General features: G+C 36.0%; 1 protein-coding gene across 1 annotated transcript; it reads left to right on the forward strand.

Annotated features, from left to right (window-relative positions):
• Positions 1 to 2,321: 2,321 nt before the first annotated feature.
• Positions 2,322 to 49,444, forward strand: LOC126912554 (uncharacterized). Its single transcript, XM_050705141.1, has 45 exons — positions 2,322 to 2,464; positions 2,711 to 2,861; positions 3,162 to 3,411; positions 3,788 to 3,891; positions 4,268 to 4,443; positions 4,952 to 5,021; positions 5,412 to 5,543; positions 5,837 to 6,047; positions 6,532 to 6,710; positions 7,796 to 7,873; positions 8,340 to 8,447; positions 10,268 to 10,409; positions 10,891 to 11,033; positions 11,396 to 11,569; positions 12,999 to 13,226; positions 13,994 to 14,095; positions 15,741 to 15,902; positions 24,177 to 24,268; positions 24,929 to 25,046; positions 25,892 to 26,011; positions 26,304 to 26,402; positions 26,724 to 26,831; positions 27,991 to 28,086; positions 28,610 to 28,698; positions 29,695 to 29,818; positions 30,438 to 30,632; positions 30,709 to 30,768; positions 31,232 to 31,463; positions 31,920 to 31,973; positions 32,166 to 32,317; positions 33,665 to 33,784; positions 36,812 to 37,027; positions 38,776 to 38,850; positions 39,556 to 39,751; positions 40,457 to 40,534; positions 42,286 to 42,413; positions 42,848 to 43,000; positions 43,452 to 43,585; positions 44,070 to 44,187; positions 44,621 to 44,745; positions 46,038 to 46,303; positions 46,580 to 46,644; positions 47,129 to 47,288; positions 48,615 to 48,811; positions 49,277 to 49,444. The coding sequence occupies exons 1-45, from the start codon at positions 2,406 to 2,408 to the stop codon at positions 49,388 to 49,390; spliced, it is 6,153 nt and encodes a 2,050-aa protein (XP_050561098.1). The 5' UTR covers positions 2,322 to 2,405; the 3' UTR covers positions 49,391 to 49,444.
• The last annotated feature ends 11,504 nt before the right edge of the window (positions 49,445 to 60,948 follow it).

Consider the following 60,948-nt stretch of genomic DNA (forward strand, 5'->3'; position numbering starts at 1 on the left):
CTTTGACTGCCAATAAAAAACTGTTGAAGGCATATCCTCCGCTAACGTCGCGTCGGTCACCGGTGACCACCACGGCGTTCAATGTGTTAAATAGAGTCATAATTAAGGAGCTAACAACATCACATTTTTTAATAAAAAAACATTAAACTGAGTACTTGAGTATGTTGTGCTATAAAACTCCATTCATTCATTCATTATTCAAAGAAGTAGCAATGAGTTAATTAAAGCGACATTTGTGAGTTATTATTGTCCCAGTGACAAAGTATAAAGGAAGTTAGCTCGGCAAAGGTGTGCAGTTAAAGGCAGCTCGAACATTGCTAATTAGAAGTGGTGCCGCGCGGCGCAATGCACAAAGTTACTGCCTGCCATACTGCTGCTGCACTTTACTCAGAAAAAAATTTCCGCCGCGACTACTGAGGGCAATGCCGACGTTTGCGTCTTTTTGTTCGAACTAGCTAGTTATGTGTGACATACGAGCTTAAAAAGTAAACAACATGGGATATTATATTTAAATGTGTAAGTATTTTTGTAGTTATAATTTAATAGTTGTGGTTAATTGTAGTGTGCAACGTAGATACCATATTAATAAGATTGATTATAAAAAAAAAACTAATTGTATGACAAGGGCACGGACCAAGAGTCTGTGGAGAACAAACGTAAATAAAATATAAAAAAAACATGGGATATTATTAAAGTACACTTTAATGGATATATTTTAAAGGAACTCATGCGCTCTTTAAGCCTTTTTATTGTACGCAATGAATAATTGTATTGTTTGGCTAGAGGATAGAGGGACGATCCTCATCATTGAAGGACCCTTTATTTATAAGATTAGTTCACTATTAAACGATAAATACTAGTATATTTAATTTGGTGGGCAATTTGATGTATCTTCCATTTAAATTGTGATAAAAATGGGTACACTTAAGTAACACTGCTAAAATAAACTTAATTGCCAGTGTTAAAAAAACCTTATAATGTGTTTCAGTAAAAAGTCACTGTACAAAACTTTCACGTCACAATAAATCTGGAAATCGTGTTCAAAAGTTTCGATATTTTAGTACGTTCAGTATATCGCGAGTGTATATTTTAATTTTGATGGAGCCAGGTGTTGCTCGTATAACTTTATGACCGTGTGTTCCTAGTATTTCGTACTCTACAGCTATGCCCTGCCTTTCACGTTACCTTTTAGCTTTTACATTGTGAAATTGGTGTTGTTCTCGTTAATAAACTTTTTCTTTGTGATCCGTTCACTTTGGTATGTTATAAGGACATAGTTTCGATAGTTTAGTTTTTCACTGGAAATATTTGGCTATTTAAGGCAGGTTATCATGTTAAAGTATTGTACCCTTAAAAGGAAAATGTCCATCTAAGAATTTTATACCCACGCAAGTAATTTTTCACGTCAAGTTTTTCATTACGCGTATCGTTTTTCTGAGCATACCATTACAGTAAGTTTTATTATGACAACATCATGAGAACGGCTAAGTCATGAGTGTATACAACGTTGCCTGAAAACGGGACGTAGTGTGGGTTATTGCATATTGCGATGAAAAATGTTTTCATAAAAATCTCACCGAGTTCGCTCAGCGGCGCTCACTGATCTTTTAATCTCTTAATTACATGAGGGCAGAATACGCGGGGATTTCACCAAAAATAACCATGCAAAATGGATGGTTACTCCCGCCCCGCGCGCACCTCGTGAATATGAATTATTCTTTCGTAGCTACAGCTTGGACGCATATTTACATTTTATATGAGTGCCTACGACGCTCAGCGTGCCCATTTCACTGGGTTAGCGTTTTTGTTGCGCTACGGTTCGCGGATTTTTCGTGAGCGGTATCGTTTTTATTCTATTTCTGGCACGATTCGTCATCAATCCCGTTCACACAGAAGAGGGGTATATTTTCCGGGGCCATTTTCACACGTCGATTGGAAATCCCAATATGCGGTTTTATTGTAAATCCATAGCTGAAGACTTCGGCACTTGCTACGCGGAATCGGCTTATTACAATAAATGCCTGCTTAAGGTTTCTCAAAGCTACCTTTGTAACGAACATCTCTGTGAACGAAGCAGTTCGCAGTAAAATTTCAATATCCGCCAAAATATGGCATTTCATTTGGCTCCCTCTGAAATGCCAAGACGGGATATAAAAATGTAATGGGTTTCTTTCTAATTATTTATGTTCCTAATAGAATGGGCCTCTCTTTGATATTAAACCTATAAACCAGTATATTTTTTCCTGCCTGGCCTTCCATAAAAAGCTTCTTTTATAGGCCTTGCAATAAAGAAACATTTTTTTCAAATATCAAAACGAATGAAAACAGGTTGGCTAAGTATGAGTTGTTTGTTGATTTAATGGGGGGAATGTTGAATGTTTTAACTTTTAATAAAAGTCGCGATAATGTACGGCCGAATGCATAGGAGTGTGAGCGAGCCTTCCATTGGCACTGTAGGAAACGCGTAAGTAGATACTGAATTAGAACTAAGATTCGGTTCATATATGACGGAACATATGCGTCGCGTATTCTCGCGTACCGCCAGAACGGATAAATGTATACACAAACACTTGACCGTTCACACTCAACCAATACGATACGTCAGTGCAACCGATGATACGCTCGACGTATTTTACGTCAGATATGAACAGACCCTAGATGATGCATGTTAAAATTAATAATAATATGATAATGTTGTCTCTATTACCAGGACTGTAGACACAATCGTAACAGACAAAAATGACAACTACAATGCGAAGAAGCCGAGGAAAAATAAAGTCTATGGGAAATTCCTATGGGAAGGACGTTTCAAACGCTTTACTAATGCTATTATAATGACCGCTTGGAATCAGCGGTTCCAGGTATAAGTACTACACATAACATAATTGACATCCTAAACTGATTTTGTTGAAATCATTTTTGTAGACAGCGGATTCACAATTTAATTACTGAAATAAAAATATCCTCTACGTACGTACATACGTATGTCAGACATTTAAAATCAATTCAATTCGTTTTTGCGTGAAAAAATAACAAACATCTGCATGAACTTTCATATTCATATTATTAGTACTAAATAGTTTTATAAACCTTAAAAAAATATGGAGGCATGACAACGCTAGATTTATCTAAGTCTAAAAATACTTTCTTTTTTCTTTCAGGCGCTGGTTCTTTTATCAGTAGTATACGTATTTTTGATACACTTCATCCTCGCTTTCTACTTAGACGACACAGAATACCTCATACTGGAACTATCTATAATTGTAGCTGATCTTATATTCGTATTGGACGTAGTAGTTCATCTCCTGCACAGCTATTGGTCACTGGTCCGACTTCACGTTAGAATATACCGGAGGAACACGTTCTCATTGGCTTATGATTTGCTTTCGCTTATGCCTTTAAGTTTGATATGTAAGTTTTATTAGTATAATTTATTTCATGTTGGATTTTGGTTAAATGTTAAAATGTACAAATCATGATCGAGTTGTCGCTCTTGTTAAGCAAACTGTAACTAAGTTTAGTTTATCGAAATTCTGAATAATGAACAGTGGCTTTTTTTGGAGGGGGAAAATCATCAAATTACTTCTCCCGCCTTGGATGCTTGATGCATGAGATAGAGGCGTAACTTGTTTTAGTTTTGGGTTTAATAACATACGTGACGTAAAATATATGTAGCATTTAATATGTATGATATTATAAGGTTTAGGTTTAGGAACTTTGAGTATTTTTTATGTTTACTACTACTTTAATAATTTAGTTTATCAAAGTCAGTATACTTCATTCACAGTTAAGGGAATACCTGGTTACGAGAACTATGTGTTAGCTGGCAGGTGGTTGCAGATCGGACGAATTTACAGACTATTCGTGTTCTTTCAAGATATAAACGAACATGTAAGTATTTGATAAATTAAGCGATTATATTGGACGACCTGATTATGATCGCAGGGAGCCGCTGGATGCAGCCGGCCTATCTGGAAGTCATTGGGGGAAGCGTACGTTCAGCAGTAGACGTCCTGTGACTGATATGATAATGATGATTAGTGGAAATAATAAATTTTGCACATATATGACATTTTGTTGATTTTTGTTAAATTTTTATACTCATACTTTCCAGATTTGGTGTAAGTGTCGCTAGTCGGTTTTATAAGCTCATCAGAATCAGTTTTATTGTAGTCCTAATCTATTATACTTATACCCTTAGCTTAGCACAGGGATTATAGTAAACCTTCTTTAGAATCCTTTTCTAATGATACTTGTGTTTCCACAGATGCGTAAATCACGTCGCATATTATTCTTTAGTGAACAGACCATAGCTGTAACGTTGATTCTACACGCTTCTACTTGTATTTGGTATGCTCTGAACAAGTTACCACAAATGGAACACCCTTGGCATAATCTTGGATATCCACAGCATGTACATTCAAGGAGATTGAGGTTCTTTACGTATGTATAAGTTTAACTACTCATTTCTGCCAAATTCTTTTATTCGATTTTTAACTTTATTTTAATGATGATGATATAAAATTGAAAACACACTGCAGCTGTGCTGTACACTATACCTATATTGAAAATGAACGTTAAACGTTATGGTAAATGATTGGTAAGATTTGTTCTTATAATGCTAAGGGTTATTTATACATCGGTAAACTAGCAGACAGACCACTCGATGGTAAGCAATCGGTATTGTCAATGGACACCCGCAACACCAGTGGAGTTAACACGTTAACCGCCACGTCGGTCACTTGTGTCCGACGCTTAGCGGAGGATTTGGCTTTAACGCTTTGTTTTCGGCAGTTAACACTTTAAATTGATGTTTGTGAACGTACCCACAAATCAGGAGAAAATTCTAGTGTGGGGCAACGTTTTAAAAAAATAATTACTGACTTCATAATATCACAATATCCTTTTTTTATAATGTTGTCGTGATATTTCAATCTTTTTCTTTTTATAGCTACAAAACATGTTGGTACTACTGCACTTGTCGATTCTTCAACGTCACATTTGGAGATTCATTTCCTACGGTAATATTTTTGTGTATCTGTTACTATGATACCTCGAAATAAGTAAATCCTAAGATTTTCTAATAAGGGCTGGTAAATGTTAAACAATATTGGGCTACTAACGTGTCTAGGTGTCGCTTTGGTTACCAGTTCAAGCAAAAGATTTTCCAAGAAATATGTATTATACTTGGAGTTTTAAGTACATACTTAATTTGAATGACGCTTACTTTTTACTTTATTATATATCGTCACGCCCTTTTAACCCCGAAGGGGTAGGTAGAGGTGCACATTATGGCACGTAATGCACTGTACTTATGTTGTAAGTCCCGTGGTGAGGCTATTGCCATATACTGGGCACATTTACAGACTTCGAGTGAGTGCGTAAATAAATGTATTTTTTTTAACTTACAGCGTAACCTGGAGAAGTGGTTGACAACAGCGCTGATGTTAGCCGGTTACGTGTTCTTTCGGTTTCGGTTTATAGGCACCCTCTCATGGGAACTTGTCCTTGAAAACACTAGAAGAGCACAATTCGTCGATAAGGTGATCTCTATGCCATAATATGTATAGAGTCCATTTTCATATAAACAACAGTAAAGTCCTTAACAATAAATTAATTATGTATTAATACAGGCAATGATTATGTAAATCGAACAATATTGCCTTTACTCATTTTCGAAAACATTGATAAATAACATATTAATATGTGAAAACAGTTGAAAATTAATAAATAATTCATTAAAAAGCTCAACATCAATATTCATGATCCGATTGTAGAGTTTTTAATCTTTATGAATAATTGGCGGTAAATTCGAATCGAAATAATTTAATTTCAGTACCATCACATGATGAAGTATCTAAAGTTTACTATGGCGCCATCTTGGCTCGTCGAACAGTGTAAGAACTACAAGCTTCAGCTGTGGCAGATGAAGTCGGGGATACTGAGATCGGACCAACTACAGAAACTGCCGCTGCCATTACAGATGGAACTAATCTTCGACATTAACGTCGGGAATTTCCATAACTCCATGCTATTTAGAGAGACTCGTTAGTGTAATTTGTGCTATATCTTCAATCTATAACAGAATAACTTTATAATAGGAGCGTCGAAGTTTGCATTGAATTCAATACCTTTGTAAATTCAGTGGAAGTTGGTAAAAACGGAGGCGTTTACTTTGTAGCTCTTGATAATGATATTGTATAGGATGGAAGTTTTCGTTAATTAAGAGCTGCTTCGTGCACATTTTATTAAAGTTCGTTAGTCTTCTATTGTTGGTATTAAGTGGAACATTCTTGAGGGGGAAAATCCTTGAGGATTTTAGACCTTGGAGAGGGTTTTAGTTGTTGTATGTTTTTGTTAAGCGGATGTTATTCGTTGTATCGTTGAAGTTGATTGATGAATATTGCCAAGCTGTTACTTACTGCCTATATAATTTCGTCGTTAATCATTGTAGTTATTTTTTAAAGCTGCTAATAAGTAAGGCTGCTGTAAAGAAAAACTATTTTTAACACAATTTTTCCCAATTTATAGAGGAATCCTTTATGCGTCAAATCTCTCTACTGATGCGACACGAGTTGTATTTGGCTGGACAGCACATCTGGAGCCAGGGTGTTGTGAAGAATGGCATGATCTGCATCAAGAGAGGTGTCATAGAAATGTTGTCTGACGAAGATGACGAGAGTCCGATGATTGCTTTCAGAGATGGCACGGTAAGATTTATCTAATGCACTTAGTTTTAAGATTTATCTTGACTGGGTCCTGATTCTCTAGTTACATCAGGATGAATAACCTGTATAACTCCTTTGATTTTGATGACGAGGGCAAATCTTCAAAAGGCGCCTTGCTTTCTGGGAATAAAAGACTAGGGAGTGTGGTTTTTTAAACTCACTAAAACTACCCCAGTGGCCACCCTCAGCACCTATAACCAGATCCTCTAATAGAGTTGCCCTGGAGAACCTGTATTACTTCTAGAAAAGTAAACTGTCCAAATGGTGAAAGATATTTTGTAATCGATTGACTAGATTCGGAACCTATTTAATGTAAACAAACAGTAAAATCTTTGCTCTATAATATTAGTATAGATGTTTGTTGAACCCAGAATTCGAAGTAAAGTTTGTCTAGGGAATTGGTATTGAAGGAAAGGTTAGATTTCTAATAATCATTATATAGGATCCAAGGACTTCTATTCTAACTGTAGCTTTGTTGATTCAACGGAACTTTACATTCTCAGAACCTTAATTATTATAAGAGAAATGTGCTGAGACTTTGCGAAAATTGTTTTGTCTGTTTTTCTACTACTACTTTATACAAGTACTTAGTACTTAGGTATCTAAGTACTTTGACCCTAGAAAATATATGCCTGATACGTTTTATAGGCTTCAGTCCATGTTTTAGCTAAGAGCTCTTTTAAAGGGTGGTTTTACTACGATTTTATTTATGGGTAACTGTCGGATAAATAAATATGGGTTGGTTGAGACGTGAGCGATAATTCTGGTACATATTATAACTGTACATAGGCTATGGTAACTGTTATCTTTAGGTTAGCTGTAAGCTTGTCTACCACTGCAGTGACAGCGAAGTTCTACATACATCATGTTTGTAAAATTCCAGAACAGAAGTAAAATCCAACTGCAATTTCATAATTAAAGAGAAAATCTTCACTAAACAGTGAAATCCGACTTTAAGTTTCAATCCAAAAAGTCCTTTAAATAAGTTGAGTTCTAAGTACAACGGCCAGTAGCTAATGAAGGTCTTCTCTCAAGTTGGTGAGATAAGCAGTAATTATATTTTACAGGTACTCGGAGAGCTCAGCTTGTTCTATTCAATCCCATCCAAAGTTACTGTGAAGGCCGCTACGTATGTAGAACTACAGGTGAATAGGTATTACTTAATAAAATGGGTTCTTGGTATGTCTTTAGCTAAAGTTTGTATTTAAGGTAGCCTATGGTCTACGTTTGTCATAGATATGCGATCAGAATCAAACGCTATGCTATAATATATGTAAAGAGGCTGTTCCTAATGATAGTTAGAATAAGATTTTTATAATTTTAATATGTAATTTCCACGTGGCTTCTTTTGCCGGCGGTGGGTTGGAAGAAGGTTTACAAAACTACTACTAATATTATTCAAGTAATGTTCAAAAATAATCGAGTAACGTTTGAAAATCAGCGTGGTTGCTCGATTGTTTTACAAGATCGTGAGTAACTTCGATTGTTTTTGAGGACGCTCAATTTTAATATTTTTTTACGAAATTTTTACTTACATTCCGGGGTTGTATGTTTATAAAGAAATTGCATACTTAAAACTAGTAAATCATTCTTAAGTTTTAAATCTCACAGGTTTTGCGCAGAACAGATTTCATGCGAGTGATTATCGAGCATCCGTCGATGTATGAATTGATAAAAAATAAAATTAATACAAGACTCAAGTCAGCGAGGACTAGACAGGTAAGAAAGTTATTTTCTCAATGGATGTAACACACACCTTAGAATTACATAGTATAAGCTTTATATTCTTCTATATATCGTGAGACATAGTAAATTGATTAAAAACACCGGCTTACTCACGATAACTAGTGAGAAATCCTCTACTAGTTTCGAGTCACAGAGGGATTCTTCTTCATAAGTAGCGTGCATGGACGCGGCCACGTCGCGGTGAATCCATATACTTACTATTGCTATTACTTGTTTGTTTGAACACGCTAATCTCGGGAACTACTGCTCCAATAAAAAAAGGTATTTTTATGTCCGATAGTCCATTTATTGAGGAAGATCATAGACTATAAAACAGCACGCAATAGGAGCCGAGCAAGTGAAACCACGCGGAAGTAGCTAGTGAAGTTATGTATGAATCAAAACTAATGATGTTATATTATGTAGTAGGTTTCTACTTGGACCATAAATAAAATAAACAGATTCAAACTAATTAAAAGACATAAGTAAGTACTATAAAACATTTCCTTAAGTGAAAAATACCTTTCCTTTAATAAAATAAGCACACACGAAACTTTAACAGGCAACATAGAATTGTCTAGAAAGTTTTGTCTGTGTAAACACTGTTTTGCAAGTCTTAAAGTTTTATCAATTAAGAAGCTAACTAACTACGGTATTTTATCAAAACGAAAAAGCGTACTTGTTTCACAATCTGGGCGGCCATTTTAAAACAGTTTACAATGTTCATTTCGAGTTCCAGTCGTAGTTCGAGGTTTTAGTTTCAGCCACAGCAGTTTGTTCAGTACGCCCACCTGAAATTCCCCAGAATAATAAAGTAGTAGTAATTTCAATATTTAAATGTTACATTATTTCAATATTACGTGAAACTTTTGCTCTTTAACGCTGGTAGTGGTATGATGCTTATTGTTGGAAATAAATGAGAATATTGGAATTTATATTGATGAAGAGTCTCTCTTCATATCAACTAATTTATATGTATATGAATCTTACCTATATTAACATATACCTACATTACATAACTATACATATAGTTTAATGTAGGTATATATATCTATATCTATATACATATATACATACATCCATATAAACCAGAGATGTCTTGCTCGGCAGTGGCATTTGCGACCACTCGACCAACGAGACAGTCAGTCACATTTAAATGTAACTCATTTACACATACATATGTGTATCTTTAATTTTGCGTCCTCAAGAGCGTGATTTCTTCATATACATAATAGTGTAATGTATTTATGTATGTAGCTACGAAGATAGACATAGGAATGACATATGTAAAATAACATCACGTTTGATTTCCCTACGGGATTAGGTAGAGGTGTAATATATGCTGACATTTCACCAGTAAGCTTGTCATGCTAATATACGACGGACCTATTTCCATAAATCCCGATTTTGGCTGCGATATTCGGACTTATAAAGCATCAACTGAGAATCAAACCAAGTTTTTCTCACAGTTAATAAACTTAAATCGATTATGTGTCATTAACTTTTGATCATCTACGTTATGAGTATCATGTAATAGCGGGAGCCTATTGCCTTATACCGGACTCTATTCCAAACTCCACTTAACTAGACTTTGAATCGAAACCAAGACTCAGCAGTCGTGTATTTAACCACTTGACCAATAACTCAGCTAGTTGATGCAACGTCACACCTTTTATACCCTCAGGGACAGGCAGAGGTGCACATTACGTCACGTAATACCGCTATACTATGTACACCTACCATTCTCAATTGTGTTATAAGTCTCATGTCACCATTTGTTATGTGATATATAAATCATACTTACTTTCCTCTAGGAAGCAATAGAAAAGTACGACAAAGGTGACTCGAGGCTAATTCGAACTCGCTACCGACCTATGAAGGTGCTTAAAGACAAGTTGACTGGGGCTGAAGAGGAGGACCCTACTTTTGTGGATGACTCTCACATGTATTATAGAGGTAATATAGTTATTATGGTCCAGTGAAGAGGTTTTTGTATTGTGGAATTTGTATGAGTGGTGTTTTGTATGTATTATGTTATAAGATTATTTCAGATTAAGGAAAATAAATTAATATTTCTTATTGTTGTAAAGAGTATATGTATTCAATTTGTAAACGCGCCTAAGACACTAGACTAAACAAGAAGAAATTATAGTGAAAACAACGTTTAAAAAACTAACTAATATTTCAAATATTTTTACTAATATTTTTATGTTCGTAGCTTTCATTTTATTAATATATATTTTATATATAATCATTAATTACCATCAAAGAGCTAAATCAGTACCGTGCTGATAATCTTTGTTAAAATTTTAATACACTCCAAGTTCAATTAAAAATACATGTTTACGATATTGCTACGAAGACTTCGTAGCACTGACTACGCCGTAGCACTCTCGTAGACATTTGTTTACCTCATGCTAAGTAATTTGTTGTTTAGACGAGAATAATGAACGGCAGCCGAAGTTCACTACGGAGTTCCTTGAGCTATATCAAATGTCCAGTAACGTGACCACGATAGATGCACCTCATATATGTCTAAGATCTAACTTTCCATGGATATTGATGCCCGATACCGACTTTGTGAGTAAACACTGCATATATGTATGTATATATGTAGCTACACATATTACTGTATATTTTAGGTTACATATTAGAAATGTTCTAGTGATCAATTTTATTAAAATATACTGTTTTGTAAATAGAACAATGAAGCAATGATGTGGTAGAGATTAAATTAATTGTTCTTCACTCTTGTATAAATCATACTAATCACTTCTGTTGTTGTCAAATCATTAAATAATATCCTTTATATGTTTACGATACCACCATCCAGGAGTTGGTGTTACTTTACTGTTGATAATTCACATCAGCAACGTATTTCAGCTTCATTAGTCACGACTCTAAAAATGTACCCAAACTAACACAAACCTCCTTTATTACAGACTCAAATGTTTGACGTAGCCCATTTTCTAATCGTCCTGTACGTGTGCTTCATGTCTCCGTACTCTGCACTCCAGAACCAACACTCGGACGCTGAAAAGGTCCTCGGCACTATTGTGGTCGCAGCCTTACTGATAAACATATACATACAACTTACTACAGCTACTTATGAGAATGTAAGTATGTGATAAAGTACATAAAAATAGGCCTAATTACGCCCCTTCCCAATCTTGTCCTAATCCCCAAAAGGCGTAGTAACGCCTCTGGTGTTTCGAGTGTCCATAGGCGGTGGCGAGTGCTTACCATCAGGTGATCCGTTTGTTCATATACCGACTTATACATAAAAATATATACGTTTTGAAGAAAAATGTAAATACATGTAAACGTGATAAAAAGATATCTGATTGTGAACAATAAAGTTATATGTACTTATGTGAATATCTTATAGGAAACAAACGAAAATTCCATTGTGGTATCACTAGCATTAGGTAACAAAAATGTAATACTTATAGAATGTTTGTGACAAAATATTATAGTTTGTTGGTAAGTTGTTTGCTCTTTGGCTAAGCCTCCGTCTACAAACTTTGGAAGCGCCGCAGGCCACGTGGCGAACATATTAGTTCCCATTTAAATACGTGCTTGTAGTTGTAACGATTAAACTGAAATTTTCTTACCAATATTACTAAAATGTAAAGAACATCGTATCTTGTGTTACATAAGAAAACTACAATTACTTTAACACGTACATTGCCGCCATGACATACGCAATAACGAAAAACACAACGCACATTTCTGCTTAGAGAAAACAATAAGAATAAATATCAAAGGTTTAGGCATAGCCAGGTAATGGTTACGTTCAGAATACCCTATAAACTGTAGCAAATAAAGGCCCTGCTCGCTATTGTAGTTATTATTGTGGGACACAAAGAGCCCTGCTTGATTGGATCGACCTGCACAAAGAGCGGTTTGGTCGCGTGTACACGGTTAATTGAAATCAATTAATGACATTGTGATGTTTGATTCACGTTCGGTGTAAACGTTGATGTATGGGTTCGCTCGACTGTTATGCCTAAGCACAAAACCACGAGCACAGCCGCATCGTGACCGGGTCGTTATCCGTACGTTCTAATGTAAACTGCCGTTTCTGAACCGCACGGTAACAAAAGTTGTGTAAAAATGTAGCACGGAGTAGAACAAAACGGGCTGCAGAATGTTTGAACTGGAAAAGTAAATACAAAAGATTTTTATTGCAGTTGTTTTTTTGTTTTTATGGCGAATCTGATGAGTTAAATAAAATATGACGTTATGCAATCCGGGTTACACAGCGGGTTAACAAGCCTTATATTGCTAGCCCCCGAAGGGCTGGCAACACACTTGTGACCCCTCCGGTGTTTCGGGTGTCCATGGGCGGCAACGCTTGCTTACCATCAGGTGGTCCTGCTTATACCATTAAAAACACACAAATGTTTTACTGACTAAACAAACATTACATAATACTATCAAGAAAGACAATATATTCTAATTTATCTGAGAAATCAATACTTGTTTCCTATAGAACTGCTATCTTCTACTTGCAACGTAATCATTATTTTAAATCGTCTACAGAACGTATTCAAAGAAACGGTAAAGGATATAGCAGAAGTTAAAATGGCGTCGTTTGGTTTCTACCTGGATATTGTGTCTGTATTCCCTGTGTCTATATTCACTGATACTTTGGACCCTCAAGGGGAGACGGTGGCTGGTCAAATAGCTATGTTATTCCCGATCCTGCAAGTGTGGCATATATGGGATTATATTAACAAGTGGGCTAGGAATTTTAATAGCCATACGAAGGTACGTTTTACTTATATATCATCTGTAGATAGCAATGATATCCTTGACTAATAAGTAATTAAAAAATAAAATTTTATTTGAGACTTATTGCCGCACTCAGAGACATTTAATGATTACTGAAACTATTCCTTAGTAACGATTTTGTATCGAAAACGATGGCTGAGGACTGGGTTAAGTAATCATTAAATGATTCTGAGTACGGTGGTTATTGTTATAGCCATTATCGAACTTTTGGTCTTTCTCAATTTCTAAGCTGAGAAGTATAAAGACCTCATATTAGCTTTGTTTACGTAGTTGTAATTTAACCAAAAATAATGAAGATATATATTATTTAAACACAAGAAATTATGTTTCATTCAATTCAATGTAAAGTTTAATTAATACCTCGAGTACCAATGTTATATTCTATATGTATACCACTGAATATGTAGAACCAGTTAACAGCATATCACTTTAATCCGTTTACCTGTTAACGTAGATTGTACTCGTAGTAGTAAATTCTTGAATATATACATGTATATACATACAAACATACATATATACAGACATATATCCACATCGTCTCAGATTTCATGGAAGTAAAGACATGTATTATTAATAGTAATAGAAATTCAACTTTAATATTATTATGTCATAAGATTGAAAATTGAAGTTCTGTTCTGGCGTCTGTATAAAGTAAGGCGATGCATCATTCGATGCTCGGTACTCCATCTATACCTAATTGTCCTGTCCCAACATATTAAATACAGTTCGATTATAATTTCCAGGTGTTGATATTGTTGAAGTTTTGTCTCATATTCGTCATATTTTGCTACTGGTCGGGATGTTTTCTATATCTCTTTGCGTGTCCAAGGAAACTTTGTAGAGCTGTAAGTACGATATAGTGTATTTTTTTATAATGTAGTTTATTATTCCTTAGTGAGTGTACATGATCTCACGGTTGGCGCGGTGGCTGGGCAAGTGCTTTCGATTCCCGCACGGAGCAACTCTTTTTCGTGATCCATAAATTGTTATTGCGGGTCTGGGTGTCATATGTATCTGAAAATAGTATGTTTTTAAACGCACCCATGACACAGGAAAAATCCTAATGTTGGGCAACGTGTAAAACAATGCGTTGTGGCATTACGTGCAATAATGTTTGACTGCACGGTTGACGCGGTGGCTGGGAATAACTGCCGTGCATTTTTTTAGCGGGTTCGATTCCGAATCCGCAAAACTTATTTGTGTGATCCACAAATTGTTGTTTCGGGTCTGGGTGTCATGTGCATGTGAACTTGTATGTGTACCTCTGCCTACCTCTTCGGGGATAAAAGGCATGAGGGTTCTTTATTAGTTCTTAGTGATAAGATCGAGTAATGTTAAAAAAATCGATTGATGTAACGTTATTCGCACATGGCGTCGTATCTTGAACAAATGAGCGTATGTATATACGATGGTGTTCGAATATCGTAATGACAATAAACATCTTATATTCGTGGTGGTGCTTGCTCTTCCGAAATACAGAATATAGGTAACAGTATAGAAGACAAGCTTTGTGTGCGAATATTTCATTCTACTACTGCATGTTGCTGAGAAAAATCTGCAGTAGATACCTATTGCAGTTCAGTCAACACATTTAATGTTCCTATCCGAATATACATATATACAGTTTTGTAACGAAGTCCTATTATGCGCCCCTCGCCCTCGTTACCCGAGGATCATCTTTAAAATTCGTATTAATTAACGTTATTAAAAATGGAAAACGTTGATTAAAAGGCTATTTATATATGATACATTTATTTTTCTGGTAAATAATTCAATTTAACGATTTTATTCCAAAATGTTTATTATTCTTGTTTGAGTAAAACATTTTTTAAAAAATGAAGAAATGTAGCCTCCTACTCTATCTTCGACTATCAGTGATTTGAGTTGAATAGTAGGTAGGCTGTTAACTTACTCAGAGACATTTAATGATTATGTAAACTTAACAATGATTTTGTACCCAAAACAATTGCCTATTTTGTACTGAAAGCAATTGCCAAGGATTGGGTTAAGTAACTATTAACTTAAGGAACTATTTACTTAAGTATTATAGCTCTGACTACGGCGGCTAGCCACAATTCAGTCGCTCACAGGTTCGACTAAGTCTTATTGGGTTTTAAAACCTGGAAACTCTCAGTAATACTACGTACGTAGTGTAGAATTCTGGCGTGTATAAAAAAATATTATTGCAAATACATAATTTTTTTTTCTTTTTTTATAAACGTTGCCCCACATTAGGATTTTACTCCTGTGTCGTGGGTGCGTTATTACAAACATACAAGTTCACATGCACATGACACCCAGACCCGAAACAACAATTTGTGGATCACACAAAGAGTTGCTCCGTGCGGGAATCGAACCCACTACCCGTTGCGCGGCAGCCAGTTGCCCAGCCACCGCACCAACCGTGCAGTCATACATAAGCTCATGCCTGTCTCCCATAGGGTAGGCAGAGATGAATCACCAATTGCAACATTATCTTATCTTCCATAGAACTCCTGGATGTCGCAGTTAATATACTGGGAGACGAAGGTGTTCATGACGAATGAGGCTCGACACGAGACTCCTCTGAAGACGTCCTTCTTGTTAGGCACGTCGGTGTTCACTGGCACTGGCACCTCGGAGGTCGCACCTGGAAACCTTGACATCTTTGTAGTAAGTTAAACAATTACATGAGTATTGATTTTAGAGAGGCTCAAGTAGAAACACGCTTGTAGCTTATCTGTGTGTCCATGGGCGCACATCTCTCGTCTTCTGCGGTTTTCCCATAAAAAGAAAAGCAGAAACATAAATATGTTCATAACATCAGCTTAGACTATTCATATTATTCTTAATTTACAAAATTCCTTAGAACCTGGAGTTTTTATGAGAATAGGCATCAGTCTCTCCTGAGAAACAAATTCAGCTTATTATGACTACAACTAAGAATAGGTATCTCATTCAATAAAATAAATTGTAGAAACTACAAAAGAAATGGTTGATACTTGAGCCAAGATTAATACTTATAATGCTTTTATCCTTCGGTGAAGCGAATGAAGGTTCAAAGTTAGTTTACAAGGGAACAATATTTCTTCATTATATTATTATAAAAATAGTGCTATGAATATAAAACTTTGGCCATTTAGAAAACTAGTTCAATCTATCGTAAAACGCGATCCACAGGGACTTGGTACAAAAACACTTCATATTTTATCCAACGTATGTTTCCCATTACCGCACGCACCATAACCATATATTTTTCTCTGAAATTTTGTTCAATGCACAAAAAGTTTTATGGTGTGTTGGGTACAATTTATTATGGGCTTATGTTTTTTCCTGTGGTTTCGATCAGGTAAGATTTACTAGATATTGGAAAATATTGTTTCATTGTTATACCCTTTTATGAGTCTCCGTTGGCCGCGGTAAGTCGAAACGAACGTTCATTCTGTTCAATGTATTGGATTGAGAAATATATTAATTGTGATATTATATTTGATATTATTAAATATATTGTTTAACTGTTAAACGGAAAATGCAAAATGACTGCCGACTGCCTCGTTGGTCCAGTAGTCGCAAGTGCGACTGCCAACAAGGGGTCTCGGGTTAGACTCCCGGGTCGGGTAAAGTACTGTTGGATATTTTCATTTTTCAAAATAAGTCACAGTAATAGCACGGAGTCTGAAATTGTTATATGGCAATAGACTCACCCCTTATTACATGGGACTTATAAGACAAATGGTGACAAGGGGCTGTACATTGTATAGCGGCATTACGTGCCGTAATGTGCACCTTTGCCCACCCCTTCGAGAATAAAAAGCGTAACGTTGCGGTGCGAATGTCAAATTTGTACACTATATTAGGAAAAAATGTGTGAATTAACGGCGCATTCCAATAACCTACCTATCGGTAGATTTGCCTACCAGAGGTAGAATTTTGTCACATTTTGTATGGAGTTTATGTCAAAATTCTACCTCTGGTAGGCAAATCTACCGATACGGAGGTTATTGGAATGCGCCGTAAGTTTATTAGCTGCCACTACAATATCTGTTTTGCAACAACCACTATGTACCGTACTACAAATAGGTCGTGATATTCATAGCGGTTAGTAATACGAACACAAATATAAGCATCCTGAACTAATGAAATATTCACGGTGGAATTAGTTGTGATGCGTTTTTTACGTTTATAATTTAAATATGTCGCAAGTGAGAGTTATGACGGCAACCCGTCGACCTACGCGTTTAATTATAAATTCTAAATGTGCGCCCTGGGAATATCATGATAAGCGACGCGACACCGCCTGAGGTGTGAACTGGTGACACTTTTATAGACATGCAAATTTTATATTTAGTCTAACAACATTCATTTAGCTTTTATAATATAATATTTGCGTACACGCTTAGCTAGTCTTCTTCCCTGTTTCGGGTCTAACGTGAGTTAAAAAGTCCTTATTAATTGTGAAACTATTTATTAATTGTTCAAATATTTTATCGTAAATCGTAGGTGTTTTTCATCAAGGGCCTGAAGAGTGGTCGACTTATAATGAGCGTGTAATATAAACTGGTGTTATGATACTTCATGATTCAGTATTCCGAGATCAATATTTTCATTCATATAAGTGTGCTTTTCCACCAGAGATGTGCTTTGTGTATCCGAGCTAAGCTATTTAGCTGTACGACGAAGATGCGCAACTCGACTATGCGATGTATCGCTAGTAGAGAAGCCATTTGTAGCACACATCAATAGCACGCGTCCATAGCACGCATCTTTCCTAATAAAAAAATAGCTTTTAGCTGAGTCCGTTTCCACCAGTGCTAAGCTACGTGTACCATTGAATATGATTAGCAGCGTTTTACCTGAAATAAAACGCATATTAAATACTTACCTCACTGAAAGCTTTATTATTGAGAGAGCATATCCGTTTCCGGCGATTTCTTATGATTTTAGTACTTTTTTGACCTACCCAGTGGCGCCACCTGGTGTTTGCTTGTGGCGCCACCTGGTGTTTGCTTGTCATTTTAGTTACATAAAATGTCCGAGCTACTTTTTTGTTCATTGGCTCAATATAACCAGGCAGAAGTGAAGATAAAGCTTCCAGTGAGGTAAGTATTTAATATGCGTTTTATTTCAGGTAAAACGCTGCTATTAAATCCTTGACCGTCACTGGAAGCTTTATTATTGAGACCTGTTTGTTATCGCCTGGTGACGCCACTGATGTGCTAACGCCAATGTGATCGGAAAAACTTTTTGGTATTTAAAACACAGGTTATAATTAAATATATTTATTATTAAACATAGAAAGGTACATATGAGTATTTATTATTTGATGATCTAATAACAGAACAAAAGTACCTATAACAAAAAATTAATAAATAAAGTTTGTATTGATTATTAATTAATTAACTGGATTAAACAATTCAGAAACATTTAGATTTGAATCACCACTTCTTATCACTTCTCTTCTGTAGAAATTCTGGAATGTTTTAGCAGATTGCCAGTTTCCTCGAGATAAGATTTCGTCCAGGGGATGATTTTCTAGCCAGCTTTTAGAGGCTACTGCAGAACGTGTACTTCCCGGAGTTGCTATGATTCCAGCTTCTTTGAAAAGGGTTTTAACCCAGCCTGCGATGACAGTACGTGAAGCAGGTTTTGGTGCACCTCTGACTGTAATAAACAAATTAAATGATTTTGAAGCTTTACGTCTTTCGTGTAATATTTGTACAGTTTTCTCTAACCAGAATATAGGATTTAGATTACTATTGTTGGGGTTTGTAAGAAGTTTCCAGCCAGACTGTCTGCGAGTACTACAATCTGTTTTTGAACCAAATTGAGGCCATAATGTAACACTGTCATCTGATTTAATATAATGGTCGGGATCAACTTGTAGCAGTGTTAAGTCATGGATGCGTCTGCCTGAACAGAGTAGTAAAATAATCGCAGTATGGCGTGATATTTGAAAGATATTATTTTCGTTTACAGTGTAATTGCTTAGATAGGTAATTAACTGACTAATATCCCAAATTGGTGGCTTAGCACACTTTGGATTTTTTAGAGCAATTGATTTTAAAATATGCTTTACAAGAACATGTGAACTTAATTGACTTGACCTTTCAGCATTACATAAGGTGGAAACAACAGATTTATGTAAAATAATTGTATTATATGATAAATTATGAATGAGATGTAAATCAGATAAAAATTGAGCTAATTGAGTACCTGTAGGATTATGCATGTCAATGTTTTTAGACATTGACCAGGAAGTCCAACGTTTCCACGCTACCTCATATGTTTTCAAGGTGGTTTTACGCCAGGAATTTTTGAGCAATAACCGTTGTTCAGGGGTCCATGTTTCTACTGCCTCGGACCACCCCCACATTTCCAAACTTCGAGGACGATTTTCTGTACTTGTGGGGGTGGAAGCCCCGTCGATGTGTCGATCAGGTGCGTCTGTAACTTGTGTAGAGTTAGCGGCGGAGCTAGTGCTCGGACTTTGAGGTCTGCGCGCCAAAATACCTTGTCCCATCGTGGTACTACTATTAAGAATATCCCTGTCGATTGATTTAGGTGTGTTAGGACTTTTGGAATTAAGAATGGGGGTGGAAATATCCACGCAAGTGAATAGTTCCAGGGGACACTGAATGCATCGTGAAACAGGGCTTGTTGGTCTTTCAGGTCTCGGGATACATAATTGTAAACTACGTGAGCTGTCTCCGAGGCAAACAAATCTATTATTGGGGTTCCCCACTTTGCAAATATCATTTGCGTACAAGCTGGCATTAGGTGCCATTCTGGAGCTTGGCGAACACGTGATAAGTGGTCGGCATGATTGTTGTACTTGCCTGGGAGATGGTGTATGCTGAAGTGTATTTGACATTGGTCCAGTAAATTCAGAATTCGATAAGTTAATTCTATTAGGGGTAATGATTTCGTACCTCCTTCGTTCCTTAAGTAGCTGACGGCTGTCCTGTTGTCGCATTGTATCAGGATCGAGCTGTTGCGGAGTAGGTGAGCGTTGTCTTCGAGGGCGCGTAATATGGCTAGCATTTCTTTTTGATTGGAATGCAATGTCTGTTCCTCTTGCGACCAATTGCCCGATACAGCCAGATTGTTCAGTTGAGCTCCCCACCCATGATTTGATGCATCTGTTGTCAGGAAGTGTACTGGCGGAGGATAATGTAGGGGTGTTGATGCCTGACAATTGCGAATCCACCATTCCAGTTCGTTTTGAACATTTTGTGTTAGTGGGTAGGATTTCGATGCATGGTCTGGTAGCGAGTTCATGAACATTAATAGTTGCCGGTGATTGAGTCGGCCCCGAGGGACAACGTAGCTGGCAAAGTTTAGGAGTCCTGTAATTTTCTGCAACTCTTTTACAGATATCATCCCTTGATCGAGAACTGAACTGACTTTTTTGATAAGCGAAAAAGTCTTTTCTTTTGGCAGGGATTTTAAGTTGTCCCAGGGATTCCACAATATCCCTAAATATGTTATAGTTTTTTGTGGATAAAGAACAGATTTCTCGAAATTTACTTGCCAACCAAGATCTTGTAATGTATCTAATGTGATTTGCACATGATCTCGGAGGACGTGAGCATTCTGATTTACTATTAAATAGTCGTCGAGATAGACTATGATTCGGATGTCCCAGCGTTCTCGTAATATTTGGGCAATCCAATTCGTTAGTATTGAGAACGTTTTGGGTGCAGTGCTTAAACCGAATGGAAGGCAAGTCATTTCTAGCAGTTCTTGGTTGTAGATGAGGCGAAGGAAGCGCCTGTGTGACTTTGAAATTTTTAAGTGGAAATATGCCTGCGATAGGTCTATTTTGCACATCCAGTCTTGAGGTTGCAAGAAGTCTGGGATGCGATACATATTTATTAAATGGAATGGTTGGGCCTTTACAAATTTGTTTAACATTTTCAGATTGAATATGGGTCGAGATGACCCGTCGGGCTTTGGTGTCAAAAATAGAGGGGAGACGAAGCTCGGTGAGAGTTGAACAACTTTTAGAATACCCTGAGATTTCATTTTGTCTATTATTGCAGACATTTCTTTTGAAACAGGCGTTTGGAACGGCCCGTTTATTAGATTTGGGTATATCAGAGGCGGTTTTTTGATAAATGGTATGCGATACCCTTGAATTAATTTTAGAACAATTTCTGGCGCTCCCATTTCCGTCCACTTCGAGCGGTAGTGCGCCAACTGACCCGCTCGAAAGCGAATCGAGTCATTGTTTGTAACGTTTTTGGTTCCCTCGAGAACTTTTTGAATGGCTTGAACGTCCTCGACTTCGGTTACTTCCTCGATCGGACCGCGAGCCACGGTTGTGAAATGAGCCTCTACTAGCATACTGGTCGGATTGAAAGGAAGGTAGACTCTGGCCTTTGTTTACATGATTGGTGCGAAAATATCCACCCCGCGAGGGTGTGTTATCATAGGTATGCATGTGTATTGGTATGCCTGGTTCATGACAACAAATACAATGCTGAGCTTCACGCGATGAAGCTATTGGTTTGTGTACGCCAAGCCCCCGCGAGGGGCGGCGATTACCTTGATTAGATCTGGTATGAGACTCAGATTTTGGAGGCCAAAAAGCTTTGCGTACACCGCCAGCCTTTTCCAATGCCGTTGCAAAGAGATCAGGACTAAACAAATGAGTTGATGTTGGGGGTATTCTGTTCAAAGATGCTTTAACTAATGGATCCCGAATTTGAGTGGTAATTGCGTCTCGACGCATTTCTATACTTTCAGCTCGATGGCCACAAACTAATTGTAACAGGTCTGAAGAAATTTTATGTAAATCACCTTTTTGAAATAACTCTTCAACCTTCCCGCTTAAATTATCGTAATTAACTTGTGTACTTTTAGCCCACAAAAGGAGATTACGAATAGCTTCTTGTAAAGATTCTTTTTGTTTAAGGATACAAAAAGTAATTGCTGCGTATGATTTATCAGCATGTGCAAGGTGACGTAAGGTATCGTACATCTTAATCTCTTCATTTGTGTCCAAGTCTATGAAACCTGGGCTATGGTTGTAGAGTTTTTGAGTATCAGAATACCTTACTTCCGACCAAGCGGAGCTACCTAAACGCTGGACGTCAAGTAGCATTTTTAAAAGATTTTCAGGAGTTTTTGGAACAGATGGTTCCTTAAGCTTTGTTTCGATATCAAAAGTGAAGTCTAATTGTGAGTTTTTATCATCTACGTTGGGGCATTCAGTTTGTTCCTCAAAATGTTGGTCATATAGTTCTCCACTGACCCCAGAACAAACTGATAGCCCATCATGGCAAGCATTATGCGTATTATTAACGAAAACTTGTTCGCGTAACTCCTGAACTTCTTTTATAAGTTTGCCCAATGTCGAGTTAGATTGTCGGGCGCGCTTATTCTTCTTACGACGAGAGCGGCGCGACCGCTTGGTACGTTTTGGAGAAGATGAGCTTGAAGAGCTACTAGACGTCGTGCTGCTACTAGAGCTGCTAACATTTCTTTTGCGGGTCCTTCCACTCGGGCCGGCCACAACTTGTGGTTCGGCAGCCGAAACATCAACTTGATCATCCATTATCACAATTGTAACTTCAAAATAACAAAATAAAAAACAGTAAAATTGTTAGCACAAACAAAAATATGAAGCAAAACAAATAAATGTTAGTTGTGATCCACACGGAACAACCATAAAAAGTATTGATCACTTTTAAAAAGTAAGGTAGGTACTTACAGTTTCTTCTTCAAATGAACTCACCATTAAATCAGCACCACTATATTTTGAAATAGATTAATTCAAATGGATATTCGGTAATTTTAAAAAATATTTCGAACGGAAAAACCGTTAAAATATACGTTATTTTTCTTTTATTCTAAAAATAAAATTATGTATTTATTATTGAAATTTAAAACAAAGGATATTTAAAACAAAGGATAAAGTAAATGTAACTTTAAGCATCGATGGTGAACCGATGCGCACAAGTTGCTTCGCCGGAGAACGAAACGCCAATGAACAAAAAAGTAGCTCGGACATTTTATGTAACTAAAATGACAAGCAAACACCAGGTGGCGCCACTGGGTAGGTCAAAAAAGTACTAAAATCATAAGAAATCGCCGGAAACGGATATGCTCTCTCAATAATAAAGCTTCCAGTGACGGTCAAGGATTTAATAGAAATATTTCAAGTTTCCAAGCCGAGTACCTGTTTTAATGGATGTTGAAAAACAAGAACAGTATTGGAATCTTTCGGTTCAATGAACATGAATGATAGAAACGGAATTGATTATATTTGAACTGTCCAATGACCGGGATTTTTTTATTGTTGTTTAACTACTGGCTTGTGAAAATGGTTTATAAAGTTAAATAGAATATTTTATGCATTTTGGCTTGTTCTCATCTAGGTCATGCTTGCCAATAAGTCAAACATTTACGGCTCAATGACTTTTTGACGTCAGTCCATGCCACGTTTATGCAATCTAGTTTTTAGTGATTTTCTTTATGAGACTTTCTCTGTTGGATTTCATCTCTTAAATATGCAAATCTGACTTAGTGTGCATTTTAGTTTTTATAGAACCCGATTAAACGTAACATTAGCTTTGTTATTCTAAATTACGGATCTTTCTCAATCCCCGATTCCTCAATAACCTTAAATTCCTAACCATCAAAAGGCCGGCAACGCACTTGTAACGCCTCTGGTGTTTCGGGTGTCCGTGGGTGACGGCGTCTACCGCGCGATGCGTTGATAACCTTTTTTTTTGTTCTGAATCTCATTGATATTGAAAATGAGTTTATTGCTGAACACCGAAAATATATTCCAAGTGATATTTTTATTCTAAACATTAACATTATTTTTAATTATTATCATCAAGTACGCTTTACAACATGGCAGATTCTTTCATCTTAATTACAACGTAAGAGAAAAATATTCACGAGGACTTTATTTATTACTCCATCCATCTTTCGTAGGAATCCATGCGAGAGTTGTTTTATTTCCTCTCAGTAAATCACGTTAGTGGAAAAATCAAAGCGCGGGTGAAAAAGTTCTTCTGCGTGCAATGGTAAGTGGAGCGCTTGTTTTAACTTTAATGTTTAAGTTTTTGTTGATTTGTTCTTGTACGTACATTAAGGCACACTTTTGTATGAAGTCAACTCTTCAAGATACTTTTAACAGTAATTTTGTGATTATAAACTTTATTTAAAAACAATAAAGTTAACATTAGAACTTAAGACGGAATATTTACCATGTTTTTTTATGTCTATGAGTTTCAATGATCGCCATGAGCGCTTGCAATAGTGCTGAAATATCGAAAACTCATAGACTTAAATAAACATTTGTTGTCAGTCTTAGTCGTTAGTCTTAAAACTGCGACCAACCACTGCGGGGTGGGCGGCAACATCCTATAAATTTTAGGTGAACTAACTGTGATCTCGAAGTCGCCTGCCAAGCTCGAGGCTTATCGCACCCTCCCTAAAGAGAGACGCATTTAGTGCAACAGTATACAAACTCCAGTTTATAATAAAAAAAACCTACTGAATAGACATTGATAGACTGCCGTACTCAGAGACATTTAATGATTACTTAAACTATTCCTTAGTAACGAGTTCGTTCTGAAAACAATTGCTAAGGACTGGGTTAAGTAACCATTAAATTACTCTGAGTACGGCGGTTAATTAAATAGTTTTGTAATTAATTCAAAATTATTACTCTACATAAAAAGGTATTACAACCGTGCCGTGACCACAGAAGAAATATTCTCAGACATGTCCACGAATATCCAACAAGACGTACTTGCTATAGAAATGGTCGGGACCTTGGGGTTCTGCCCTTTATTCCAGGTACGTGATACATGTGTACTGTGTAGGTGCCTGTTACGACCGACTTTTTTTTATACAGACGTATTGCACATTATGTTACCTCAACTTGTGATTCTTTTTTCAATAGAGATTCAACCTTGTTATTTTGCGTTAAAGATGAAAGTCTATTTAATACAGTGTTGTGTAGTTTGATGTGCTGTTGTCTGTATACATATAAATATTCATGTGCGAGTACAATTTTATTTTAACACCACCAAGTTAATTACTTTCAAAAAGATGTCACATTTACATATTACCTAAGTCTAGTTTTATTTGCGCTTTCGTTAAACCGGGCTCAGATATGCGGGATTCGGTGAGCACCGAATAGTGGGAATGGCGGTCATAAATCGTCAAACGATAGTGTTCGCCTTGGTCGGCTAATTGCCGACACATTTCTCCGGTTCAATGTGTACGAATGTATGTTCGAACATGGCCAAAATTCGCGAATACCGAACTGAGATCATCACGGTTTTAGGTCAGTATTTGGCACTCGACAAATGTGAAAGCCTTGCGGCTCCATTCTCCTTTAGAACTTGCCTAGGGCAATAACGCGATGTTTCATTCCATGGTCAGGTAGATTTACCGTCGCAATTTTCGTCTAGATTCCTTAATGGCACTTATAGATCTGAAATTGCAGCTATCTGTTATGGATTCAGAATTTTCTTTCTTCTATAGTAAAACGAATAGCTTTCTTCTCTACATAATGTACGAAAAGTAATTAGAATTTTCTCCAGAAATCTTCACTGCGATTAAAACAGTGAACAAAAGCGTGTTTGCATTAAGTAAAGCATCCAAGACAGATGTAGGGCGTTTTAATTTGTTCGTAGGTATTAAATCGAGATTTCCTGCAAACTGTGGCGAGCAACACGAGGAAGTTGATACTGCCTGACAATGAGGTGGTGCAGCATGCTGGTGACATAGGACGGGACATGTATATCTTGAAAAAAGTGAGTTTGTATGTACCGTAAAGTTTACATAATACAAACTCCCAACAATGAGTATTGCAATACGTACGTAAGTATACGACGGAGTAAGTACAGATGCAATGGAGTAATGTTGAACTAGATAGACCTAGGTTAGCTACTCTCCTAGCTAGAGTGTCGATAAACACATGATGGTTGGCATGTAATAGTGGCTGGATGAGAAAAGCTGAAGATTATTGAAGAGGCATCAATAGGCAGAATAGGCTGATTTAGCGCACAGAAACATACTCATAGTGATCTATTTTATATCCAACAGGGTCACTGTAACTTGTTGAATAATCTCGGTAGGAGACAAATGACCATCGGGCCTGGCACACATTTCGGGGTCGTGGAAATGCTCTTCGGTTTACCAAAGGTAACATTATAAATTAACCTTACACGCTACTTAATTCTGTGTAATGCGCCTTTTCCTTTTCATAATTTCTTGTAAACCGGCATTGGATAATTGTGTAAGCCTCATTAATTATATTTTTCCACGAAGTATTAATGTAAAATTCCAATAGCGTAAGTTATTAAAGCATATTTAATGTACTCTACGAATACAAAGTAAAACACAATACCTGCTACAGATGAGGATTCCGACAAAAGTATAATTAAAACTGTCTTAATGTTCTAGTTTTGCAGATGAAAAGCGGTTTGCATAAACATGGCGGTAATGAATGTATAATTTGTCCAGGTATATACGGTGGTGACGTCGACAAACTGCATATTACTGCATGTGGAATATACTTCGTTGGTGCAGTGCTGGGGAACGTTCCCGGACATTAGTCACCCCATTATCACGGTGATTCATGCATTTAATATCGCCGTACAACAACAGATGAGCGAGCCTTTGTGTGCTTGTGTCTGTGTCTGATGTATTAGCTTCTCTGAGTGTGATGTTATGTATGTGTGGGTTACTGTTGGTGTATTATAAAAGGGCTAAGTTAAATTGATATCTGGTGCTGACAGGAGACATTTTAAATGAGTAATGAAGTCATTTTCCGTTTGTTTTAAGTCAATGCAATGTTATAAATTAACACGATGAGTACCTTTTATACGATTTTTTTGTAGATCTTGTTTGTGAATCCTGTAAGAAATTATACTCTTGTAGTAAGAATAGAACTCTATTGGAAAATTCCTTAGTCAATGATACTATCGGGAAAACCAATAATAATTTTAAATTGGAAATTAAAATTACACTCACAGCTACACAATTTAGAACTCGTTTACGTTCTTCAACTCGATTTTCCTCATCGATTACTCGCCCACTCAATTTCCTTTGGCATCTTTTTGTAAACGTTTATTTACCTAGAAGTAGGTACGAATTCTTTAATGTAAGGTAATATTTAGAAAATTAATTTTACCGAAGGAATGGACGCTTGATAAATTACTACAGCGTTGCTATGTACTATGTACAAATGTATTAGGCGAATTATAATATTTCTTGTAGTTTCTATGTAATTGAAGCGTTTGTTCAATTTATGGATGCTCATTGACAATTTTATGTAGACTAGTGGTCGCCTAGTGGTCGAAATTCAACCATATACGATTTAATTTACAATACCACTTAACATACGTTCAAGGATAATTTTTATTTAACTCAAACTCAAACAAACTCTTTTATAAAACTCTTTTCATATGAGACGTGAGAATATCATCGCAATGTCTATAGATTTTGACGTTTTGTCAAATACGATCAGATACTATGCATGTGTGTGTAATGTTTTATTTATTGATTTAATGTACTTTATAAGCATTATTTTTGAAAAATATTAGCGTCCTGCACTTCTCCTACACATAAACTATAAGTGTACCAAGTTTTATGCTCCTACGTCCGCGCAATTTTCGTAAAAAGCGGTCCAAAGTTTTTGCATCACGTATTAATATATAGATAAGTCTGACACTTGCAATCTTTCGATCAATGAGACAGTTTATTAATATTAACCATTGTCCTTACATAGGCGTTGGCAGATGATGAAGTTAAAAAACTAGCTTCTGCATTTGAAGATGCCAAACCAATGCTCGGTCGAATGGACACTAAAACAAATAGGATTGCGGTAAGTCTACCAAGCGCACCTAATAATATGTCAGGCTTAATATACTACATACCTAGTGTTGTACAACTTTTTGTTCAAATCCTAACTATCAAGTTAGTTGCTCACAGTTATGAGCCCCGGTCACGGCTTGAAACTAGGTGAGAAAGTACTTAACATAGAACGAGCTGCAGCGCTTTCTGATAAACCTAAACATTTTACTTTGCAATCTCTAATCCGCTAGTGTGGAGATTTTGGCAAATCCCACTTTTATAATAACTATCGTGAGATATACTAAATTAACTAAAAATCACGGTTTACTCACGTAAATTAATGGAGAAAAGCTCTACTAATTTCGAGTTACAGAGGGACTCTTCATGTCTAGCCGTAGCGTACTCTACGCACGCGACGTCGTCACGGCTTTACTTATGTATCTTTAATTGAACCCCATTTTAGAGGAGGTCCATAGTCTAGCAGTGGACTATGTGATGATGACACCTATTTTAGTTATTAAACAATAATCAAATATAAATAATTGTACTTATAGCAAGAGATAAAAGAAAGTTTCGTGCTTCTAACGACCAGGGAGCAGCGAATTCATTACGTAAAGACATTCAACAAGTTGGGAGTATTGAGGTATGTAAGGCTTTGTGTAAACACTTTATGAGATTAATTAGTTCTATTATTGTCGGAACAATGATGTTTTTGGTACTTGTTGAAACGAAGGTATTTGTTGGCCCTAGCTTTTATTTGAGAACAATTCATTATTAAGAGGCAAGACGGGTTTTACATTTTATGAATATTAGTAATTGCTTTAAAGTACCTTTAACCGACGAGCTTGTATAAAAGACTGATGACTGTTGATGAAGCGAAAGAGGTGTGTAAGAATCGTAGCAATTGGCGTTCCATTGTCTCTATTTATCCCCATGAATGGGAGAAAGGCGTGAGGCTATGTATGTATGTATGTATGTAACGAATCTTGCTTTAAGACCTAGTATAGTCGAAATGATGGTTCGTGAAAGTATATTATCGGATTTATTCGGGATTTTCCGACAACAACGGCCCATTCAGATGGATAATATTGCAAAAATCTGAATGCATTGTTCGAACGAACAGGCACAGCATTTAACATTTGTTAAAAGGTTCATGAGAGGAATAAAAAGTTTTGAACAACACAAAACGATGCTTTTAATATAGAAGTCTATTTTTATTTAGAATTCAGATTTCATGAAATATGATAAGTAATGAGAAGGGTACATGGACAGACGAACTGATAAATTTACCAAAGGGGTTCTCATCAGCCGATCTGTAAGTCATTGGGGAGGCCTATTGGCGTTCAACAGACGGGTTTTGGCTGATAAAAAGATTTTGATAAAGATTATTTATAACTTTAACCGCCACTCAGAGTCATTAAATGGTTACTTAACCCTAGCAACTGTTTTCGGAACAACATCGTTTCTAAGGAATAGTTTAAATAAACATTAAAATATGTCACTGAGTATGACGGTAAGATTAAAAAAGCATCCTTTGCCGTACAGTCAAACAATACAACAACAGTTTAAACTAAAGTTCTTAGCTTGTAATTTAAAACATGATTCATGAGCACTGTGTTACCTGATATCTTGTGTGTAGACACCTCAGGTACATCTTCATGCCAGGATGCATTACTCCCCATGGATTGTTTCTGAAGTTCTGGTGCGCAGTTCGCTTCGCCGTCGCCGTGTTTTACATATTCGCTGTACCGTACGATATTGCTGTAAGTTTCCCTGTTTTATTGTGTTACCGTGTCAAGTAATATTTAGTTGTGTATGTTGTTTCTGCTTGAGTTCGTATTATAGTTTGTTATTGTAATGTTTAGTTTTCTTTTGAATGTTATGTTGTGCTCGTAAGTGGTCGCTGGTGAGGTTAATTTAAGCCAATGTTAATTTGTTATTAGTAAAGGTTTAGTAAGTTACAAGACCCTATGTCTTATTAGCGTATCTAGTGACGAATAAGTCATACTTATTTAGAGTATTTGTATATTAAGTGAACCGTGACATACTAAACTATCTTCGCTCTATTTTAGAGGATGATTTCTTAAACTCATAATTTTTACGTTCATGTACAACAATTAATTAACTGCGTCGTTGGTCGAGTGGTCGGGCAATGTATTGCTGAACTTTTTTCGGATTTTCGGAGCACGGAGTCTAAAATTGTGTCCAGTATTTGGCAATAAGCTCACACCATATTACATGAGACTTATATCACAAATGGTGAAGAGTTGTACATTGTATAACAGCATTACTCACCATAATGTGCACCTCTGTCTGCCTCATCGGGGATAAAAGGCGTGACGTTACATACAACAATTAATTTACTGTATTATTGCATTTCAGTCTAAACAACACAAGTACGGTGGCGCATACAATTGGTCGGATATAATTCTGTACATAGACATAGTCATAATGGCGTATGTGGCATACTATAACGAGAACTCCCTTCTCGTTACACACCCTTTACTAACAGTGTCCAGATACTTGAAGCACGTCTTCTTACTCGATATTATAAGCATCTTCCCATTCGAAGAAGTTGTGAGTACATTGCATTTAATCATGGCTCTGTAAAAAAGTGGGTGGTAAAGCTATAGATGGTGTTCTTTTGTTTCAGTTCCAAATAGTAAATGATAACACTGACATGGATATTTATAGACTCAATCGAATGCTTTTGGTTAGTGTAAATTAAACTTAACTGTTTCGCCAATTATGCCCAGTGAATGGCAATAGGCTCACCCCGTATTACATGGGACTTATAACACAAATGATGAAAAGTGGGTTTAAATTATATAGCGGCATTACATGCTGTAATGTGCACCTCTGCCTACTTAGATAAAACGAATTAAAGTTTAGGAGTGGGAGTATACCTTCGGGGTTTAAAAGGCGTGACGTTATGTATAAATTAAACTTATCACCATTGGTAGTACAGTGCACATTTATGTGCCTTATATGTTACAATTTATTCTCCGTTTGTAAAAGACAAATATCTAACTCAGAACAAAAATGTTCACACGTTCAGATAAAGCCTAGAAAAGAACTGAACACAAAAGAACAGAGCAAGAATAAAAGGCTGTATCTAATCGTGTATAGATAGACAGATCTTCACACAATAGTATTCCCTGTTTTGTATTGTTCAGGTGTCTAGAATAACAGGCGCTTTTTCCTACTGGGAGAGTGATATAATGCGAACAAATCCTGCGGTTGTACTGCTAAAGTTCCTACCGATAGCAATAACTATTGTCAATTTCGCCACTGCATTCATTTTCGTGAACGCCTGCGAACCTTATCTACCTTATCATAATTCGCCGTACATTTACGTGAATTGCACGAGGATTCTCATCGTTTCTAGCAGCAAGTTTGAACCTAAATGTGAGTGATGATTTCTTAACCATACTGTTTACGACGCGTCATTTGACAAATGCATGCAACCTACAAATTTTAATGATGCTAGGTAAATTTGTTTAAGGAGTGAGTGACGCAACGTTGCCGCTTCGTGGCTAGTTTGTATTTATTTTTTGTTATACAAGTTTTTTGATTAGACCTGAAAAACTTTGCCTTACTCTAGGATTTTTTCTTGTGTCGTGGGTGCGTTTACAAACATACAAGTTCACATACACATGATACCTAGCCTACCTAGAAGCAACGATTTGTGAATCACACAAAGACTTGCTCTGCGCGGGAATCACGTTGGTATTATCTAGATTTCCCAGCCACCGCATCGACCGTGCAGACAAATCTTTCCTAAGCAAGATGCAAGCCTTTGTCGTTTGTGGGTTGTATGCATTCGTCCATAATCCTTATTGTAATAAAGGTCATGTATTACAGATGCAGTCACGGAATATTTGTACACATTCTACTGGGTGTTCGAGTTATTTGTGGGTGAGTAGGTATCTGTCTTTAATAAATGTATGTACTATAGTTACAGGTACATTGCAAGCAATACGTACCTAAATAAATACGAGATATTACAAGTAATATTTCGGGGCTTTTGTACGAGTATTATAGTTTTATACAAAGTAGCAAAATTATAATTATAGTAACATTGTATAAAATGTTTCATACATCTTACAGGGTTGGGTTGTCCGCCTGTGAATATGACGAATTCTGTGGACCTCTGGATGGTGATGCTGCTGCAGCTGGCTGGGTTCCTCTACTTCGCCTTCATGTTTGGATACGTCGCCTCCACTACAACAGCTGCTGCACATGCGTTGCTGGAACATAATGTTAGTATGCACTTAAAATTTCCTTGTACGTAATAGGTTTCTTTATTGGATTCTAGTCAATATAATGAAATTGTAATTATTGATGTATTGAGGTAAACATTGATAATAATGCAGCGTGTAATTGAAACTTATATTAAATCAAATATACAATTTATAATACTCCAAAAATATATACTCCATACTTCAACGTCCGCTCGTTTGTGATACGGCTCAGTGATAGAATGGAAATATGACATATTGCGCCGACCCCAAGTAGCTTGCGATAAGGGAAGATGTTATCGCCTCTCTACGTCCGGCGTAGCATACGTAGCAGTCATGTGTGCTACGAGGCCTACGAGCTACGGTTTTGCTACGAAATTGCTTAGTCACTTCTTTCTTACTAATTTATGATGTAAACACGTTTAAGTATAAACGTGTGTTGTTTTTAATTCATTATAGAAGAAAGCAAATAAAATAACTCGTTTAAAGGTCCACCTCATCAAATTGGGGGAAAGCTAAAATTGATGAAAAACCTCCGCATAACGACGTCAACAAATTTAATTGATGTTTAAAATAATAAAACGAACAGTGTGGTATGACCACTCTGGCCTCTGGTTACGAACAATTAACTTTCGCGTGTTGTTCTCACTTTTACTATGATTGTTATGAACTGAACATAATAATTAATACGGAGGTCGGTGTATGAAGCTGTTATCACCGTTATCACCCTCTGAGGGTAAGTTTCGCTAAAGTATACCTAGTGGAACATTAACAGGCAGCCGCTGTTGTTAGTATCAAAGGCGATAAAAAGTTATCGCCTTTAGGATGCCACTTACAGCCACAGAAATGTGAAAGCCATTCCGAACCACCCCATTATATTTGCCCTTTCACTGAGCAAGTGAAAATAAAATACTTTTTCCAAACATTCTATAGAACGCCCTCAAGATAAGCCAATTAGTATAAAATATAAAAGAGAATTTTCACGAATTTCAAATTGTTACTTTAATATATTGTATGTTCCAATTGTCTTCAAAGCCGATCAAATATCTGTGAAGTTAATAAAACGAACATAAAAGGAAATCAATAAGCTATTATCAAACAGTTGCCAACAGGGAAAATGTTATTTATTTAGAACATGGCATCAAACCGGCCGTGACGTGGTTGTACGGGTTTCGAAGAAAAAGTTTCTGTAAATGGAATAAAATGTAACAATGAACAAAATCTAATTAACAGCCGAGATAGACCATACTGTTAGTCTAGCGCCACGTATTACGGCTAAAGTTCCGTCATTAAAAATATTACGACTCTGCAGTTCCAGTACAGTAATTATATTAGTTTTAACGAGCTCGGTCCTCGTTTGTTTTATAGGAAAAAACAAGGGATCTAGCCAACTTTCTGTACCAAGAGAACGTGGACCCTATGCTCACGGTGAAAACGTTGAAATATTTCGAATATGTGTGGAAACGAACCAACGGCAGTAATCCACAGGTACGTCAAACATCATAGTATGACCAAAATATAATATAATGGAACTAGAAAATAGAGTAGATGAGTAATTTTTATTTAAATGTCCGTCTTGTAGATTTTTTTTTTAAACATTAGACACGTATATTTTATTGTCTTAAAAAAATGTTTACTTTCGAAGATATAGAGATTTTAAATATCGCGTGACATCACTTCTATTTATTTTATACGTAGAAATGACGTCTTTGCTCCCCACTCCTAAACTTTGATTCGTTTATCCAAGTATTGATGTCTTATACGACATACGACGTCAATAAAACATACGTGTCTAATAGTTTTCCATTATATACCTAAATGACGGACTAAATAGAGTTTGAATTTTCATATCCCATCATTATTCCTATTGTAGTTTGCTTAAAGTAAACGGAAAAAATTGAAAACGTGTATATACACAGCGATAGTAACGAGTACTACCAACTGCACAATGTATTACAAACATAAAGTTTTACAAAATTGTGAACGCTGAAAAACAAGTATTCCACTGGTCACGTAGTCGTAAAATACTGCGTTATGCACTTTTCACACAAAAGTACATTAATTCTGGTGAAACGCTGACGGTGGTGTGGTAAAACATTTTTATGTATGTGTTTGTTTCAATACTGAATTTTTATCACGTTCCCGCACAAAAAAGGGACAGCGCAGTTTTGGTTTTGATTTTCTGCACGATACAATTTGATTAAAAATGTACTGAACATAAAGTTCAATTTTGCTTTTACTAAGTCAGCAGAAATCTATATATCTATCTATACATATTTAAAATCGTAGTAGTGCTGTCTGTACATTGATAATAAAAATAAAAAGTCAATAGCAGGGGTTATTGTTACTGTCGATGTCGAACCCAAAAATGTAATTAAGATTTTTTTTGTCTGTTTGTCTGTTTGCACTGTTTGTCTGTTTGTCTGTTCGACTGTGCGCGCTAATCTCAGAAATGCTCATCCGAGTTGGATGCGGTTTTCACGAATATATTGTGGGATGCTTAAATTTACATTTAGTGTTTGTTTCATGTCAATTTCATAAATAAAAAAGTTATGTCAAATTAAAGAATCACGTGGAACATTCTATGGATATACCATTAATTTCCGCAACTATTTGACGGATTTGGTTGAAATTTGGTACAGAATAGTTTAGAACCTTAGAAAGGACATAGATATATTTTTATTTCAAAAATCAAAAAATAAAAATAAGAAATAAATTATTTATAAATAATTCTATGTCGGTCGTTACACGACTTCGGTTCATGTTATTGTTTTAATGTATCAAAACTTTGTAAATAAATAGGTAAAAAGGTATTGAAAAAGTTAATATCATATAATAAAACATTTTACAAAGAAAATGCTCTAACGGAGTATAGATAATTTTATGTCGATCGTTAACGACTTCGGTTCATGTTATTGTTTTAATTCATCGAAAAAAGTAAATAAATAGTAAAAAGGTATGTAAAAAAATGAATATCAAATATAATATAATAGTATTTAAAGGCTTTTGTACAAAGAAAATGCCCGAACGGAGTTAAATAAATATCCAAGTTGTCTTTTCCTCGATAGATCGAAATAGATCGCGCTATGGTTTCGTTACATTCATTTGGTTGGGTATCGGCCGAGCGCTTCGGTACTATCGTAGAAAAAGTGTATTATCAGTCGTATGATTATTTGTCTGTAGTGGTCCTGCTGTTTCGTATATTCTAAATTGGTTTCGTTGTATTTGTCAATTAAAAGTTTATTTGACAGGTTTTTGGTTTTCTGGTTAAACTATTTAACGTAGGTTTAGTTTGATATCGATTATTAGTAGTTACTGTAGTTAGTTTTTTTAATAAAATTGTAAGTCTAATTTATAAATTAATTAGATTAGATTTAAGTCGTTTCTTTTAAATTATTTAGTTTAAGCTTGGTTATTATAGCATAGAGGATAGGTTGTAATATAGTTTCTTTTTTAATTGTTATAAATTCGTAATTCGTAGCTTTCTTTAGTTTTAAGTTAGTTTAAGTCCGTTTTTAAACTATTTTTTCAATGTCTAAGTGAGTATACATCTATTAAATTCAAACGCAGAGCTCATTATGTTGATTTTTGAAGAGTTCCCTGGAATATCTTCCACATCTCATTTTTGAAGAGATCCCGCGAGATCGGGAACTATGTGGTTAAAACCAAAAATTTGCCGGAAGTCACTATTCGACGCGAACGAAGTCGCGGGCAAAAGCTAGTATCTAATATGTTTCTAGGAATCGTATAGTAGTACGAGTGCTGAGTCCGCCACATTATATCGATTCACTATCAGTTGGTGACCGCAGGTGGCATTCAGTGGTGACAGGTGCGGGCAGTAACGTCGCTTCATCATTTCGTTACTGAATTAGAACCTGGGTCACGATGATATATTATTTAATTAATACTTGAATAATCTGCCCTGTCCTGTCCCTTTGTTGCGGTCTTTACACAGCTTATTATGTTGAACTGTGGTCATTTGACGGGTTGTTTGTAATTAAGTCGCTCCGTTGTTGTTATTGAGAAATCTATTTATTTAGTTACTATGTTTGTGTGTCACTAGCTTATAGTTTTGGCTTTGTTCGTGTTTAATATGTATGTCATTTCTAAGGTAGAATATTTGATCCGGAGTTGCGGACTACCTAGCGGGTTTACCGGGGCTCCGGCTCGAAAAGCAGGAGTAGGAACGGGGTGGTTTTTAGTCAGTAAGAGACACTCCCTCTCGCCCCGCCCAAGGCGAGAGAAGTCATTGGACTGATTTACTATGCTCGTAATCCCTCAAAGTAAAAAAAAAAAAAATTTCAAATGAGTACTATAGTCATTTGTGCAAACTATGGGTTTGTAATTACATTGAATTCTTTATTCTCTGAACATGTAAGCGAATTTAATCTACATTTTTAGGTAGTTTGCTATCTTTTTATGCTACCGAGAATGAGAAAAACCTCCAATGTGAGGAACCCCCAAAATGTTAAATGTTATTAATATCCTGTATTTTTGTTATTTTTAAACCTATAGAAAATATGTCGCCACCTAAACTCGGCTCTAATGGAAGACACGCTGGTGTTCATGTACGAACGAGCACTGCGCGAGGTACCTCTGTTCGGCAAAGTCGAGAGATCATTCATCAGGGTCATCACTCAGCACCTACACGAAATGTACTTTCTGAAGAGTGATACTGTCATACAATGTAGGGATGTACAACCCTATATCTTCATTATTTATCGTGGTAAGGTAAGGTCAAATCTTTTTAGAGTTATCTTTTCTAGGTAGGCTTTTTCATTCCAGATGTTATTTATGTAAGGAAGAATTACATTATTAAAATTATTTAATAACGATCTACTAAATTAATTATTATGTTATCGGCTTACTCACGTAACTGTTTGACGAGGAACTCGGCTCGAACTCATATTCATGAGCAGCATGTAAGCCACACACGACGCGGCGATTGTCGCGGAATGCTACTCATGAATATGAGCCTTTAGCATGGCTTGTAACTAGTCGATGTCCTCGTCAAACATAAGTAAGCCGATAACATTATAATTAATTTAGTATGTCTCACGAAAGTTATAATAAAATTAACGATCTACTATTTAATGTATGACAGTTAGCAATCACGACCCCCGTAAATATGTATATGTTTATCATGTTTTCCAAGAATTTTAAGTATTGCATATCTTTTTTATATTCATAGACGTTTTTATTACTCTACAAGTCCATGTTCGCAGTCAATCTTTCAAGTCAAATATCGCTCGAGGTAAATGATTGAGGATGGGATGTAACCCAAAGTTATACAAGATGGAAGTTACACTGTAACTTAGCCTGGGTATATTATTAAAGTATCTACGTTGAGTGTATACGATTCAAGTTGTGTTCATGCACGATGTTGATAGTTTTAGTGTTTAATGAAATTTGTCATGTGTTGGTTAGTCAAAATTATTTCCGTTGTTAATTGGCATTTAAAATGTTACTATATGTACACCAAATATGTTGAGTATTTTTATCTCTCGTATCTATGATTAAGTAATATGTAACGACTGCAGTAACGAGTTCACGTTTGGTGGTCTATTTCAAATGAATAAAGTTATTGCAAAAAAAAGAAACAAAGCATTAATTAAACGTTCACATTTCAATGCATAGTTATTGAAAATTAAAAATAAAACTATTGGAATTGATTTTTAACGCTAGAATGTGTATATTAAGCTACAGTGTCACTCCCACCCTTCATACCGAATCACTGAACAGGAACAAAACGGAAGGTTTTTTGATTATTCCGTTTTTGCACAACTCAGTACGTTTGGATTGTAAACATCGAAGAAATAAGGATATATTATGTAATATGCTATAGGGCCCTGTCCCTTATATCTATGACAAAACATTCTTTCAATAGATACCTACTTACTCATATTAGGGACTTGGAATAGAAACATGTTTCGTTTAATTTTGTCCTGTATCATCCTCCATTATTTAGAGCAGGGGTTCCCAATCTTTTCTTTGACAAGGACAACTTTTATATCATTTTTGTTAGGTTAGGTTAGTTTGTCGTCATGATTCCGTGAGGTTTTGTCTTATAAGAATACTGACGGAAATCATTTGTCCCTCTTAGTAGTTTCCTTTGACATAAGTTCGAATCGGATTGATTTTTTTCCTGCTAGGTGCAGGAATTTTGTTTCTGTTTCTGTGTTTTTTTTTCTGCACCTAGCTTCACTGCCGTACAGATTGGACGATTATTATTTATTTCTCTATTTATTTGTTATTTGTTGACATTTTAAAAGTACCTTAATATTTATTACTTACTTACTTAGTAGTTTAGTTTGAATAAATAATTTGACTTTGACTTTGTTCGAGCGGTGCTGTCTTGTGTATTTTATTTTCGTTTCGCGGCCATTTTCATTTGTTGTCTTTTGCGGACCACTAGTTGGGAACCGCTGTTTTAAAGTGTAGTATGTACTGTTGTATTTACATGTATGTGTAAATTCCAGGTAGATGTTCTGACGTCGTATAATGAAATGATAACGTGTATGGGCCCAGGTGGAATGTTCGGTAATTTCACAGGCGTGAGTAATTGTTTTGTGTAATTAACAGATTTACTTATGTATGTATGTTTTAAACCATTTATTTATTTATTTGTTACGTTACATAAACGAGCTGTTTGATGTTGGATCTTAGTAATTTGTTCTTAATATTTATATAGAATGCATATTGTTTAATTATGATTGCGGTGTTAGTAGTCATGCTTGCAAAATGGAAAGAAAATAAAATTGAAATCAAATATCGCTAGAAGGAATCTAATTTTTAACATTATATACGTATATATATCGTCACGCCTTTATCCTCGAAGGGGTAGGCAAAGGTGCACATTATGGCACGTACCGCCACTGTACAATGTACACCTACTTTTCACAATTTATGTTATAAATCCTATGTAATAGATGGTGAGCCTTTTGCCGGGCACATTTCCAGGCACATTTCCAGACTCCGTGCTTCAGTAGTAACTGAGAAATTTTCGAAAAACCGAAAAGAACCCAGCAATACTTCGCCCGACCCGGGTATCGAACCAGAGTCTTCTTGCCCGGTCGCGCACAATTGCGCTTGGCAACCACTTGGCAAAACAAGGCAAGCCAGGTTTTAACTTTATTTTTGGCTATACCGCCTATAAATCATACAAAGTGCATGCGTATATTTCAGTTAACCATAAATAACCCTAATATAAACTGCAGTCTAAGTAAATAAACTATAAAATATTTCCATAACATTTTCAGCAACCAATATCATGTTCGGAAGTAACGATCTACGCGAGTCGGAGCCTTGATTTATTAGTTATACCCAGTGTGACTTTCTTCAACTTGATCAAATATTACCCCAAGATCCATGAGCCTTTGAACAAGGCTTTCGAGATGTCTCGAGATTATATCTTGCCTATTAATATGGAGATGGATGACGACTCCTCCTCGGAAGGTGAGGCTTAATTTAAGATTACAGTAATCCGTAATCTAGCTTCAAAACTTTCTCTGTATCAGAGACGAAATGTAGATATTCCTATTTCTGATTTTCTCTAATTAGAATTTGTGATTTCAGCTAATTCTGTCTTTTCGCTTTTTTTTTTATCTCGTTGATGATAATGTTTATTTCATTAGAAAACGTATTCAGTAGTCCCTTGTAATGAGAAAATACTTTCAGCAAAATTCTTTCTATAGACTGGTAATTGTAAGCTTTCTCTTTGAAACCGCACAATATGTTAATTAACTCTATAAGTGGAACCAATTCCTTTTTACGAGGTAAAAGTAGACGGTAAAAGTTTGCAAAATTTGTATCGAAAAATATGAGGACATGGAAAGTTTTTGTATTAACTGTGAAATTGTGAGTGGACTGAAGGGATTAATAACTTGTGCTACCAGCTTTTGCCATTATTGCCTTGACTGGGAAGGGCCCAAATGGGGGCTACCGTTTTTTTGATCACCACATGACGCAAATGTAGCAAGAGGTTTTTTGTCCAATCACAGCAGCTGTCAAATATTAAACATCCTATGGTGCGACACTAGCTAATTCCCTATTGGACGAAGAACGAGAGGTTCACACTAGGTGATCAAAAATGTAGGAGCCCCGAATCAATGAGGATGTATTGTTATAATTCTGTTGACAAAATAACTCTTTATTTCACAGACGACTCGACTTTTGATATCATGTCTATGGAATCAGGAGCCGATTCGAAGAGTGGCTCTAGTAGATTTGACTTGTCAGGTTAGTTAAACGTGATATGCTTTACTAAAATTAATATTAAAATAACGGTATTATTCACTTATTGTTATTCGTAAGAATAGCAGAGAATAACCGGACATAATAATATGCACCTAGAAAGTGTAGCACAATATTCAATTACCGAAATAAAAAATAAATAAATTAGCTTGAAAAAAAGGCAGGAAACTTAATGAAATATTGTATCACTATCCTTATTTCATCAAAGTCAAAGTCAAAGTCAAAGCATTTATTTCAATTAATCCTAAATTAGGCACTTTTGAAACGTCAAATTGAATTGTCCGTCAGTCTGTCTGTCAGTGAAGCTAGGCGCTCGTTCCAAAGTGTTGCTTCGAATGGAGAAGAACGAGCAAGAAACTCCATCGTTACTCTTTTCAAAAAATGTTTTTTACAATATCTCTGATACATTATTTGATCATTTACCTATTGTATATATATGTAGGAACAATGTAACGACAATACGACGTCAAAACTATGGGACAATAAAACCAATTTGTAAAGAATATAAATTAAAAAAGCGGGTTGTTTCAAACATAGTGCCCACATATGTACACTTACAATTTTGAAATAATGCTTCTATACAAATAAAAAATAATCTTTAATTTAATTTTTCAAATAAAAAAATAATAAATAACTGCTTGATGCCACAGGATCCCTAGACTACATTGGAATAAATTACTACTATAATTTAACGTGTAACTAGTGATCGTATTAGAGCATTGTCTAGTGTGAGCGAGTGTCCAGTGGAGCCGGACCAACATGCTGCCACACATTTTTATCTTCAATATAATCTGACAGTTTATAATATGCCTGTTTACACAGTTCACGCTTTATACAAGATTTAAATTTTTTCTCGTTCAGATTCAGTATGGTGGTTGGTAGTTTATTGTAACACTTAACACAAAATCCCATGAAGGATTTCTGCACTTTGGACAATCGGAATTGCGGTATAGCTAACTTATTTTTACCTCTCGTATTAAAATTGTGTCTGTCGCTTCTTTTTTCAAACAATTGTTGATTTTTTCTCACGTACATAATATTTTCGTAAATGAATTGAGAAGGCACTGTAAGAATGTTTATAGTTTTAAATAGTTCTCTCAAAGATTCGCGACGGGGCAAGTTATATATTGCTCGAATAGCTCGCTTTTGCAAAATAAAAATTGATTCTACATCCGCAGCTCGCCCCCACAGCAAAATGCCGTAAGACATTATGCTGTGAAAATAACTAAAATAAACAAGCCTTGCCGTACCTACGTCCGTTAGCTGCCTAATCTGTCTAACTGCATAGTGTGCATCAAAGTGCTTTTATATGGGGCCCCCATTGCAATCTGTCATCTAATGTGATACCCAAAAATACAGTCTCCTTAACAAATTCCAACTTTTGTCCGTTCAAAGCAACATAACATTCGTTATTTTGTACGTTTGGCAAGCAAAATTTAATACATTTGGTTTTTATCTCATTAAGCGCCAAGTTATTAATAGTCACAATCTAAACACAAACTGAAAAGGTACAGTTAATAAAACTGGATAAAACCAATATATTTCTACTCGATACACGTGTAGCACAACATAAAAAGACCCTTAGCACAACATAAAAAGATTTACAGCAAATCTTTTCTAGATATTTGTACCATTACGTGAACAATGGTGTCTTTTTACCAAGATAACAGGCCAACTAGTTTCCTCGGCGCGTTCAAACAGGGCTGTCATCAAACTATCGAGTTCCTAATCCGCAGGGTCACTACCGATGAGCAGCACGTCACAGTCTAACTTGAGCCAGTCGAAGTCGTCAGCTAGTGTGTCCACGTATCACAGCTACTCGCCCGCCCTTAATCTGCTGAGGCCCGGAACGCTCATGTTTCAGGTAAACTGATACGGTCCTAATGAGCACTTGCGGTCGGAGAACTGGATATTTGTTTGTCTCCGGCGTTTGGGGATAGATGGACTTGAGAGCGTCGTACCGAATATACAGTCTCCACTTTCTAAATTTCCGTGAAGTATGTAGATAATAAGATACGTTACATTAATCTATTTTCATGAAAATATGAAGTTATGGATTGGAATAAGTAAAATGAATGGAACTTTCTTCACAATGTACTGGTGCAGTAATCACCAGTGCATTGGTGCTACTCGTTAACTATGAATAAAAATGAGTTAAGTGTATTTTTGGATGCAGGCGGCGGCTTGTCGTTCTACGTGGCGGACAAAGGGGGAGGTTTTTGTTCAACAGTGGACGTCTTTCGGCTGATGATGATGATGATGATGAATTGTATTATGGCATTATTTATTAATTTGCAGAGTTATGGCTACGTGACGTGTATAGCAGTGACAATACATTATGTGGTGGGTCTGTATGACTTGGTGACCTTGAACGACTGCGTCATGCTATTCTGGATACATGCGCTTTTGGACGTCTACTTTTATTGCAAAGTTTATCTTGGTTTGCATCAGGTGAGAGAGCGTGTTACAAATATTTTAAGATAAATTGTAATATTTATGATTATTTCAACCGAGAATCACTCAGCTGACTTAATATTTCACTGCATATACATTCACTTTACATAAAAATAGTTAACCATTTCAAAAAACTAGCCTATTTGTGCAAATATTAAAAAAATCAATTTCTGTTCGTTAGTCTCGCTAAAACTCGATAACGACCGATTTGGCTAATTTTGGTCTTGAATTATATGTAGAAGTCCAGGGAAGGTTTAAAAGGTGAGAAAATAATGTTTGAGGCGGTACGAAATTTGCCGGCTCAGCTAGTTATCAAAATATCATTGAGCCCATCAATCGTGTCAAAATTTATAAATGACCCTACATCAACCGCAATGATACTTGTATGCTTGGTTTTACAATACGTAGCTAATAAGGTGTGAAGGTTGTCATAAGTGTTGTGTTACAGGGCTACATAAGTAGGCACGGTGAGCTGATACTGGATGGGCCCAAATGTCGCCATAGATATTTCAAACACAAACTGTGGGTGTGGAGTGACATCCTCGTTAATTTTCCACTGGAATTCATCGGATTCGGTTTCCCGTGAGCTCTCGTTGTTTTAATTATACGATAATGTTATTAGAATATGGTGCTAAATAAATGTTCTTTTTTTTGTTTCTTTCCATATTTTATTTTTGGATATTTTTTGGATATAATGGCATAAACATTATTTTCATTAATATCGCTCACGTACTAATTAGTAGATATCATAGTGTTAACGTAGGTATAAAAGTTTATTTTGTTATCTACATAAATTAGTTTAGTATGTTTCGTATGAAGTCGATTTACTAATTAGTAAATAAACTGACGTAGGTATATTATAACTTTCGTGAGACATACTAAATTAATTATTATATTTTTCGGCTTACTCACGTAACTGATTGATGAGGAACTCAAATTTCAAGCCATGCTAGAGGTTCATATTCATGAGCAGCATTCCGCGACACATGACGCGGCGATTGTCGCGCTGTTATTGAATAGCAGCCGAAAAACATAATAATGAACTTATGTACCAAATGTTTTGTAGGAATCCTATCAGAGCCATACATTACCTACGTGCCACCAAGTTGCTCAGACTGAAGTATCTGTTTGAGTTCTACCGCACCACTTCTCGAGAACTAACTAATAATCTGACTACATTACAGGTATACATATTTCAATACTTCCAAATAAAATAACTAATATTATTTACCGTTGTTATTTATTATTTTACTCTTCATCATCTTACCATTAAATATAACGGAAAGGGAAGGCAGAGGTGCACATTAGGTATACGGCACGTAATACTGCTGTACAATGTACACTCATTTTTCACCATTTGTGTTATAAGTCCCATGTAATAGGGGGTGAGCTTATTGCCATTTACTGGGCACAGTTCCAGATTCCGTGCTGTTATTGAGAAATTTTCTAAAAACCAAAAAAGCCCTAATAACACTTTGCCCGACCCGGGAATCGAATGGAATCCGAGACCACTTGCCCAGACGTCGCTCTTGTAACCACTTCACCAACGAGACAGGCAATACCATAATTCAAGTTTAAAAATTAATATAATTGTAAGTTGTAATAAAATATGCGCAGGCGGTGATGACATTCATAGGAGTGGTGATTATGATTCACACTTTCGCTTGTGTGTGGCTGCTCGCAATGATTGGGACCTCCCCTGTAGGCATCATACGGACTCTGAAGACACACATTATTGATACGTAAGTTTCTTTTTAAAAATAATATTTTGTTTGAATATCAGGCATACCAGATACTAATCTCGTGCTTGGTACGAATTTGTTTTACGTTAAATGAGATCGAACTGAGAGTTCTCATTGGTTGATTCATTCGCGCCGGTCACTCAGAGTGCCGAATGCGCTCTTGTTTCGTTTTCGTTTAACGTAAAGCAAACTCGTACAAAGGGTCTTTAGCAATTAACTTGCCCCCCGTATCATGGGAGCGATAACATAATTGTCGAAAAATAAGCGTTCGATTTAACCATTCATACAAACATAATTATTGGGGTTGGAGAGTGCTGGTATTTTGTGAGGAAGAATTAAAACATTTGTGGAAATAGTTACGCTGACAATCTTTTTTTTATTATATTAACTGACATAAGACATTAGTTACATAGACAAAGAACAAAAAGTTTTTAATGTAAGGTTTTAGTCGTTAACAATAATATTAACATGTAATATTAGCTTCTGCCAAGGGCTTCGACTGCTTTTCAGTGGCATATAAAATAACCTATATCTGTCCAGACCATAATCTAACCTGTTTCAAAAATTCTTATTTCTTAAGCCGGGTCCAGGCGAGTGTAACGTGTAATGTAAGATTACGTGTAATTTAGCATCAACAGTGTGGACGGCACACGAACTCAAAGCGAATTGTGAACGCGAAAATATTTCAAAAGCTGTTTCCACTCAGTTGCTACGAACATGCCGAATAGGAAGGTCGTGATAGCTGGTGCGGCTTTTATTTTCATGTATTTACTAACTGAAGACCGCAAAAGTCGGAAGCGTCGATGGTGGAAAACTAATTTGTATAAAAGAAGATCTTCTTTACTTGTGGAACTAAAATCTCAACATATTAGTGGTCAATATAAAAACTTTACCCGTACATACGACACAACCGTCACGAACGCCGTCCAAACGAGCACTGCGAGCGTCTTTGTGTTCGCGCGAAAAACCGACAGCCGATGGATCAACCCCGAGCGCCGCGCGAGCGTTACATGTAATGCTCGTACTGCCGTCCACACGTAGAATTCGTGTTACATTACACGGTGGATTACATTACACGTTACACTCGTCTGGACCCGGCTTTATAGAATTTTGCCGTGATTGAGTACCAAACATACACACAATTTCATAAACTCACAAACTTTCGCATTAGTAAGGTAATATCAGTAGAGACTAGTGAGACTATTTATACGTATCTAACTACTATTGACAAATCAACAGAAATAGTCCGCCATGATTTTAACCAAACTAGAGACAGATAATCCGATTCACAGAGAGGCGCCACAAATCCACTGGGATTACGTCACGTCAATTTATGTGGTCGTGGCCCAACTGACCACAACTGGTAGCGACGAGTTTGTAGTCGACGAGCTTCTTCCAATGAGTATCCTGGCCGTTGTACTAGTCTGTGGGAAGATGTTAGCAGCCATCGTCGTGGCTGCTTCCATCCAGTTGGCATACTCCACTAAATACGCGTTGACAGCGTATGAGAAAGTTACTAGAGAACTTATTGACATGCTGAAGAACCAAGGATTATCTGGTAAGTATAAAAATATATGTAGTATAAAATATCGTTTTCAAACTTCATAATTTTTGGTTTGTTATTGTAGGTTTTTTACAATCCCACCGGATTCTAGAGTTCACTTTAGAAATACAAAACTACTTAACAACAATAAAATAACTAAAGTAACAATAGCCTTGAGCTATTGTTTATTCTATGTTTCTGTTATCGAAGAAAAGTTAAGAGAATTAAAAATGGCTCTACAGGTTAACTTTTAAAATATCCTAAGTTTGTTTACCAATTAAATTGTTTTAGATTATCAACTACAAAAGTTTTGGAAGTATATTCAGCAGCTGTGGGTGACGGAACGTGGAAGACAGGTAAAGTTTATTTTAAAGTTCCTTTACTAATCTTCATGCAAACTTTTAAAATGATTAAACGATCTGTCATGGTGGCCCAGAGGTTTAAGATGCCCGCTTCTCATGCACGAGGGCGCGGGTTAATGCGCGGTACAAATGTGACTTTTTCCGACTTGTGTATATGTAAAGTACACATACACATTTATACACATAATATAAATGATAAGATTATACACATAATAGATAAGATTATTTAGCTACCACAGACAAACGGTGGAGGAAAACAGTGTGAGTTACCTCACATGGGCTTATAATTTCTACAATAATTATAAGTAAAAAAATCGCCAACCCGCATTGAACAAGCGTGGTGATTAATGCTCGAAGCATTCTCCGTCCTCCGTTCCAACGAGAAGAGGTCTTTTGCCAGCAGTGGGCACGTATAGATTGTTGATGTGATGTGAAACAAACTGCATGTTCTTTAATGATTACCTATTTACAACGACAGCTGCCGCTCCTCATATCACAAACTCCATACGTAAGACGATGTGACCTGATGTCAGCCATGTTTGGTCATCATTTGAGGAACTGCTACATATTCGCTGAAACTGGAGAGTCATTCCTACGACAGCTCACTGTTGCACTTGACTACACTATATTCTTTCCTGGTAAGTTAATATTTGTAAACAAAGTAAGTGCTACACACTGCATTTAGCAGCAGTAGCTTCATGCAAAGCAGATCCTTTTTACCATACCATCGTAACAATCCCTTTACTTTCACTTTAAGTAGATTTCATTACTATTAGGTATATAGTAGAATATGTAAGTATTAAAATTGTACTAATTCTAAGCATACCATATACATTTATGCAGGTACTTATATCCTTACTAGCGGACCCGACAGACGTTGTCCTGTCTACACGTCTTTAATTTGAATTTTTTTTTAATAAGATAAAACATTCTGGACCATTTTGATGAAAATTATTATTCAAATGTTATGACAATATCTAACGTCATTAATATTTGACACTGCGATGGTAGCGCCGTCTGTCAGAACCAATGTAAAACATTCCAAAATCAACAACTACTAATAAATTAAAAATTAAATAAAAAAACATTGTCCAGCGGACAAAATTGTGAATCTAAACCATTCTCAGATCCCCTTGAACACACACAAAAAAAATCATCAAAATCGGTCCAGTCGTTTAAGAGAAGTTCAGTGACATACACACTTACAGAAGAATTATATATATAAAGATTTACTTTAAGTTTTCGATAAAGTGACAATAATACATATTTTCCCTATCATTTTATTATAACTTTCGTAAGACATACAAAATTAATAATTATGTTATCAGCCAACTCACGTAACTGTTCTGAATGCTGCTCATGAATGTGAGTTTCTAGTATAGCTTGAAACTAGTTGAGTTCCTTGTCAAACAGTTCGTGAGTAAGCTGATAACAAAATAATTAATATTATCCCTATAATATTTTTCAACATTGTCTTATAAAACAATGAAGACAAAAATGTTTATTTGCAAAGCATAATAAATCACTGTATGCCCATCCAGCATACGAAGGAACCTACGTATTCAAATTCACTTTAGCAAACTTTTACGTTTGAAAATCAGAACTAACATGGATGTGAATCCAATCTAAAATTCCCTATGCCATTGCAGTTCAGAGAAAATTGATATTTTTGTGGAACTATGTCAAAGATTTGTCACTACGTATACACACCTTTTTTACTACGTATATAATATTGTATGATTGGCCACTATGACCGAAATCGATCGGGAGATTTGATTTATTATAAGTGCCCCCTTGGACAGCGAGCCTTAAGGGAGACATAGATCTCTATGAGTGTGCTGTACGGTATGATGCACAATGGAGCCTCCGTGGTTTAAGCGGCGTAAAGATACGACATTCCCCAAGACCCAGCTGCCTTTTGAAAGTATTATTAAACCGATAAGTACCTAATTCTTTCTACTCAGGTAACTACATAGTGGTGGCCGGCGACAGTGAGGCACGAATGTACTGGGTGGCTTCAGGAACAGTGTCAGTAGTGTCGGTGCGCGCCGACCTCACAGAGATCACACATGAGCTGCTGGGACCTGGAGACGTGTTCGGGATCCTGCAGGGCATGAACAGGGGCGTCTCGCACTGCTTCTCTTATAGAGCTGAGACTAAAGTAAGTGACGCATGTATTTGTTATGTGGGTAAGAAAATACAAATTATGGTGCTTTTATTCTACGGTCTACAAAGATCAATTTAGTCTTATACTTGTGTCGTCACGCCTTTTGTCTCCAAAGGGGTAGGCAGAGGTGAACATCATGGCATGTAATGCCACTGTACAATGTACACCCACTTTTCACAATTTATGTTGTAAGTCTCATGTAATAGGTGGTGAGCCTATTGCCATATACCGAGCACATTTCCAGACTTCGTGCTAAAACTGAGTATTTTTTCGAAAAACCGAAAAAAACCTAGCAATAGGTACTTCGCCCGACGACCCGGGCATCGAATCCGAAGCCTGACAGTCGCACTTGCAACCACTCCCCCAACGAGGTAGTCATATAATTGTCTAAGTTCTTTTAGTGTTATTAAGGTAGATGTAGACTCTTACTTTAGTAGTGAAATCTGTTCTATAACACAGGTCAGTATCTTAACCCTGAGCCTGGACTCTTGGATCAATATACTGCCGTTTTTCCCCGAAGCTAAGAAGATGATATTAGAAAGATCAGAAGTATTATTTACACAGATAGGGTAAGCTCAGGATAAATGCCGCACTTTTAAAAATAGTGTTATATTTCAAAAATTTTACATAAATTGTGTAGATTTTGTGCAAATGCAAAACTGACAAGCTTTACAGGGAAGGTGCTTACTATTGTGTAGTGAAATTTTAGTCTCACCGTATTTAGGGATAGCAATCCAGCAGTAGCAAGCGTCTAGAAGTTTTTACTTCAAAAAGCGGCTAATAAAGATAGTACAAAGTAACTTTTATTGAACTAAATTTAATATGTTAAAAAAAATACGTTTGCTAAATCCAACATGTCCAAAAAGTGTTGGATCCAGCTCGATTGCTGGATGCTCGATTCAACGATTGCAATCCCTAACCGTTCCCTATTTGTAGAAATTTATATCGAGGCATTTCCCTTCAATTGTGGCATTTATCCTGGTAGTACACTAACTTAATTTAAAATAAATTATCACTTTTGTACGGAATTTTGAAGGTTATCGTCTAGGTTTTTATTATTAATCAATTATTACGTTACGATGAATATTAGTTTTATTGTCTACAGATATTTAGGTCCAATTTTCCTTGAAATGAGACACACAAATCTTTCAATTTTGTTTCAAAAGTTGCTATCAAATGTAGGAAGGTGTCACGTTACCGCGACACGAGAAAGGAATTTATTTGAAAATTCTTGGAACTTTTCGTTTCACGATTGTACTCGTATAATATCGGTATTGGTGAGGTACACGCACACATGTACAATAAATACATTAAACTATTGTACACAGGCACACATAAAGGCACTTCATTCTAGATTGGAAGCCACTTTAAGCCGCTTACGACAGTTTCGATATTCGTGCCTTTGAAATGATGAGAGCCCAATGGAATCGAATCGGAACTGTACAACCGATGACAAAAGTGAACAGAAAATCGAAATATATTTTTCAATTCACTATCTCTGTTCACAAATAAAATGTTGAAACACTGGTGATTTTAAAAGCGTGTTACACGGATCCGTGTTTATTAAAATGTTTTCTATTTTTTATATTAATATCTTATCGGACCTTTATGTAGGAAATTAATACAGATTATTTATTTGGCTTTGTAAAGGTATGTGGAAAGCGATGTAGTAATCTGTTAGACATATACATCTGTATTGCTATTGAAACTATTGATTTATTGCTAGGAATAAAAATAGCAGGGTTTAGCATTTATGTAAATTTAATATTAACTTTTAGCACATAATATAGACCTATGTAGTAGATAGAAGAAGGAAATAAATAAATACATTTTTATAACGTATTTGGTGTCATTGTAGTTTTAGTTATTAGCTATAATAAAGGAAATGAATCGACAGACGACCTAATAAAGCCATCGGAAGGCTTCTACTCGTCGATCTGGAAGTTGTGGGGGTAGGTCTATGTTTAGCAGTGGACGGCTTGTGGTTGATAATCTATTATGATGTTGATGAAATGTTTAAATCTTTTTTTATAAACTTAATTGATATTTATCGATAAATCTAGCATCTATGATAAAAGAAAATCGGTTAACTACTAAGGTAAACTTCGGTTTATTGTGCTTCCTTTGAGCAGTAAGTTTTGTTTAAATTATTATTTTGGGTATTGACGCAATTCCTTTGGTGATATTAGTACCCAATTTATATAGAGTTTGATCAACAGATCAGAAGTGACTAAGTAGTAGGCAGATATTTGCAATCTGAGCAAAGGGCTCTTTGCTCTCTGATTGGTTGGTTTATTCCAGCCGGCCAATTAGAGCGCCTAACCGGTTTCGTTTCGATTACTTTAAATGTAAAGCAAGCTCGTACTAAAGGTACAGTATAGGAGAAACAAGTTGCACAAAATTGCAAATATCTACCTACTTAGTCACTTCTAAAGCGATTTATGGCTAAATAAACAACACTATTCAACAATACATAATAATATTTGAATAGCGTAGTAAAATAATTTGTAACGCGATAACAAAGGTCTGTAATGAGTTTTGTAATCTAGCGTACCCATTGCCGGAGTCATAATATTATTAATGTTAAACAAACGGCTGTTGTCGCTGGCGATGTTTGCTTTATACAAATTTGTACACGAGCTGAGCAATAATTAGAATGTGAAATATGAGGGAGTACCACCTATACGCCGCGGCCGTGCTGCCTACCAAATTACAGATACGGATGTAATTAAAATAATCTTAATTGGTTCAATTTGTATCCAAATATATTCGACAATATCGAAAATATTGTTGCTACTAGTAACTCGCACTCGATGTTCTTAAAATATCTCCGATTTCAAGTAGCGGCATAAATTAACGAGCTACGAAATTTAATATGCTTGTTAAGGAAATTTTCAAAGTTTAAAACACATTGCCGGTACAGTACGGCGTCGCGTCGCCGCGCAACTTTCAACAATACCCCATCTGTATTTGACGCACTGTACTGACTAATGTTGCACGGCTTGCGAGAACTAACACAGCAAGAAATTAAACACAATATGCACCGACTTGTATAATTAAAATTAATGACATAAAACTACGTTCTATTGTCGATAAGTCGATATAATGGCCTATCAAGAAGTTTGAATTGTTCTTTTAATTGCGTTTGCTTTGGAAGTTTTACGTCGCAGCACCGACAAAGTTGTTAATATTAAATATTTCCGGGAGGAGACCGGTCGTGCCGCTCGGCGTGCGCAATGAAAAATCAGATTTTCATATATCGAGGTGGGTGCCCAAATGGAGGCAATATCGAAGTGCTGATTTGTCGCTCCGCTGGATATTGGTCTGGCGTTGATTCAAATCGGTGCGAATGTGGAGACGAGCTAAATTGGCCCGGTTTAATTCTCGGAATAAGATAAATGGGTACATTGATTTTATCGGAATCTTTTTTCAAGTTACTTTAATGAAAACGTAAAATATTGTTTCTATTAATACGCCTACCTACGAGTACCAAATCATACTTACCAGGGAGTGGGTATATGATATATATTGTAATAAATAACTAACAGAATAACAGGGATTTTTACAATGCAAAATATTACTGTTATATTTAACGTTTTATTTTTTGCACCATTTGCAGCAGATGACATTGAGGCATGTGGAAGATTAATCTGGGAGGTGTAGGGGACAAGTGGGTACTGCGGGCACAGGGCGTGGGGGAGGGGGGAGTAGATGTCCGCGTTATTTAGTTGAGCATTACATCAGGCTCCTACGACGCTCCGTTCTTCGCTCAAATTAAATCAACGTTCATTGAAGTGGCTCGTCGCAATCGCAAGTCATTACAGTCGTCGGTTAAGAAATCACATTGCACTGCTCTCTTTTAAAAAAGAATGGGAACGATTCACAGTTATTTTTATAGCTGTGATTAGGTGTAGCTCGGCTCGTTATTACGGCCATTCAACAAAGTTTGTAAAGCTCGAAAAGAAAGGACCGTCAAACGTTCCAATCCCTTGTAAGGTATCAATTTAATCATAAGGAGTTACGACGGCCATGGTTATATTTATGTCGCTCCTCCAGCAAAATCCATTCGGGATGAAATTAAATTAGGGGTAGATTGAAATAACCTGCTCAAAATGCCAATGGGATAGCGTCTTAGCTTAAGAGTTTTTGAACTTGTTGAATTTTGATCGTTTATCGTAAAAATACTGATGCTTGCCAGCCTGTGTTAATGGGTGTTTATAGGACGTTTAAGTTGTGTCACATGCTTGCTGCTTCCTGGGATAAAAAGTAGCTATCTAGACATGCCACTATTTATCACTGTCGCTGTCTGTCTGGCTAGATATTTTACATGCAAAATCTAAGTTTTTGCGTCAACTGGTCTCCTTTTTATGATTAGACACTGAACTATTACTTATACGACTTTTAAATTACTATCTTGTCTGTATTCAACTATTCAGTTACAAGATATGATATAAATTTATAATTTTCGGATAGAATAGAAATTCCGATGGATTCCAATGAAGATACAAATAAGCCCAACTTGAAGATAGCACGTGCAACCTTTACCGGTGCTGTTATTTTTTTTAATATGCTACATGCTTCCTGAAACATTTGTCGAGTGTTCGAGGCGTATTAAATGTTAATGTTATTGCGAAATGCTACAACACTATTTGTTTTAAGTTTAATTTGTAATAATATTTATGCTAGCTGTTCCTATGGAGTGATGATAAAGTTTACTAATGGTATTGCTTAAGTTATCATTCTTTTATCAATTCTCAGCATGATTGCGTTCTCAATATGACTTTTACCGAGTTATATGTACTTTCTAAGGTTATTTAGACACCACTGACAAACGGTAAAGAAAAACATCATGAGGAAATCTGGTTATATGAAATCGCCAACCCGCATTGAGCGTGGTGATTAATGCTTAAACCTTCTCCATGTGAGAAGAAGCTGTTGATGACGATGATGGTGACAATGTCGTAAAGATATATAACAGAACGTCTATTGTACTAATGTACACACATATAAGTACCCATAATTTACATACAAGACTAACGTAGTGACCAGTAGGTCAGTTAAAGTAGGTTCACATACCTAAACAGCCTTTATGAGGCTCAGCAGATCCGTCAAGTCCACTTAAAGCGAAGCGAAGGAGACATAGTGGCCATTTAATTAAGTGCCTGTAGAGACGGCGCAGGGGGCTCCATGATATTGCACGTAAACCTCGCCTTTATAGCATTACAGCTTTGGTGTAACCAGGCCTTATTATTTCTTGCTTTATTTTTGTAGATGAGTCAATGTCTAGAGGCTGGTTTTTGGTGTAAAGCTGGATGAATCCATATTTAAATAAAGAATACGTATTTTAAATAACTTTTAAGAATAGTTCTGTGCTTCTGTGTCTATTTCTGTTTAATTTACATGGTACAAAGATAATTTAAAATTTTCGATTAAATAAAAAAATAACTTGTAACGTCACACCTTTTATCCCCGAAGTGGTGCAGAGGTGCACATTACGGCAGATAATGCCGCTATAAAATGTACACCCACTTTTCACCATTTGTGTTACAAGTCCCATGTAAAAGGGGGTAAGTCTATTGCAAAATATTGGGAACAATTCTAGACTCCGTGGTATTACAGGGAAATTTTCGAAAAACCGAAAAAGCCTAGTAATACTTTGCCCGACCCGGAATCCAAACCGACACCCTTTGCCCGGCAACGAGGCAGTGTAAAAATTACTAACATTGATATACTCATCTGCAACGACTAAAGCATTAGTAATACAACATTCCTTTGGATGAACACTAAAATCCTCTTCAATAGTTTCCCCCTTTAAATAATCTCACATTACCTGCCATAATAATTAGTGAATCTCTCTGTGCATTTCGCTACACATTCGGAGCCGTGTGCTTGCAATTCTGTATTTGCACGTATGACTAAGTATATAAGTATGTATATCTAGTATATACACTAGTATGCTGAGTTGTAGGAAATGGTTATGTAAATCTATGTGTATATATACATATTCTATATGTAGTTCTTTACATAATTATGTAGTTTGTTATGTTGTATAGTGGCATTACGTGCCATAATGTTGCATTTCTGCCTACCTCTTCGGGGATAAAAGGGGTGACGTTGTGTGTGTGTTTATGTAGTTCTAACATGGAAGTGTTTGAAGTTAATTTTACTGATTTATTATTAAAAAAATTGTAAGTATATAGCTTATATATTTTTTTATTCTTTAATTTAAATAGAATTGATGTAGGAACATTTCATGAACTAATTAACGTCGCCCACACCCGAAATTGCTGAAACTCTATTTATGCTCTTAAATTATAATTTATAATTTATACCTTGTGCGCTGTAACAAGGTGCGGCTGACAGATGCCTGTATGACGTTGACGTCTCTCTTTAGGGATGGACATTAGAATAATCTTTTTTTATCGCTATCGATACTCGCAGCATACATTTAATTCTCTTTAATTTTTTTATTAAATGTGTGTGTTATTTAGTTGTGCAGTCTAACTACGTGTATATACTTGTCAAAATAAATATTTTATGACCGAGCCCTGAGGTGTTTCAGAGTTTCAGTTTTACAGAACCGTGAAGAAAACAAGGGTATATTAGTTTGTATATGATAGATTAAGTACCACCACGCATTATCAATGGCGCCGGAAATGTGTAGAAAAATGCCTACTACATATTTCTGCTCAGATAATGTCACTGTGGTTTGGGCAGAGAGAGCCGCGTCTACAGTAGATTTACCCACATAATTAAAGGTTTTTTTAAGAATGATAATAATTGAACAACGCACGATTTTCGTTTTTTATTCTAAAAAAACATCGACTACCTATCCATCGTAGCCGTACGTCCCATCACTAAACACGACTATGGCTTTACGTTATACGCATAACACTTTACTTTATTTTTCATTTCATTAGATTTTAATTAAATACTAGAACATTCCAGTTGGTTTTAATTTAATTAACTACGCTTCCGAATGATTTAACATAATACGAATGTGATACAGCTAAAATATTAATACATTGACTGCCAACAAAAATCTGTTGACGGCATTTCCTCCGTTAGCGCCGGTCATTTTTGCCCCCCATGGCGTTGAATGTGTTAACACATTCAACATAATTTTTAAATCGCAGCAACTTTCAAGAGTGTTACGAAATGTTACTGAATCTGTCAGCCGCACCTTGTTACAGCGGTATAATTTAGGTTAGTTCAGGCTGAAATTGGCACAATAAACTTTATGTACGGTATCAAAAATCTTTAAATAATAAAAAAAAACACTTATAATGTAAATGTATGTATATCATCGATAGAAGATCCCATAATTTGCCCCACTCTATTGTCCTTTATCGTGGGTGCGTTTACAAACATACGCGTTCACATACACATGATACCCATACCCAAAATAAGAATCTGTAGATCACACAAAGACTTGCTCCGTGTGGGGATCGAACCCGCTACACGTTGCACCCAGCCACCGTACCACAGCTTACCCTGTAACCCTAAAAGTAATGTAAGTATTGTAAAGAATAATGAACCTCATTACAACGAACAAACGACCTATCTTACAACAGTTTCAACGGTACAACATTCTATATTTACAAACGTGTTTCATGAAGTACATACAACATTAATAGCGATGCAAACAGTCCATATTATGTATTTAAATGTACGGCATTCTACATGAACGCGGTTACCGACTCACTCCATTATCGTAAATATTAACCTACACGAACTTAATGTATGCTGAAATACAAAATGAACGGATTTCTGTTAATCTCAGGCTTATTTTTATGGTATACTAGCGACCTACCCCAGCTTCGCATGGGTGCAATGGTGATATATTATGCATGTATTATACATATAAACCTTCCTCTTAAATCACTCTATCTATTAAAAAAACCACATCAAAATCCGTTGCGTAGTTTTAAAGATTTAAGCATTCAAAGGAACATAGTGACCGAGAAAGCGACTTTATTTTATACTATGTAGTGAAAGTGGTATGTGAGCAGACGGCCCACCTGATGGTAAGCAATTGGTTGCCAATGAACCTATTACTCGAGAAAAGTAACAAGAGTGTTGCCAATTTTTCAGGGATTTAGGGATTTAGTGATTGGGTCTCCTATTACTTCACTAACACTGTGAAGTACAATGTAAGCGTTATTCCATACTGGAACTCTGGGACGAAAAGTAGGAGTAGAAATGGGGTGGTTTTAGTCAGTAAAAGTCTGACACTTCCTCTCGCCTCGCCCAAGGCGGGAGAAGTCATTGGATGATTTTCCCCCTCAAAAAAAAACCGTTATTCAACGCCAGTTTTCTTAAACGCCGTGGTATCACCGATCGCGCCTATTCGTGCCAGAATAAAGTTAATCTCAGGTTTATTTTTAACCCTATATTGGTACGATCACGGTCTTTATTCTTAAGGGATCAGTAGAATTTGGAGTGTAGCCAACGCGATGTTGTACGGTGTCAATTGATCTCGTGCATCAATAACATTGGCACATGCAGGCGAGCCAGTGTACAGTAATGTTATTCGGATGTAAACAGACGTTGCATGGAGGAAACGACTTTATTCCTGTCATTATTTTATTTATTTAAACACATAGTTCATCTTTTCTCTGTTGTATGCCTTATTGATTTAAATACATAAGTAGTATATCAGAAATTATTTGCTATTTTATGCCCAATTTGCATCTAAAGATGTATATTTTTATAATAACTATCGTAGAACATAATAAATTTACAAAAAATTACGGTTTACTTACGTACAGTAAAGGAAAAAAGCTCTACTAGTTTCGAGTCACAGAAGGACTCTTCATCGTGTGCAGCGTGCGCAGACAGTACGTCGCTTAAGAGCTTTTCTTCATTAAGTTACGTGAGTAAACTGTGATTTTTAGTTAACTAAAAATGTATTTTTCAATGAAACAAATATAGCCTAACCATTTAACAAAAAATATACACTATTTTTGTTTGAGCTGTATTTGTACTTTCAATTTGCTATTTCTTTCTCCTAAACAGAACTAACAAATAACTCTTAATTCTAACATCAAAAAACATTTTAAAATAATTTTATAACGAAATCACATAAAATTATCGCACCTATTCAGAGTGGCCGGAGTCGGTATGCTAATTTAAGCTTCGCCTCTTGAAAACGAAGTCGAGGGGATGTCTTCGCTGTGCACTTGCCAACTGGTTCAAGTTTACAACTCTTGTGCTAATGCATTTCTTGTTCAGTAACTGCATGTAGGTTAAAGTAAACTTTATAGGTTAAGGAGTTTTGTTTTGTACTTATGTCTTTAAATATAGGTCATTTTTTATGGCATAAGTCGGTAAACGAGCAGACGGATCACCTGATGGTAAGCAATCGTCGCCGCCCATGGATGTTCAAACGCCAGTTACAAGTGCGTTTTCGACCTTTTGGGAGATAGGAATTTAAGCGTTATTGGGGAATCAGGGATTGGGAAGATTGGGATGTAGGGTACTCACTCAACGCAAGCTTTGCTTTCTGTCGTTTTTCTGTGAGGCCGTGGTGTCACTCCGGTCGAGCTTGCCCATTCGTGCCGAAGCATGGCTCTCCCACACTTGAATCTATCATCTACCTGTATATGCAAAGAGAATTAAATATTATAAGTACCACTACTAAGTAGAAATATGTTGAAACTGTCACAATCAAATGAAATACAAAGGATTTTCTTTTTGTCTAGCAAAGTTTAAAGCTCACACAAAGGTAAATAATAATTGTGACATAATATATGTCTTCACAAATGTCACTCGTGATTCTGAAAGTTGACATTTATTTGGTAAATTAATATTTTGTGGAAAATTCTGAACACTCACTTAACATTTGAACACAAAGTAAACGCATGTAAATTGGTCCTATAAGCTCCAAAGAAAAAAAACATTGAAATCTCACTTTTGGAAGAAGATGCTCGACTAGTTTCAAGCTACGACAGTGGCTTATAATCATGAATAACATGCGCAGTAATATCGTGCAATCAACTGAAAGTCAATTATAGCCGTAGCTTAAATATCTTCTCGAACAGTTACACGAGTGAACAATAGTTCATAGGTATGTATAATTATTTTTTTTACCGTCGTACTCAGAGTCATTTAATGGTTACTTAACCCAGTCCATAGCAATTGTTTTCGAAACAAAATCATTACTAAGGAATAGTTTAGTGGTCTCTGTAGGTACAACAGTTAGTCTTTTATTAAAATTGTGTACAAAAAGTAAATATAATAAATATATTATTGAAGTATTCAATTACCAAATTCTCAGTATATGTACCTAAATTATTGAGTATTAGCATGAAGTTTGGTGTATTCAGTGTTTGGAATTTGAATGGGACATTTAACGTACGTACCTAATTGCGGAAGAGTGGGCGTTGTATAATATAATAAATCATCTAAAAATAAACTACGCCTACACAAAATGACGAGATGTGGCATATAAGGGGTTATTTAGGGAAGAACAAAACAATTTTTTTATAAAATTTTTTCTCACTCGCCCAACTTAATTAGATAAATACGACTGTGTGTTTAGCGTAAGGCCTGAATTACAATAGGGTAGTAGTTATAGTATATGATTAATTTTCGTTTTAATGTCCGTCTTGTTCATTGTTTTAAAATATTAGACACGTATTTTTTATTTTGTTACAGAAACAAAGACTTTCGAAAAATATATCGATTTGAAATATTTTTATAATGTTTTATCATATACCTATTTAATATTTATATTTAATATGTTTTATCTAATTATTGTAATCTTATATGATGAAATAAAAAAAATACGTGGATTATTGTTTCAGTACCTAACTGACGGACTAATTAGATTTTTAATTTTCATACCCAGTCATCATCCCTATTCAGTCCCTGTTTTAAACGTTCTAATTTTACAGAAACAATATAATTAAACATAATATTATACGTTCGCCACAATAAGTTATATTATAATAAAAATAATGAAGTCATAATGAATTCCAGGTAATACGTGCACCGCATAGGTGTCCTCATTTCGTAGTGTATCGGGAATTATAATCAGTTACAATGTATTATTGGTTGCAATTAAATGTTGCGGTCCGCGGTCGGATATATTGCTCCGCAGATACATTAGTAATCGAGAAGTAATGTTATATCTACGGAGATAATTAACAAATATGTAGACTATGAAATATTCTATGTAAATATTGTCATCATAATTATAAAAAGTGTTGAAGAGCCATGTTTCGGCACGAATGCTTACAGAAAACCGACGTGAAAAAACGCTTGCGTTGTATGAGTGAGGTTACCCAATTCCCCCCTTCACAATCTTCCCAATACTCAATTTCTTAACAACCCTTAAATTCCAAAAGGCCGGCAACGCACTCGTAACGCCACAGGTGTTTCGGGTGTCTAGCTAAGGTACATTGTCGTCCACTGCCGAGCATAGGGTTCTTTCAAAGAGTTTCAGATCTGGCAAGAATAGATTAGAAAATGTTAGGTTCACTGTAAGATAAATAACTACTAATACACATATTATCACATATATCGGTGAATTTTCGGACTTGTAGTTTCACCGAAAATTGCGATAAACCGATTTTTACTCTTAAAACCTCCCTCCCCCCACTACCCGAACTTGGAGTGGAATTTTTATTTTTTTCTTATTTTAGCATATTCTCTTCCATTTCCAATAGGTTACATTCTACTATAATTTTCTTTTACTTTTTACCTTTATTAGAGGTATCTGCACTGGCCTATTTGTTACACTTGGGCCTATTCTTTTTTTATTGTATATTTTATGTTTTGTTTATTATGTAATCAAATATTGGTAACTCTTTATAAATAAATAAATACAATTTTAGGTTCATATTTTATCAACTAGTGTTTCTCTTTAGCATTCACACTAGTGTTAGTATTAGGTTACTCGCTCAGAAATGGTCGCGTGCAGTGAGAATCCTGGTATTTATGAAAATGCGCTGCACAGTCATTTCACTCGGATATATTATTCATGATGTGAACCAACGCGTTGCTCGTGTCGCCCGCGTCGCCCGTGTCGGTCGTGTCGCAGTGGTTAATTTGAACCAGACAATTTCTATGATATTTTCTAAATTTTAGTTACGTCTGTTTGTAGATGATTATGAAAATTAAACAAC

This window comes from Spodoptera frugiperda, chromosome 26, assembly GCF_023101765.2.
Source record: "Spodoptera frugiperda isolate SF20-4 chromosome 26, AGI-APGP_CSIRO_Sfru_2.0, whole genome shotgun sequence".
Taxonomy (NCBI): Eukaryota; Metazoa; Arthropoda; class Insecta; order Lepidoptera; family Noctuidae; genus Spodoptera; species Spodoptera frugiperda.

Excerpts from the sequence above, each read along its gene's own strand:
- LOC126912554 (XM_050705141.1), top strand. The coding sequence starts at position 2,406 with ATGTACGGCCGAATGCATAGGAGTGTGAGCGAGCCTTCCATTGGCACT. Across the intron at positions 6,048-6,531 it reads CATGCTATTTAGAGAGACTC|AGGAATCCTTTATGCGTCAA; the intron begins GTTAGTGTAATT and ends CCCAATTTATAG. Across the intron at positions 30,769-31,231 it reads GACTCAATCGAATGCTTTTG|GTGTCTAGAATAACAGGCGC; the intron begins GTTAGTGTAAAT and ends TGTATTGTTCAG.